Source organism: Homarus americanus, unplaced genomic scaffold, assembly GCF_018991925.1.
Source record: "Homarus americanus isolate GMGI-L3 unplaced genomic scaffold, GMGI_Hamer_2.0 scaffold52512, whole genome shotgun sequence".
Taxonomy (NCBI): domain Eukaryota; kingdom Metazoa; phylum Arthropoda; class Malacostraca; order Decapoda; family Nephropidae; genus Homarus; species Homarus americanus.
The window spans coordinates 13,811,520-13,883,608 of NW_024735442.1; the positions used below are offsets into that span (position 1 = coordinate 13,811,520).

The 72,089-nt window shown below is 37.5% G+C and overlaps 3 protein-coding genes across 11 annotated transcripts; 2 read left to right on the forward strand and 1 right to left on the reverse strand.

The window, feature by feature from the left end:
* Positions 1–4,828: 4,828 nt before the first annotated feature.
* Positions 4,829–16,904, reverse strand: LOC121871038 (ganglioside-induced differentiation-associated protein 1-like). Its single transcript, XM_042373101.1, has 6 exons — positions 16,662–16,904; positions 14,125–14,317; positions 10,456–10,638; positions 9,851–10,054; positions 7,044–7,216; positions 4,829–6,867 (listed from the first exon to the last, which is right to left on the reverse strand). Exons 1-6 carry the CDS (start codon positions 16,740–16,742, stop codon positions 6,718–6,720), a joined length of 984 nt encoding a protein of 327 aa, XP_042229035.1. The 5' UTR covers positions 16,743–16,904; the 3' UTR covers positions 4,829–6,717.
* Positions 16,905–17,818: 914 nt separating this feature from the next.
* On the forward strand, positions 17,819–43,929 carry LOC121871039 (GPI mannosyltransferase 3-like). Of its 6 annotated transcripts, XM_042373106.1 has the most exons (10): positions 18,880–19,018; positions 19,297–19,385; positions 19,882–20,014; positions 22,167–22,284; positions 27,985–28,210; positions 31,216–31,363; positions 35,393–35,656; positions 39,024–39,152; positions 39,864–40,040; positions 42,606–43,929. In XM_042373106.1, exons 3-10 carry the CDS (start codon positions 19,890–19,892, stop codon positions 43,018–43,020), a joined length of 1,602 nt encoding a protein of 533 aa, XP_042229040.1. In that variant the 5' UTR covers positions 18,880–19,018; positions 19,297–19,385; positions 19,882–19,889; the 3' UTR covers positions 43,021–43,929. The 6 variants fall into 6 exon arrangements, with proteins under 6 accessions (XP_042229038.1, XP_042229037.1, XP_042229041.1 ...); XM_042373104.1 differs by lacking the exons at positions 18,880–19,018; positions 19,297–19,385 and adding an exon at positions 17,819–17,914; XM_042373103.1 differs by lacking the exons at positions 18,880–19,018; positions 19,297–19,385 and adding an exon at positions 18,007–18,030.
* A 2,733-nt stretch (positions 43,930–46,662) lies between these two features.
* Positions 46,663–54,758, forward strand: LOC121871040 (pre-mRNA-splicing factor 18-like). Of its 4 annotated transcripts, XM_042373109.1 has the most exons (5): positions 46,663–46,677; positions 47,004–47,118; positions 50,306–50,375; positions 52,983–53,114; positions 53,242–54,758. In XM_042373109.1, the coding sequence occupies exons 4-5, from the start codon at positions 53,097–53,099 to the stop codon at positions 54,289–54,291; spliced, it is 1,068 nt and encodes a 355-aa protein (XP_042229043.1). In that variant the 5' UTR covers positions 46,663–46,677; positions 47,004–47,118; positions 50,306–50,375; positions 52,983–53,096; the 3' UTR covers positions 54,292–54,758. The 4 variants fall into 4 exon arrangements, with proteins under 4 accessions (XP_042229043.1, XP_042229045.1, XP_042229042.1 ...); XM_042373111.1 differs by lacking the exons at positions 46,663–46,677; positions 52,983–53,114 and adding an exon at positions 51,885–51,954 and having other exon boundaries at positions 46,989–47,118; XM_042373108.1 differs by lacking the exon at positions 46,663–46,677 and having other exon boundaries at positions 46,989–47,118.
* The last annotated feature ends 17,331 nt before the right edge of the window (positions 54,759–72,089 follow it).

The following is a 72,089-nucleotide window of genomic DNA, read 5'->3' on the forward strand; positions in this document are numbered from 1 at the left end:
GTAATATCTCCAAAAGTTGGAACTCTCCAATACCCAAAATTGAAATTGGCTCAAAATTTTTCCAGAAAATTTCTCTCAATTCTGGATGAACGAGTTTCCAAGGTTGAAAATCAGGCACATTTTTTAGAAAATTCAGAGAAAATCTCTCCTCAAAAAGTTTTTCCAGGTCTGGGAGCAAATTCTGAGGTTTAAAATCAGGCGCATCATCTGGAAAATTCCGAGAAAACTTCTGAAAACTCCCCAATTTTTTCCCTGGGTCTGGTTGCAAATTCCAATGATGAAATAATGTTTAATTCTTGAATATCCTAAAAATCCCGAAAATTTTTTCCAGGTACTCAGAAAAATTCCGGGGATGTGGGATTTTTTCGGGTTTGAGGGTCGTCTCATTACCCAGTAATCTCTCATCCCTGGAAGAGGCAAGTGTTTGACTGAATTGAAAGCAGAACCAGCAAGAACTTCCCCGCTAGTAACTGAAGTGTTACATAGGAATTTTGAATGTTCAATTGTGTGGAGTTGATCAGTTGCCAAAATATTTTGGCAGAGATATCAAGGTCTACAGCCACCTTTGACATCTGAAGACAGAGACAATCAATAATCAGAATGTTTGCAAGGCTTTACATGCAGTACATAAACTTTCTCAACACTATGTTCAAGAACAGATAGCATGATAACAGGCATATATTCAAAGTGAGGAAAAACTATGATGATCTGATATTTTAGAATGAGGGCCATTGGTATAATGGTCACTGTTTGTTAAGGGAAAACAACACTGCAATTTACATCACGTTTTGGGGGAAATACAGTACAGGTATTCAGTAGCATTCAATAAACATACATCAAAAATTGCTATCATATTATGGGGACCCACATCATACTCCTTATCTTCTATTTTTCCTAGAAAACTAACTAACCATAAAGTAGTCAAAGGAATCAATGTCTTATGTAATCCACACAAAGTCATTTGTTTTGCATTATACTGTACCTCTACCTACCAAGCATATACTGCATTGTAATATAAAAAATGGAAGATTCTCTGGCATAAAAAATATACTCCTATATTTCCTCCCATGAATGGTCCAAGTTACAGTACAGTAAAGACCTAAAGTGTGTATGGATTTAATCAGGCTGGCATCTACATTTTAAAACCCACATAAAAGAAAAGTTAAAAAATTTCAATAAATTATATACAAGAAGCATAAGTATACAAAACTGAGGCAGAAATATGCCAGAAATAAGCAAAACAGAAGTATAAATATGAAAAACTAAAGCAGAAATACTAAATGAAAGTAGAAAGTCAAATTATACTATAAGTATTTGTATGATGTTTCTTTATTGGAATCTGCCAGCAATTGAAACCATATACTGTACAAGGATATATTAAGGTTTCTCCATACTAAACACCCCTAACCAAACCTAACTCTGGATGAAGATATATTCAAGTTGTCAAAAATGCTGCTGTAATGTGTTGATTTTAGTACCAAATCCTGTACACACTAGAGTGAATTGTTCCCAAAGAAAATAAAACCCTTCTCATGTTCTATATCTGAGTGCTGCTCAATCTTAAGTTATTTGTTAATTTTTCCAATGAAAAACTAAGACATTTTCAAATGTGAAAAATCTCAGAGGCTCCAAATACCTGTAATTGGACTTTCATGCTGTTAAATTTCCAAAACACTTTATCTACTGATACATGCTCTACTAACCTAAACTTGGTACAGTTATTCCTTGTACAATTGAATCAACACTTTTAAATCAAGCAGTCATTTCACACTGCTAAATGCATACCCACTTCCAGAGATTGATGAACTTGCAAATAGGGCGGCTGAATATCAATTCTTCAGCACCACAGACTGAAAGTCTGCCTATCATCAAGTTCCAATATGCAATGAAGACTAACCGTACACTGCGTTTGAGGCTTGCCAACAAATTTACCAATTTCATCGAATTCCATTTGGCATCACCAATGGAGTAATTTATTTCCAGCAAATAATAGACAAGTTTTTTGCTGATAACTCTCTTGATAATATTACTGTCTGTGGTAAAACCAAAGAGGAACGATGCTAACCTAAGACGTTTACTGAAACTGCGAAAAAGTTTAACTTGACGTTGAACCCGATAAAAGTATATTTTCTGTAATGCCTGTGGACTTCCTTGGTTATACTATCTCTAAAGGTGAGAGCAAACTGGATTCTGAAAGACTGCAGCCATTAAAAAAATCTTCCTGTCATGTGATTTGTCTTCGTTACGAAATGCTACTGGTATGTTTTGTACTACTGTATTCGAGAAAAGAGGTACATCTGAGAACCCAGTAACAATTCCAACTTTCTGATAAGGCCAACGACGAGCTTTGTGATAACTGAGGAAGTTTCAAGCAACGACTTCTCAGTGTCAGGTCAGCCGTCACCTGCCTCACTAACACCCAGAACCAGCAATGTGTTGTGTGTGTATGGTCTTGGGGGTTGTCAACAAGAAGACCTGGCTAACATTCGCAAGTAAATGCGTTGTACAGTTCATCGAGGGACAATGACATTCAATCTTATCATGGGACAGTGTCATTCAAGCTCATCAATGACAGTGTCATCGTCAGTTATCAAATGGTTATGTCCCTTTGAATAAATTGAAGTAAATCCAGATTCACATTTCTAAGTTTTATTCAACAAAGAACATAACCATCTGTAACAAAAAAACAAACATATACAGTATAAGAAACACAATAGCCATATGGACAGACTGTAATACAACATAAACATGAGCATCAGGACAGAGATTATGACAGTTATACCATGAAGAGCCATGTAAAACCTTGTCCAAACACTTTGGTTATCAACCATGTCCACAATTGACATATCAACCCCAATAGCAAAATTCAAAACAGATGAACCACAAATGAAAAACTCGAACCATCTGAAGCTCCATCAGAAAAGCTAAAAATGTTAACCCAAAATAAAATAAATAAGAATTCTGAAGCATAGCTCAAACTTCAGAGCCCCTAATGACAAACCTTGAGGTTCTGAACCCAAAATGATAATGTTCAAAGCATTTGAATTCCCCCAAAACACACCTCAACACATGTGAACTGCCAATCTTTTAGGCAGCTGAAACTCCAGTGACAATTCTCAGATATTTTAATTCTAATGGCAAGGATCAAAATGTTTAACCCTTCAACTTTTTGTATGTTCAAAGGCAATATCCCAGGGCATTTGAATGTGTACACGTTAGCGATAAACATAATAAAAAATTAATGCCAGTTTATGACAAGTGACTCCCTTGGCCAATCTTCCAGACAAATAATTCTGCATATACTGTATATTCGCTTCAGTGAAATAGGCAGTTGCTAACCCTATATTAAAAAAAAATACAGTAAATGGACAAAAAAATCTGGGTTACATCTTATTATGTAAAGGGGCAAGTACGTATGAATAAAGATGCAAGCAAATGAAGAAAAAAATATTAGTTTTATAATGCAACCCTTTGTAGAATAACTACTGTACAGGTTGTACCTCTCTAGTCCGGCATTCTGTGGTCCGGAACGATTTTATTTTGTCCAATAGGTAGATAGGCAGCTTTTTTTTTTTTTTTTTACTTATCTGAATTATTATTATTATTACAGGAGTATTAAATTTTTGCCCCTCAGGCCCCAATGTGGGTCAGTGACCTATGCCCGGGTGGGCTAATCCCCTAAAAAAAAAAAACAAAGCCGCGGGAAATTAAGGTTTGTTTACATCCGGCAGTTCGGCTGCTCTCTCTCTCTGCTTGTCTATACAGAGTACAACATTTAACCCTTCAATATATATGAGCAGTAAATAAGTGTTGCTTTCATATTCTTATGTAGAGTAATGACGATATATTTTCACATGTGCGCACTTACATACGAGCAGTCTCACTTTTTTTTTTACCATTAATGGTTAGCTACTTATATTGTTCCATTTATTAACATTAAATAACATTACAGGTACTTCAAGCAACCATATTCATTTTTTTACATTAATTTTACTACAGCTAAACTCAGGGTCTTATTTTCTTCAGTTTTATATGTAGAACCAATCAGCACTGGTTTCGTAAGCTTTAACATAAACAATGCCGGCAGCCGTCTCGTCTCCTCTAATATTCCACGTATTATTAATAAATTGTATTGTTAATTTTGCACACACAAACATTAATTCAATAAAAACAAATTCAGAATCATTAATTAAAATATATATGAACAGTAAATAAGTGTTGCTTTCATATTCTTATGTAAAGTAATGACGATATGTTTTCACGTGTGCGCACTTACATACGCGATCTCTCTTTTTTCTTTACCATTATCATTAGCTACTATTATTGTTCCATTTATTAACATTAAATAACATTCCTTAAAACAACCATATTAATTTTACTACAGCTACAAACAAGGTCTTATTTTCTTCAGTTTTATATGTAGAACCAGTCAGTCACTGGTTTTGTAATCAACGAAAACAATGCTGTGTCATTTCTTAGTGTGTTTTAATATTCTACGTATTATTAATGAATTGTATTGCTCATTTTGCACACATAAACAATAATTCAATAAAAAAGACATTCAGTAATAAACAATAATGAATCTTTTGTACATAAGAGAAATGACGCTGTTTACGCGATTATGCACGTCGTCTGCACATTGGCGGGCCGTTCAAACCCGTCGAAATTCAAGTTTCCGCCGTCAAAATTTTTATTTTTTTTTTTGTGTTCCAATAAAATACGTCAAGAATTAAAAACTCACGAAATTTGAGAAGCTACTATATGACATTTAACCCTTCAATATGTCTTCAAAGAGACCATGATGCAGAGAAAGTGGTGCTAGTGCTTCCAAGCATAAGCACAAGTCACTATCCAGGAAAAGGGTGAATTTCCATGGTCCGGCACCGGTCAGGTCCCGAGGTTGCCGGACTAGAGAGGTACAACCTGTACTATGAAAAATAACCAAAGCTTATGTGGCGCAAAGACTGTAACAAATATTGTGACTGTTTAAAATGTGATAACCAAATTCATTAATGTTATCCTTCCCTTCAACCTATCTGCAACCCAAAAGCTTTCCAAAATTTCCTAACCTAACTTTTACAGCCAAGAGACCAAGCAGAACATTCTCATTATTGTATACCTCAGTCTGTGCATTCTCAGATTCCTCCATCAGTAAACTAATCTTACTCAGTCTTTTCAATTTTCCTTTATATCCCATTCTTCTCTGTGTACAGTATACTGTTAGATAACCTCTATATATAAGTATGGTCTATTGTTCCAACTATTACTCTTTGTGTGACAACCAAATTTCAGAAAAACAGCACCAAATTCTTGTGCTGTACTCTACCAATTAAACTGCAATCTGTATTACAAACAAATGCTTCACCACCATACAATTTGATGTACCTCTACTTCCTACATACCTTGTCCCACTTGGCTAAATCTTTTTTTTCTTATTCATTTTCCTTATGGCTCAGCTCATTTGACTACTATTAAAAGGTATTTCTAATGTCTCAGCTTTCATGTCAATTTTAATGAGAGTATTACTTGAAAAGTTAACCAATTTCAATCTCTCCATGCTATGTTAAGTGAGTCATATTTTAAATCCTGACTTCCCTTTTTCATATCTTAATTCAATTTGTAGCTTCATTCAGTTGCATGCAGATTAATATAAACTTCATAAACATTACTATGATGCATTAACTAAATACAGTAACCTTAACAAAAACTTAAATGTGGTAAAATATAACATACATATTTTCATAGTTCTATTGTACAAGAATTGCACTTTTTCAATCATCAAGGCTCTTTCTCAGAACCAAGAGCAAACACACTTTCACTTTACTTAGTGTATTTGTTTGTATTATTATGTTACATAAAGAGCACTGAACTTGATTAATGACAAAGGAGCGGCTATGTAATAATAAGGTTGAATAAAGTTCACACAGAACTTCAGTCAGCATTGAGGTAGCAGAATATTCTCTCTCACAACCTTTTTCTTCCATATCTAATTAACACAAATACCTATTCTATATAATCTCAAAAAGTCTGTTGCAATCCTAAGCACTGTTCATGTATCTTAAGATAACAGGAAATTAGTCAAAGATGTGAATGTCAAATTATTATCAACCTCTCCAATTAATGAACAAATTTAAATATAACCTCACAACAGTAAGATATAGTGATCTGAAGAAAATAAATTAGAAATTAGAAATTTTGTCTACTGGAATATATCACTAAGGGTAAATGGAACTTTTGCAATTGTTAATAGAATCTGAGTTCAATTAAAATGTACATACCGGTAACCAAGTGAAGATGGATTATACTGTATATGGACGATCCATCCTCCCCGTAATATATAACATTGCCTATAAAGATTATCTGTTGAAAATAAGGACTTGCAATTACCATTGTATGATAGACTGTACTGTATACGTTCTTTATTTAAGCTATGAAAATTGGTCCGAGTTCAAACACTGTCTGGTAATTAACTCTTACATGACTCTTACATGACCACATTCATCAAGAGAATCCCTCACATCTTGATCCTACATCAATCACTTATTTAAGTCTTGGATGAATCAAGATTTGCATTTTTCCTAAACAGTGTGTCCTACTGAAGATGAGCCAAATCATTAAACCTGATAAATCTAGGTAGCTACAATTAAATACAGTACTTCAAATTTTGTTTGCCTAAACATTGATGCTAATGTAATAAAAATTGCTGAAAATTCTCTCCTATGACTTCAAAACCCGTCGATATACTATGTAAGATAAAAGAGCAATGCCCATTGCTGCTGTTAATGATGCTAGAAAGGTTTTACTTTGTTTCAGGGTTCCTCGGAGTTTAGAGAAACGCATAGCATTTGCTGAGAAGTATGTAGCTCTCTGCAATATAATATATCAATTTAATGTACATGGCAAAAATAAACATGGAATGCCATCTATGTGATGTGATTCAGTTTACCAATGATGACATAAAAAAACAAGATTATAATAGTCAGCTTTAAATTCTTATAAAAAACTAATGATACAAGTAATAAAATAGGATATCTCTCACTTACCTTAAACGAATCTCTTTTCTGCATCTTATTCCAGTAAGCTTCCAAAAATGGACGTTTTCCTCCTGCCCAAAATCTCTGCTCACAGCCTAACTGATTAATTCGATTTAGAAGAATGGCTAGATCTATATCAGCAATGCTGAAAAGTTCTCCACACAGCCACCATTCAGATTTATCTGAAACATAAAGAACAAGAAGCTCAAAATAATTTTCCCAAGATAAAAAAAGTAATGTTTTGTTGCCCCCTCTTTCCTTTACAGTAATCTACTTTCCGCTATAAGCATACCGGTTAGGGAATTCACTTGGGCCTATAGGCACAATGAGATTATGTTGAGTTAATTCACTTGGGGAAAGACACATTTTGTAATGATTCAACTTTACTACAGTATGTGTGTTTTCCCTTGTCCCTAGGGTATAAAGTTATATTCTTATGAGATTTATTGATTCAAAAACTGTTGATTCCTTGTCCGTCGACGTTTCGCTGTCCGCATATGAGTCGTCTTGTTACCTGGTAATCTCTCATCCCCAGAAGAGCTCTGCACCAATTGTTCAGGCTAATGGGGATATCACTTATACATACATACATACATACATACATACATACATAAATGCAAATAAATCACTGTAGGTGCGTGCGATCCAAGTATATGCTGATACTACAAGAAAACCAGAAAACACAAAGTTCCTAGCGCTTTCATGTAATTCACAGAGACTGTACTCACCCTGAAGATGTGAATTACGAAAACGCCAAGAACCGTGTTCTGGACTGCCCAACCAGAAACAATTGGTGCAGAATGAAGATACAGGTAAAACAGAACTCACTCCATTGACATTTTGATGACTGCCATTTGTCTTAAAAAATAACAACTTTTAACTGTTATGAAAAAATTATATATATATATATATATATATATATATATATATATATATATATATATATATATATATATATATATATATATATATATATATATATATATATATATATATATATATATATATATATATATATATATATATATATATATATATATATATATATATATATATATATATATATATATATATATATATACAGGGTTTCATAGCGCGATATCACGTATCTTGATTGCTTACCATCAGGCAATTTCATAACACGGGTTTTTTCCACGTATACGCGCAGAGTGTCCGGCTCGAGACGCTATTTTTAGATTCGCCCCACCCACCACCCGCCTGCCTGCCTGTTTTAACTCATAAAATTCATACAAATTACCCGGCCAGAATATAATTTACATTGCTGGAATTCTTACAATATGATGATCATTTTGAATATTAACATCATAGATTTTGCATTAGACATACAAATCTTAGATATAATGTTTACTCTGAGTAAATATGTTATTTTTTGTGCAAAATATATGACATTTGTATTCAAAATATTCCTGGTCTTACAAGGAATCCAGCAATGTCAATTATATTATCCTAACTTAGTTTGAGGTATTATTTATTACTAGAAAGGTAAATATTCTGGTTTTCCTACACATCTGGTAGGGAGGGTTGGTGGGAGGTGGGGGGGAGGGAGGGACCGACCGACCATCTGTTACGGTGTGAAGAATATTTTTTTTAGCTCATAAAATTCATACAAATTACCCGGTCAGAATATAATTTACATTGCTGGAATTCTTACAATTTGGTGATCATTTTGAATATAAACATCATATATTTTGCATTAGACATACAAATTTTAGATGTAATGTTTAATCTGAGTAAATATGTTATCTTTTGTGAAAAATATATGACATTTATATTCAAAATATTCCTGGTCTTACAAGGAATCCAGCAATGTCAATTATATTATCCTAACTTTAGTTTGAGGTATTATTTATTACTATACCTGGTTTTCCCCCCAAAATTTCTCAAAGGGAAGAGCCAGCAGTGTAGTGTGAGAAGAGGGGGAGGGAGTCGTGTCCATTATTTGAATGGACATTAACTTGGCGACTGTATTTCTCTATTTCTCTTAAGTATTAATTGTGTGCATGTACCATCATAAAATTAAGATGTTATTTTTACTACAACATAGTTATGTGTCGTCAAAAAGTGGAGTTTGGGGATCGGCCTGGACTCCATTTCAATTAATCCCATATGTTATGTTATTCACTTTACGCGTTTCTCGCTTTCCGCGGTACCCTCCGGGTTACATTAACCGCGTAAAGTGAGGGTTAACTGTATTATTATTATTATTATTATTATTATTATATTTTCGCCTCCCAGGCCCCAATGTGGGTCAGTGACTTGTGCCCGGGTGGGCTAATACACAAAAAAAAAAAAAATCTGAAAACCGAAAAATTCCAAAATCCGAAATGCCTCTGGCCCCAAAGATTTCGGATTTTTTTTTTTACGGGAATTAGCCCACCTGGGCACAGGTCACTGACCCACATCGGTGCCTAGGGGGCGAAAATGAAATGATGATAATAATAATAATAATAATAATAATAATAATAATAATAATAATAATAATAATAATAATAATAATAATAAAGAACCATAAAGAAATACAGAAATGAAAAAAAATCAAGAGTGAGAAACAATACAGGATATGTATGTTGTGTTGTAAAAGTAAGAGAAACAATTGAGACCCTGCAATTGTGTGTAAATGAGGCAGAAGGTCAAATCAGCAACCTGGGACTTGGTCACACTTTTCGTGATGCCATATGGCAGCAGGGTCTACCATTAGACAATACATTATGCTTCCAATATCTTCCCAGGCGGTAGTACCTCCCTGTTTGGTAGCTGCCTACTACCTACTAAACATTTTACTGTATCAGCCATACCTCCTGTATGAGATGACAGTTCCTCTTCCACTTTCTGTAATGCTGCATCAAACTCTTGCAAGACTGCATCCATTTCTTCTCTGGTTTTGTTGATGCTAAGTGCTCCCTGTTCTGCCTCTGCAGCTTTTTTCATGAGAACTTCCCGAAACTCTGCTGATTTCTCTGCATGTTCTCTAATTATAGCAGGGCGATTCTTAGTTATTTCTGTTGGTGGAACATTGGAGATTTGTATTAAACAAATAAAGATATGAAAGATACCTACATGAAAACTTGCTAAACTAGATGTTGAGCAATGTATACCACAGTATATACAGTACTGTATATTCTCTCTCACACAACACACACAAGCACAACACTTACATAAACACAATTACACTTCACAAATACAACACACACACACATAAAACAAACACAACACATAACTCAACACACACAACACATACACATCACACAACACATACACATCACACAACACATACAAATCACACAACACATCACACAACACACATGCCACACAACACAACACACATGCCACGCAACTCAATACACACACTAAGAATCTATAATTTACAAGTACTGTACAAGTAGTATATTCTCCAACATACCCCTCATTCGTTTGAGTATAAATGGTGTGAACGGTGGTTTTGGGTTATCCGTTAATTCAGGATGAGCAGCAATTCCAAAAGTAAGGGGTGGTACAGGTAGTGGTTCAAGTAGGTCTCGAAATTTCTCAATGTTTTTGCTTTCCTCACTGCCTTTCTCCTTCGGAGTTAGCTGTCCAAACTGACCTATTAAAGAAAACATATCAAAATTATACCTCCCCAATTATTAATATACCTGTACAGTAAACCCTTGAAGATCCGGAACTGGTAAATCTGGATTTAGGAAGATTCGGACAAAAAATTTGAGGGTTCTGGGCTAAGAAGTCTCCCTAAGAAGCATTCCCAAAACAGGGTGAAGGTAGTTTTAGGCTTAAAGTTTTTATCTTATAAAATGTCACAGACTAAAATTAGCAGAATACAACTTGCACTGCTGGAATCCTTCCAAGGCAACGAATAATTTGAATATAGACATTGCATATTTTGCAAAAAATAATTTTTGTTAGTCCTTCAGTGTAATACATTTGAGTACAAATGAGTACAGTAATATGTTGCTTAAAATTCTGGGTTTTTTTCACAGGAAAAAGTCTGTATAACTAACCTCAGTAGTCAGGATAATATGTGCTGTATTTTCGGTGTTTTTATATCATTATTTATCGGTTTTATACATTTAGTACATTTGCCGGAAGATACGGACAATTGGCTTTTCTGGACAGGTGGTCCCCATTTTATTTCAGATCTTTGAGGGTTCACTGTATATGTAGTTTTTTTATAATTAATAACAAAGTAAAATACCATTACCCAACATGTCCTACATGTATTCAACATAATTTTTTTTACTTAAAATCAAAATGTATTCTTAGCACTAAAGTCATTATCATATTACAGGTATACTACAGTCATTCACATTTCCTGACTAATGATATGAACAGTACTGTACATTCAATCATCCTGCTCTCCACTTCACACTGTACACAGTACAAATGACATACTACTTGTCCTTTAAACTTCATCCATCGTGTCCTTATGTACAGTCACTCGAAAAAGTATCTGAAAAGCGAGGTAGGTGCTGCAACTGCTTATAATCAGGGTAGTTTATCTTTATACAGTAATTACAAGTATACATCGACATGTAAACTGTAAACAATGCTTTGTAGTCGTACCTGTATGGAAGCAGTATTATCACCATACATAGCCTTTTTACTTCCTCCATGACAACAGCCCCATCCACACCCTGTCGGGCTGCTAAGGTGTGATTTGAGCAACACCCAGAAATCAGTGTTGCCACACCCACCCAAATCCTCTGACCTGAACCCTATTAAACATGTCTGGGCTGCCATGAATAAAGACTTCCCACACAACTGCCACCATGGTCGTGCTATGGTCATCAGTAGAGCCTTGCAGGCATGGGAACACCTGGGTAGCCCGGAGGGACAACAGGTGACATCAGAGTTGGTGGTATCCATGCCTCGACGCTTGAGTAGTGTTCTGGACGCAGGTGGTGGTTACACCAAATATCAATTCAATAAATGTGAGATGCCATTACATACCCTAATATCTAATACATGTATGCATACCAAATGCTACGTATGGATACAGTCAACATTGTTGTTGGAACATTTAAGCATTACCATGCAAATATTGTTTACTGTATGTTTCTAACATGGATAATGTCTTTTTAGACTGTCATTCCCTGCTAATATAACCATATTAATTATATTCACATGAAACACGTTAATGACAAACGGCAAGAAATGTCTTATATATTACATGGCGACCATTGTGGCATGCAGGTCTACCACCTTTACACCTGGTCCTCTACTATTTCCCCAAAACATATGTCCGATGTGTCATATTGTCATGAACAATATTTTTCAGATTCATTTTTGAGCAACTGTACACAGCTTTTGTAATCATGAACTTATTCCACAGTAAATAAAATGCCATCTGTTTTCATTAGTACAATACTGTATACTCATATCTCCTCACAATTTTTCATCTTACAAAATCATGTCAACTCTTTCAATTCCAAAAGTGACAGTTCCAGAGTCTTATTTCACCAAACTATTATTATAAGCAGCATAAATTCTAATAACTAAAACACACCTAACTACAGTACAATATAGTCGGGATATACAGTATAGCGACTTTATATAAGATTTTTTTATATTGCGGCTTCCAAAATTATCATAATTTTCCAATATACTGTATAGCGATAAATTTATTTACAGTAGCCTCACAACTTATGTGGGGTTATGTTCCTGGGACCTCACATAAAGCCAAAAACCCTATAAAGTCAGAAACACTCCTAAAAATCCCTTAAGTCGCCCCAAAAATATGGGTTGAAAAGCTGTACAATACTTAAATGTACTGTAAAAGACTAAAAATTTTATCTTTTGTGCAAAATATATGATGTCTATCTTCAAGTTATTCGCTGTCTTGCAAGGATTCCAGCAATGCAATTTACAGTATATTCTGCTAACTTTAGACTGTGCCATTTTATGTCAAGTTTAGTCACTTTTACTGGCCTCCAGAACCTAACCCTATTTTCCCCATTGATTACATGTAATAATATATCGCGATTTAGTATACAGGTACTCCCTGACTTACGAAGGGGTTAGGGACCGACATCCAGGTCGTAAGTTGAAATGGTCGTGTCGGAAATGCTTTAATAACATATAGAAAATCGAAAATGGGGGGTCTCTTTTTCTTCTCAGCACCATAAAACACTCACTTTTAAGCTTGCCAGCCATTTTAAAGTGAATTACAGATGAAAATTTTGTCTGTGTACTGACTTTGGGACTCGAAAATACGTAATTTGACCAAATTTTGGTACGACTGAGGCAGGTCGAAAGTGCGGGTGGACGTAAGTCGAGTAGGTCGTAAGTCGGGGAGTACCTGTATAGCGAACATCCTTGGACCCTATCTCACGTTATATCCCGACCCAACTGTACCACAATTTCATAACTTTCCATAATGTTCCAGTAATTAACTGCAATTTAGAATTTTCTTCACATATCTTTCTTGTGTTCCTGCTATATACAGCATGCTCTTCAAATTAGCGGGGTATAGGTTCTCAAAATGGCTGCGAAACGCCAGATCCGCAAATAAATTTTGCTGACTGGGTAAGTGGAGGGGGTAACATTTTTACTTATGTACAAAGAAATATACACTCCTTTTATGTGTTTGCCCTTAGGACAATTATTTCTTTTACCTGTATTGTATACTGAATATATGTGTGTGTGTGTGTAGACACACACACGAAACACATACAAATAAATAATAATGGGAAAATCCTCTCACATATAATCAAAAACAAATTTATTAAAAATGTGACAATCTACCCTCAAGTTCTACTCCGTGGTTTATTAATAACAAAGCACGGAGTAGACTTGAAGGTAGACTGTCACATTTTTAATACATTTGTTTCTGATTGTATATGTATATATGTGTGTGTGTAGACACACACATACAAAACACATACAAATAAATAATAATGGGCATATCCTCACAAATATTATGGGATTATTTGCTTTTAAATAATTCCTGTTTTCAAAAACAGATATCTATTTTCATATACAGTACTATAGGTATCCACTAGTGTCACAGTCAAGTTGAATTACATTTAATGGAACCAAGATAATAACTAACATTGTCAAGATCACCTTCACTCACCATTAGAAAAGTTGTCTTCCAAGTATTCTATGATACGGGTTGAGTCAGGGATAACCTTGACCCCATCTGTCAGTACTGGTACTTCTGCACATGGATTAAGTTTCAAAAACCAAGGTTCATATTGTTCCTCTGCTAGCAATGACACAATTTGTGTTTTGAAAGGCACACGCTTCTCATATAGAGCCATCAGAGCCTGCAAATGAGATAAGGTACCAAACAGGATGGTTAATATTAACTGTATTATTGCAATAATTCCTAGTTATAATATTTTGCATCATAATTTACAGGTGATAAGAGGAGTAGGATGAAGTGTTACCCACATGAAGCTACAAAAGCCACAAAACCTCATTTAGCTGTAACTAAAGTCTCGATTCATTCCCTTAACCAAAACCCAAAAAGTTATCCCTTAAAGAAACTGTGCCTTAGAAATATTACAGCTTTTGAAAGGCTGTACAGTATACAGTACAGTGCTAATACAGTACTGTACTGTATATAATTTTAGAAGAAATGAATCACCGAGTGCACTACTGCCACACCTGAATATGTATTGCTCAGTGGTTCATTCCTACTAAAATCAAACATACTTATTGATGAAATGGTTTTGCAAATTTATCCTAGTGGCAGAAGCCACATCCTACGTTTTGCTTCCAAATTACAACTGTGTGTACTCACGCTGATTATCAGCGCAGTGTTACGTGAAGTCTAAGAAAGATTTTAGCAAAAATACCATGAAGTTTACTGAATGTTTGATTATAATGGACGATTTTAAAACAAAAGTTGGGAAGGAAAAGAAGTACCAAAAGTAGGACCACATAGGCTGGATAATTGTAATGAGAAAAGATAATTATTAATTGACTTTTGTGTGGAAAAAAATGATAATTGCAAATACAGCACTGTACATGCTTTTGAACAACACCCTAGGCATCGCTATATATGGATCTCACCCCAGGACAATGTAAATAACACAGTCAGGAATCAAATAGATTGTGGGTCAGATCACGTCCCAGTAATGAGTTAAGTGAGGCTAAAACTTTAACCACTGTTTACCTATCTCATGCCTAAATTTAAATTTGTCTAATTTAAATCCATTGCATATGAGTTTGCTCCTGGTTAGATAGTTTAAGTACCTTTGCTATATCACCTTTGTTTAACCCTGACTTCCATTTATACACCTCGATTATATCATCCCTCACTCCACGTCTTTCGAGGAAGTACAAATTCAGATGCACTATGCAATTTAACTGACGGAGTTTTGTCCAGAAGGACTTTGACCTAGGGCTTCTGCCCTAGTAAATAAAATTTATATTAAAAAATAACAAATTGAAAACAAAATAATAAAATAATAATAATAATAATAATAATAATAATAATAATAATAATAATAATAATAATAATAATAATAATAATAATAATAATAATAATAAACCATAAAGAAATACAAAAATGGAAAAAAGATAAAAAATGAGAAACAACATATGTTTTATGTTGTGTTGTCAATACTACGAGAAACAATTGAGACCCTACAATTGTGTGTAAATGAGGCAGAAAGACATATCAGCAACCTGGGACTTGGTCACAATTTTTGTGATGCCATATGGCAGCAGGATCTACCAATAGACAACACATTATGCTTCCAATATCTTCCCAGGCGGTAGTACCTCCCTGTTTGGTAGCTGTCTACTACCTTACAAAGGAGTGTTAGTTACAAGACTAGAGAGGTTATCCTAAAACTATATCTTGCCCTTGCGAGACCTCACTTTGATTAAACAGTTCAGTTCTGCTCACAATACTACAGAATGGATACAGAATCCCCCGAAAGAATTCAAAGGAGAATGACAAGACTAATCCCGGGCATTAGGAACCTTGAGTACTGACAGGATAAAATATCTTAATTTGCACTCCCTCGAGAGACGTAGAGTGAGGGACGATATGATCGAGGTGTATAAATGGAATTCAAGGCTAAGCAAAGGTGATATAATAAAGGTTCTCAAACTACCCAACCAGGAGTGAACTTGTAGCAATGGTTTTAAATTAGAAAAATTTAGATTTGTCTAGAGCTTCAAACACAGGTTGGATGGATATATGAGCGATAAGGGTTGGGTGTAAACGGGACTGCCCAGTGTGGGCCAATATGCCAGCTGCAGTTTCATCCATTCTTATGTTCTTAGCATAACCTAAGCTACAGAATCCAGGAACTAACCGAGGGGTGAGGGCTTCGCCCCCTAGACCCCCCTTTTCTGGTGGGGGTTAAACTCCTAAGATTCCCAAATGGCCAGAACTAATACCAAAATTACAGTACAGTAATGTTACATGAGATACAAGTGACCAAACCTAACTTACTACCCTGTCTGTGAGTAAAACCTATAATAATATCCCTGAAAAGTGGCTTCATAAACTAAGCAAATTGTAGCATGAAAACTTAAAAAGTAGTATTACTGTAATACACTAGCTGATGTTAACGTAACAGCCTGTTAACATCGTTAATCCTCATCACTTTACCACCTGTAGCATCTAGGGCCTAATACTTCGAAACTCACCCTCTGAGAGTAAAAAGAGGTGTACCAGTAAAAGTATTTGAGGGTATTGCCGTTGCCATTCTCGTTGTTCTCTGAGGTCATGATGGGAAAGTAACGAGCGGGTGTCTGGGTAGTCCCGGTGGCGGTGGTCCAGCTGATGATCACAACACACACCGCCGGTTACCTCCGCCTCACGGTACGGCCAACACCTGCAGGGTCAGAGAGTAACATAAAACTCACTATCATAAGGCAAATAAATTCCCCTGTTAACTTAACCATATCCCATTCCTTTACTTAATGAACTGAACAACGGGAACAAATATACACGTTGTTTTGTCAATCCCGATCCCTGAATTACATTATTTACCTAATGGCCACCCGAACGAGGTCCAATAGTTCTTGATAGCTTATAGTCCCTATAATGGCCTATATCTTGCTCATTCCCATTTTAAGTGAACAATGGGGAAGGAATTCTCAAGCTGGATGAACCATAACTTGCTCATTCAACTGTCTTTGAACTATGTATCGCGGTCTTTACGTCAGCTAAACTAAACAACAGGTAATGAAATGAATTATGATGCTAACTGAAACATCTCCCTCTCGCATGATTAAATCATACCTCGCCCAATTGGTCAGTAAACCATATTTCATATGCTGACTGAACATGTCACAGACATTACACAATAAAAGAAATAAATGTAAAGAGAACAAATTCTCATTGAACCAAAGTTCATTCGCTGAACTAAGGCGCGTACATGCAGTAATTCATATACCAACTGAATAATACCTCACATTCCAACTCAATTGAATCACACGGAGCCAACTCATATACTGTACTAAATTGCTAAATTTAATAATTAATTCATACCTCACCCACCCAATGAATGATACTGAGACATGTATGATGTAGCTTGAAAATAACTTTATTTGACATTTAGATTATCTGCATTGATCACTTAGGCTTTGTTTCTTATATATTTTATTTTTTTAATTAACTTTAATATTTCAAAATTAGATATTGAATATTACTGAACAATGATTCAAGTCTCGATCTTTTTCTCGTGTGGCTCATCGTTCTTGGATTGAAATCATAATATAATTATTGTCTTAGAAGCATACAAACCCATGCCCATTTCTTATTGACAGCCAAGTGGAAATACAAAATTAGGTTATACAATTAATAAAACTTAGGCATGGATTAACACTCGAGAGCCGTCAACCTTTGCAATGGAGTAACAAATTTTGTGCTCAGTATTAACATCAAACTATATATGGTATAATTCATTCGTGTTCTTCCATCATGAAAAAGTTATATTTGAAATAGTTACAAATATAAGAAAGTATATCTGCATAACCCGTATATAGTAATAAACGACAATAACAAATTCGGGTGTGTGTGTTTGTTGGACTTTTCTCTTAATTACTTGTGAAGGAACTGTTGCCTTTAGAGTGTGACATTACCTAAGTTTGTGTTTATGCGTTTCAAAATATTTACCTTTTAATGTTGTATTATATTTAAGATGTAACTTGAACGTCTTGTAATGAAGGGTAAAATTATCGTTTTGGTTATTGATGAAGTCCCTTAAGACAGTTGATTAAAGCTCGTGTATGTTTATATACCATATACATGGGCTAAGTACAGTTCTAAGTAAAGCTTTATGCCTAAATGTGCACGTTGAGTGATTTATGTAAAGAATACAATTTGGTAAAATATGAGAACACTGCTATCATCGGAAAAGTTTATTAGATTTTGTTAATTTTTTGACTGGTGCTCGTATCACTTTGGTAAGTATTTTAAAAGAGGCTACATTTACTAGACTCTAATAGAACCTGGCCTAATCAACCAAAGAAACCTACATAACCTTACCTAACTTCCTAACCAGGGGCTTCATCCCCCACCATATTAAACAAAGTACATATTATGATATTGGCGGTATATATTTTGCCATGACTGGCAAAGTTTCTACTAACGCTATTTTACCGTGAGTGAGTTCTGCTCTTCTCTGATCTGTTAGTTGTCCATTACCGGGGAACAACTTGAGATTGATTGTGATTATGTGGATGGACGTAAGTCGAGTCGGTCGTAAGTCGGGCACTACCTGTGTGTGTGTGTATATATATATATATATATATATATATATATATATATATATATATATATATATATATATATATATATATATATATATATATATATACTGTATATAAGGACTTAGGCAATGATATAGTGCACATAGGGTGTGGTCCAACTTACATACATTTCCGACTTCATTATAAGTGGTTTCTCACTTAAGTGGTCCAATAATTGTGGACCTACACGTAAAACGTCCCTGCAGTTAAGAGGATTCCAAGGCTGAAATCCACCAATATATATACAGGTATATATAGTATACAGTAACTGTTAAAAGATACCAAATTAAAATTTATGAGTGTCACTAACAATGGGATGATTAGACCCTATTCCTAATAATTCTTATGGGAATTAATTTCCCTTTATAACTGGTTTCATTATCAGTGGGTTTTTTCTGGTTCCTATTAACCACTTATGATGAGGGAACCCCCTGTTTTTTTTTTTTTTTTATAAAAAAATTTGAAAAAAGATATAAAGCATATTTTTATTAGGTTAGTATTTACTTGAAGACATCTTCATTTTCAGAGTCACCCCCATCTCTAGGATGACTTCAGACACCTATAAATCTTCTCTTCGCAAAGAAAGAATATTGTTTGCTGAATTTCTGTTGGCATGTACGGATAGCCCATCAATTGTGTACTTAACATATGCTTTTAACCATGAAACTTAACTGCAGCTTAAAAAGAACCTCAAACACTGTTCAAAGTCACAGCATCGTACGGTACATACAATAGATCTCTGAGGGCAACACAAAAACCCAAAAGACTTTATTTTTACAGTGGTCAAATAATATTGATCAATTCATCTTTCAAAATGGTCAAATATTAATATGTCCTAAATACTTTTACTTAATGCGGGGGTTCCCAAACCTGGGGTCGGAAGGCTCATTAGGTAGGGTCGCAAAGAGGTCATGGGGTCGCTGGGGTCCTTTGGGTCTGCCAGTGATATGATTTGGGGTCGCACTGGATAGTTGACAACACTGGATGGGGTCGTGCTAGAAAAAGCTTGGGAACCCCTGACTTAATGTTTAGTTAAAATTTACATATTTTTGTAAATATCAGGCATAACACTTAAACAACTTTTGAAAATTACTATAATTTTCTGTTTCAGCTTGAAATATGACAGACACTCCACTGTGGTTGTTCATCATTGTGAGATTACTAAGTGTTGTGCTTGTACAGACTTGGTTTGTAGCCGATGAGTTCTGGCAGGCCACGGAAATTGCTCATCACCTAGTGTTTGGGTAAGTCTTTCTTGATTAGTTTGTGGAAATGTAAGCAATCGTACCTTCTTAGCTTTGCTTTACTTATGTTTTATCCCCTTTGCCAATGATTGGCCTATTAGCCGCTGATATCATCTCTGCTATGCACAGTTGAAAGTATGGTACTGGGCATCCACTGACCCCAGCATGTGTCTGAACCTGCTCCAGTGTTGGTCAAGTCTGGTCTGGAATGAGCTCACCCTCAGTGCCATCACAACACTGGCTGATTATTACAAAAGTTCACAACTCTCACACCAAAAAAGCTTGCCCTGACAATTTTCTGAGCTATGGCATCTTTAACCTGAGGCTTTGACCTCTAGTGGTGCTGGCATATGCTATTTCCAGATATGAACATTCAAAATTGTACCAGTAATTGTTTTGGGTCCTTGCAAGTGCTTTATGTATTTTTATATATTATTGATTTAATAATTAATGATTATTGCTCATGCATATAGTAAGTGTTCAAATACAGGATATACAGTACAGTACACTTTTTTATGCTTATACAGTGACCCCTCGTTTAACGAACACCTCGGTTAACGTAATTTCGATTAACGAACTGCCTTCCATAAGGATCTTCAATTCGGTTAACGAAAAAAAAATCGGTTAACGAAGTTCTTACGAACTGACCTCAACATGTTTTTGCTTGCACTGACCGGGCAACCAGCTTTAGTATCAGTCCGCCAATACATTAATCGGTTCTAGGGCTTAAATTCCTTACTATTTTAGTAAATATCAAGAAGTTTATACTATTCAATAATTTTAAAAGTTTAATATTCAATTGTTTAGTCATTTTAATAATTATTGAACATAATTGAAGGTAAAGTGACTAGTTAAATGCGCGGCATCCAGCCTCTTAACACAGCATAACAGGAGTTAGTCTCTCTCTGTTTTCACTGGAGGTAACATCTTGCTTGATACTCTCTTCAACTAAACGCTTTTTTTCTGTTTCCAAGCAAATTATTGATCATTTTGAAATATAATTTACATATTGACAATATATAATGCAGTGCAGTGTTGATTTAAAGAAAATAATCTTGAATTACACCAAGAGAGCTAAAATTTTATGGGTGAAATGGCGCCATGGGGTGACTTCTCTTCCACCCCAATGCCTTCTCTTCTTCCTTCTCCTCCACCCCCATTCTAAATCCATCATCATCATCATCATCATCCAGGAGCCTTCTACATACACGGAGGGGTCACTGTATATGTCTGGTAGTTTTAAAATTGCCGTCATTTTTGCGGTCGGGACAAGGAGTCATTCGTTCTAGAGACAGTAATTTCCTTTACCTGTATTGTATATATATATATATATATGTGTGTGTGTGTGTGTGTGTGTGTGTGTATATGTATGTATGTAGACACACACACACATAAAACTCATACAAATAAATAATAATGGGAAAATCCTCTCACAAATAATGAGAAAAAAATTTATTAAAAATGTGATAGTCTATCCTCAAGTCCACTCCATGCTTTATTAATAACAAAGCATAGCGTAGATTTGAGGGTATACTGTCACATTTTTAATATATTTGTTTCTGATTATTTGTGAGAGGATTTTCCCATTATTATTTATTTGTATGTGTTTTGTGTGTGTGTGTCTACACACACACACATATATACAATACAGGTAAAAGAAATAATTGTCCAAAGGGCAAACACATAAAGGAAATATACATTTCTTTGTACACAAGTAAAAATGTAACCCATCCCCCTGGTCAGCAAATGTTATTCGCGGATTTGGCGATTCACGGCCATTTTGAAGTGCATGATATACAGTATACTATTCTGAAAATTCTCACTTAATCTGATGAAGCAGATAAAAAAAATTACAATGAACAAGAAAGGCTGTGTTGTTTTTAATTCCATTCACTGTTGACCAGTAACATGCGAGGAATTATAAGAGAAAATATCACAGTTTTCTATATTTTCATTGTGGAGTAAACTGTTATGCAGAAAGATTACAGTAGATTTGAGGAATGCTGTAATGTTACCAACAGTGCCGAACAGAGAAATTTCTAACCACCTGAACAGCTATACAGTAGAGCTGACTAGTGGTGAAGAGGATAACATGAATTAATACTGTTTGCTGGTAATCAAAATGTAATTATATTTTTCATCTCTGGACCAGGTATGGATATCAAACATGGGAGTGGCAGGAGGGAATAAGAAGTGTGCTTTATCCAGCCATATTTGCAAGTCTTTACAAAGTTTTAGCCCTTGTGGGTTTAGAACATCAATTCCTGTTGGTGAGTTATTGTTTGGTGTTACATTTAAAATATGAAATGTCAGCTTCTGATATAAATTATTTTTTTATTATTCAATATTTAATGGATTTGTTATGGCTATCATGGACAGCTGTGTCTGGCAGTAGCCCTCTGTCAGGAGGCTCTTTATTACGGGGCTACTTTTGGGGATTTCTATTATTCAGGTATCCCCACTAGATGGATATACCAGTACAGTATACAGATACATATAATTTGTCATTTACCATAAAACTTTTTGTTTTCAATTTACACACACACATATATATATATTTACATATATATATATATATATATATATATATATATATATATATATATATATATATACATACATACACACACACACTATTCAATCTCATATATCGGGTTAGGGACCAAATCCAGGTCGTAAGTCGAATTCGAAAATAATAAGTACAGAGAAAATCTAAATGCGTCTTTTTTCTTCTCAGCACCACAAACTCTCACTTTTAAACTCGCTAAACATTTTAAACGGAATTAACAAACAAAAATTTTGTCAGTACACAGCGCAATCACTAACGCCTGGACTCGAAATACGAATTTGAAAAAAATTGTACGACTAGCGGTCGATGTCCGGTAGTCTTAAGTCGAGGAGTGGCTGTATATACATACACACACACACACACACACACACACACACACACACAGTCGGCCCCTAACATACGCTGGGTTAGGTAACAGAGATACCCGGAATGTTAAGAACATATTTTTAAGCGCCCCTAAAAACACCCCCTGGCCCCCCATGTCCTTATTCAACCCATATAAATGTGTAATTCGAGTTTTAAGATCAAATTTTGGCAAAAAATTGAAGTTCGACTCTAAACGGGTAATAGTTTCGTTAGGTTGAAAATATTTACCAGTAACTACCAGTAAACAATGAAACTTGACTCACCACCAGCTGTGAGTGTCGGTACAGTTGCCAGGGCAGATCTCTTGCGTCATCATAGTAAGCCCAAAGTAGCCAAATGCATAGTATGTACGCGGAGACGATGTAAAACATAAAGTATTCATTTTTTAAAGTTTATTTATAGATACATAAATTTTTGTTCATTACATTGAAACATCAATCTTTGTTAATTAAATTTGAAACAAAAGAAAACTAAACCTTTTCTAAATACCGGTATTTCATTAAATATTACATCACAAGTATATTTTACCTTAACTGTGACTGAATGAATATATTCTCAGAAATAAATATGGAAATGTAATATTTTTGCTGAAATAGCGTACATATTACAGTGGAAAGTGGGATAAAATCATGGCAGAAAACAATGACTTTCGCTTTCTTTCGTTGTTCAAAAGATTTTACCGTAATAACTTTTGAATGGTTTTCAGTTAAAAAACTGTTGTATTACAATAATATTCTTTCCTAATTCACTTGAATAAATACTACAATACCATATTTCTGAATATTTTCATTACAATCCATCAAAATCATTTTCCTTGTCATCAGCACCAAACAGCTACTCCCAGTCGTCTCCTTGAACAGTATCGTCATATGGATCAACACCATCATCAGCCATAGGATCATCAATATCTTCATCCTCAATCACGCTCTCATTAGCCTCATAATCCTAACAAAAGTCTTCTGTTCCATCAAGAGCATTGAAATCCCACATTTCTTAAAAGATTTCACTGCAATTTCTGGTCTGATTAAGACCAGGGTGATCAGGGCTCTGCCGTATCAGCTAGACGGTACACGTGTTTTTCGAATCGTTTTCAGTTAAAAAACTGTTGCATCACAAGTGAATTCGGATAGAATATTATTGTAATACAACAGTTTTTTTAACTGAAAACCATTCAAAAAGCTATTACGGTAACATCTTTTGAACGAAAGAAAGCGAAAGTCATTGCTTTCATCACTATTTTATCCCACTTTCCACTGTAATACGTATGTCATTTCAGCAAAAATATTACATTTCCATATTCTCAGAAATAAATAGTAGTTTTGCTGAAACGTAATGTATTTCAATGTAAATTAGGATAAACTACATGAAAACAAAAGACTTTACCTAACCTTCCGATGTTCAAGATATGTTACTTGTTTTTTTAATAGTTTTCGGTTAAAATACTGTTATATTAGTGATATTCTATTCATACTGTGCTTGATATAATACATTCACGGAAATGTAAGATTTTTGCATCTACAATGCTGATGTCAACACAAGCGTGGTTACAGCGAGACTGACTGACTGAGGGAGCGCGGGAACCCAGGGTGGCGTGGCGGGTGATGTGTGTGTGTGTGTGTGTGTGTGTGTGTGTGTGTGGCGGGCGGTGTGCAGTGTGTGGTGTCGCGTGCGATTTGAATGTATATTCCTCCGGCGGCAATCCGGGTATTTGCAAATCCGTGTATGTTAAGCCCGCGTATGTTAAGGGCCGACTGTATATATATATATTTTATGAGATTTTTTATAAAATGTTTTACACAATAAAGGTTATAAAAACATATATACTGTACTTTGTATGTACTTTTTCTGTGAGTTGAAACCAATTACCCAATAACCCATTGAAATAATAGATTCGGTTAACGAACGATTCTGTGGAACGAATTGTGTTCGTTAACCGAGGGACCACTGTACAGACATTCAAGCATTTAAAGATATTTTTAACCCCAATTACAATTTTTTTTTTTAAATTGCCTTTATGTGAGAAAAGTCACATTCTCCCAGCTGGTATTATTGTACTGTACAGTTTTGTATTCAATTTTAATTATTTGTTAATTTGAATATTTTGTGTTATTGAATTATATCTATGAAGATTATCATCTACAATAATCAATTTGGAAGTATAAATATGGTTTCATTTAGGATGAGTTCATAAAATCATACTTTACCCATTTTTTCATTTATTATTTCACCTTTTAAGTTATTCTTAAGTGACCATCTATTGTCTGGCAGATTCTATCATCCAGCAAGGGGTCATGTCCCATGGTAGCCAGATTAGAGAGTTTCAGCTATATTTTGAATTAGTATAGTGTGTGTCAACTAAGATAGGCCTTTTTTTTATTCAAGCTGAATGCGACGTCAGCAAATGCTACCTAGGTATGTTAATTCCTAGCCAATTCGCCAGGCCAACATACAGGCAATTAAAACATCTAATAATTACTTAATAAGTAATATTAGGAGGACACGTCGCTACCTGGCATTTAATTGCAATTCTCAAACCCCCCCGTTCACTTCCAACTATGCGCATCGAGAACCTCATCTCTTGCCTGGCGATTCAGCTATAATACACACAAAGGGAAGCTCCGCGAATTTGAGTTGTAATTGCTGAAATACTCACCTCTGCAAGGATATTATATACGGTATTTGTACTTAATAGCACAGTGATGAAGTAGAGTGACTTTTATTTTGTTATGTCTCTCATTTATTGTATTTGGGACATTTTCTTATACGACTTTGGGTCAGCATGGCGACCAAAACACATTTTGTTTGTGAGTCGTTTAGATCGTGTGACTATCCCTTGCCTTTAAGTCACTCAGTGAAAGTCGCTGCGCCCTCCCGGGCTCGTCTTCACTAAAAGAGAATATGTGTATATATCTATTTATATATACTGTATACATATATATGTATATTATTTACGATCTTTGTCCCAATTATTCACATGCTAATATGAATACTATGACTATCTCTCTCCATACTCTTATGTTCGTTCACAAAAACCTTTGGGCTTCCGCCCTTGGGTTTCTATTTGTTCTCAGCAAAAAGGCCAGAGTTGAGTTTGTCTCTTCATAACTTTGATGTCCTCAGTAGCGGGTTCAAGCGAACTTTAGCGAGGCTGCTAGACTTAGCGTTCCTTCCGGAATGTTGACCTTCCGGTCTTACTAGCAATCTAGAGTTATGTTGAAATGGACTTTACACCTTCTATGGGTTATATGAGACCAACTCAGGGTGGAATTCTCAACCCAATAAATATTGCTAGAGTAACAGTGAACGTTGCTGCCAATAGAGCGCTATGTTAGCGGCTCAGCACTGTCAACCCTGCCGGGTGATAGTGCGCACGTAGGAATTTTCCCTTAAGTGTTTACTTGGGGATACTGTCTGTGCCCCTGATTGGCAACAAATAAAGATCTTGGAGTATCTCAAAAAAATGTTTAAATAGGTTGTTGGGTAATTCCAATATAGCTAATCAAGTATTAGCAGGTCATAGACCCCAAACTTCTATTCAATATGAGAAAGCTTGGAATCTTTTTCAATAATTTCTCAAGTTAACAACTCCAGATTCATTATCGGAAACAGTTGTATTAGAATTTTTAAAATTTCTGTTCAGAGTTAAAGGCCTTCAAGGATCGACAATTGCATCTTATAAATCAGCGTTGGTTGACCCTCTGGCTTGGGGTTTTAATATGACTTTGAACCCAAGGATTTATCAAATGCTAAGATCGTCCTTTTTCATTCAGAGACCTCCTCGACCCAAGAGAATCCCGCCTTGGTCTCTGGAAAAAGTTACTAATCTTCTTATGGGGCCTAATTACAATGTAAATCTGAACAGGGATAAATTACTCCAGAAGGCAGCTTTCCTTCTAGCAATAGCAATGGGTATGAGAATCAGTGAACTGATTTCAATTTCCAATAATCCATCATTATCTGACGAGGATGTTATCCTTTTTTCTACGGAGATCCTAAGAAAAAATGAAAGGGAAGATTTCCAAGGTCAACCTATTAAGATGAAACGTCTAATGGATGAAACTAGGGTTCCTCACATATTGTGTCCAGTTAAAAATCTTCAGGAATGGTTAACCAGATTCCCTAATCGAGGCCCTTATGTTTTCTCATCAAGGGATGGTAAGAAATTATCTCCTCGTCAATTGACAAAATCCTTATCTCAATTAGTGAATCAAACAGACCCTGGCAAGAAATTTTTGGCACATTACACTATGAAATATGCAGGGTCTGTGGCCTTTCTGCGGCATATGAGCCTCAGTCAGATCAAGGAAATGGGCTTTTGGAGATCTCCAAAAACTTTCAAAGACAGCTATCTTCATCTATCTCTGAGAGATGCTTCAAATGTGGTGGTGCTGGGTTCCCCTCCCCCATCTAGTCCATCTCCACTACCAGGACCTTCTTCCTCATTAGAATAAAGTGGGTATCCTTTTTAAGTAAATTAACATTTTACCTTCTGGTAAATGTTCCTAATTTTGGAAATGTTCAAAACGGTTTATAATATAATTGGGACCTCAGTCAGCGGAGCCTTGTATGCAAAGTCACCTCCCCCTCCACCTCCTGCTCGGGTATTCTTGCTGACGTCACATTCAGCTTGAACAAAAAGCCGTTTTTTTCTAAAAACCAGTTTTTGTGATATAGCTCAAATGCGACGTCCATAACCCACCCATCTCCACCCCTCGAGAGTTGACTTTTAGTTACTGCTCTCTCTGAGGCAAGAGATGAGGTTCTCGATGCGCATAGTTGGACGTAAACGGGGGGGGGGGGTTGAGAATTGCAAATAAATGCCAGGTAGCGACGTGTCCTCCTAATATTACTTATAAAGTAATTATTAGATGTTTTAATTGTCTGTACTGTATGTTGGCCTGGCGAATTGGCTAGGAATTAACATACCTAGATAGCATTTGCTGACATCGCATTCGAGCTATATCAGAAAAACTGTTTTTTTAGAAAAAAACGGCTTTTTTCACTTGTACAATCATTCTTTGCTATTTGTTCACAGATTCATGTTCCAAGAGTGCTTCATGCCCTTGCCTTTGCTGTTGGTGACTATCATATCTGGAAGTTATCTGGGATCTTGTATGGTAAAAACTCAACTGGCTGGATTACCATTTGCTTGGTTTCTTCATGGTTCTTGGAGTATTGTGCTCCACGAACTTTAACATCCTGTGCTGAGATGATTCTTCTATCTGTTGCTCTCTGCCTATACCCATGGAGAAGAGTAAAAGGTATTTACTGGGCATAAACATTGTGAACTATATGTTTATACAATTACAGGCAGTCCCCGGGTTAAGTACAAGTTTCTTTCCTATGGATGTTCTTAAGTCGAAAATGTACTTAAGTCGAACCACATACCTTATGTGCATATCGTACTTACAGAACAATGTATAAAATCACACTTTATAAATGCCTAAGTCCTTATAGACATCTAAAATCACTTGATTTAAGAGTGAAAAAGAAATAGAATGACAAAATACAGTAAATGAAAGTAAAAAATAAGTCATAATGTAAATAAAATACAGGTACTGCAGATTTAAAGTTTAACTTCATTTGTATTGGCGGATGTTCGTTAGTCAGACATGCATAACCCAGGGACCTCCTGTACCAACTAATATTATTGCAATAATGTATTCGTTGAACATCTTATGCAGTAATCTTCCCGTTAGTAGGAATCTCTGGTCTCCAGAACTCTCAAATAGCCGGAATAAATTTTGAGCCTTCTGGGAAATTCCGGGAAAGCTCTATCCATTTCGGACATTGGAACGAGTTTCCAAGGAAGATCTCGTGCTCATTTTCCGAAATAATTCTGAGGAAATCCAATCCCTCTGTTCCAGGCATGCGAACAAATTTTCTAGGATTTCCGAAAGATTGCAACAGGCTCTGAAACATCCCCACGTCCTGGGCGCGTTGGTGGGCTAGCTGCCTGGGTAACTTAGGCTGTAGGCTCACATGCTTACTTCATATTCTGCTGCCATTGTACAAGGTTGTTCCCTCTGTTGCTGCTGTTTTTGCATACAATTTGTATTTTGCAGTATTGAACATTACATTACCAGGACACAATCAGCCAAGAATACGGTGCTAAAGCAGTGCTGAGTTGTAAAACGTGATTACAGTTACGTATACTCTACTGTACATTCAGTGAGAATGAAAGTACTGTACAAACAGTACTGTACATAGCAGATTGGACAGTGTATACTTACTGTAGGCTAGTGTGTACAGGGTATGTGTATAGTATGCAGTGCATGTACAGTCCCTCCTTCATGGAGGGAGAGGAGGGTAACAGTAACACCTGCTACAGTACCCAGTAGATGGTACAGGACAAGGCAGGCCATCCTGTGTCATCATATCACCATTTGATCTGCCTGCATCACAAACCCAAGATGACAGTATTTGCTAGTGAGTACAGTACAGAATAGTGTATACTGTAGTATATTTTGTTTATTTACAATATATTTTACATATACAGTGGTGTTTGCATAAATACATACAGCTCTGAGTTTGTCCGTGCGAGATGCGTACCTGTAATTAACGACTCGGAAAACTTTCCCCAGCACCTGGAAACATTTTGGGGATACAGCATGTGATAGTTTCTCTTCACGTGAGATGTGTAGTTTACACTCTTGCAAAACTTACCCCAGTACAGTACAGATACCCTGTAAAATTCAGAGATGAGAAATTTGTCTCAATACCAGAAAACTCTCGTTCCCGGGAAGAACTCTGCACTAATGATTCCGGCTAACAGGGATATCACTACAGGTAATCATTTCCTTTTGTTCACGTGATAATATATTTTTTCATAAATGTTTTGTGTACTGTACAGGTAGTTATATACTGGAATGTCTTTAAACAGGTAAGGAAAGTTTACGGTATCTAAAATAGATGCAGGAAGGGATTATTATGGATATTCTATGACTAAAACTTGTTGTCAATATGTATACTGTAGTTCTGTACACCATCATTTGCACTCTCAATATCCAAAAGCAGCCTCCTGTATATATATATACAGGTATATATATATATATATATATATATATATATATATATATATATATATATATATATATATATATATATATATATATATATATATATATATATATATATATATATATGCAAGTAAATCACTGTAGGTGCGCGTGATCTAGGTATATGCTGATAACCACAAGGAAAGAAGAAAACACGAACTTCGTGTTTTCTTCTTTCCTTGTGGTTATCAGCATATATATATATATACATACACAGTTGTACCCCGCTTTACGTGGTTTCACTTAACGCGATTTCTCATATACGCGGTGCCTCGCCAGAACCGAACTTTCACTTAACGCGGTTCATCTACCCATATACGCGCAGAGTGTCCGGCTCGAGACGCTATTTTTAGATTTGCCCCACCCGCTCCCGCCTGCCTCGCCTCTCCCTCCTCCTCCTCCCTCCCTCCCCCTCCTCCTCCTCCCTCCCTCCCCTCCGCCTCCATCCCAGTATGCCAACCCATCTCGTCTACTAACGTAAGTGTTACACCTAACTTTTAGTTTTCCTAACCTAACCTTTATTTGTCCTAACTTAACCTTTATTTTTCCTTACCTAACCTCTTCTATATTTTTGTTTGTTCATACCATCATAAAGTTAAGATAAAATTTTTACTACAACATAGTTGTGTGTTGTCAAAAAGTGGAGTTTGGGGGTCGGGCCAGTCTCTATTGGAATTAATCCCATATAATCTGTTGTTCACTTAACGCGGTTTTCACTTAACGCGGTACCCTGTGGGTTCAATTGACCGCGTAAAGCGGGGTACAACTGTATATATATACAGTGTGTATATATATATATATATATATATATATATATATATATATATATATATATATATATATATATATATATATATAATCACAGGTTGCTTAGGTGAGAAGAGATATATTAGACATGAAGACTGCATATTAGTGCACATGAAATTTATTTATAGAAAAGAAAGAGTGGTTGGCATTTATATGTTGAATCATATAGTATTTTGCATACTGTATAATGTCGTAATTTTTTATAGCACGAATTAACAGCAGCTATTTCAGGATACAGGGTTAAATTATGAAAATTTAAACTTTGCTCCAAATTCTCTAGTAACAGAATGTTTGAAATCTTATAATAAATTTAACTAATTGTTAATACTTGACCAACAAGTTAGTAAAATTAGTCTGTATACTGTACACTGATGGAAGTGAGTGCTTTTGTTTATCAACAGACTCCCATGATTGTGGTTATTTATTGCTGGTCGGGGCAGCGTGTGCCATGCGGCCAACAGCAGCCATACCTTTTGTGCCTCTGTGCCTGCAACACTTGTGGTTCACACGTTCCAGAATGTGGCTGTTGCTGAAATACCTGTTCACCATGTGAGTACATTAGACTTTTCATAATATGAAGTATGTACAGTACTGTATATAGGGAATGACTCCTCTAGATAGTAATTTTTTGGGATAATTGATACCATGTAGCATTCAACATGAAATCTTAATACCCTCCTGTACCAGCCAGGTTGACAACCCTTTATCCGAAATTCCGAAAACCTCTGAAAATCAAAAGTTTTTTCTAGGAGGGGTGTTCTGCTCCCTGTAAAAAAAAAAAAAAAAAAAAAATCTAACCTAACCATCCTGAAATCTGAAAAATTCCGAAATCTGAAATGAATCTGGCCCCAAGGTTTTCTGATAAGGGATTGTCAACCTGTAAACCTTATAGGGTATTGATTAAATACATTGATTAAATACATTATTCTACATTAAAATGCTCCTTTACAAAAGTTTTTTCATAGCACCCTTGGAAAAAATTTTATATCATCCATACAGGTTTATTTGCTACATAATGCATAAGAAGCACTTTCATGTTTTTCTAAGTGCTGTAGAGTATACAGCAAACCCTTGAATTTACTGGAGGGTATGGACATGAAGCATGCCAATAAATTGAAAAGCTCATTAAATGGTCAACAGGAGACTACATGGTCTATTATGAATGTTTCAAACTTATAATCATCACCTTGCTATGGGATTGGTTCAGATGCTATCTGGGGACAGAAGGAGGCAAATTCAAATTCGCTGTAAATTGAGATGTGTAAATTCAAGAGTCTACTTTGTGGAGTTCGGCAGCCTTGCTGAAAATGAGAAGTCAAAACGAATAGACAGCATTTTCACAGGCTGTAATTTTCTTAGGATCGTAGTCCTGTTCTTGTTCAGCTTTAATCCCAATGCTGAGGTGTAATTTCTCCTAGCTAAGCATCACCAATAGAGTGCAATTTCTTGTGTTAAACAATTAGTCATGAGAGAGGTTATAGTGTTCTTCCACTTTTTGGAGAGACAGCATTTGTTTTCTTTCCTGAATGTCCAGGCAACTTGATAATATGATAGTGTAAAATGCATTAACCAACTTGATGAAACCTCATAAGCTTCCTTAATTCCCATTTTTTGTATAAGTATAGTTGGCTCCACTTTTGCATTTACGACTTAGCATTGCCAATCCTCTCTATTTCTGAGGTGTGAACCCCGAACTCTTAAGTGTGAATTCGAAACATTTGCTAGTGAGTGGGAGGGAGAGAGGAGGGGTGTGTTAGGGTAGGTATCTTTATGTGGGGGGACTTGAGGTAAAGGGGTTGAGGAAGGAAAGTGTACTTGTACATCAGTTGGGAGATAGTACAATGCAGAATATTACTTTGACAGTACTGACGATTACGTCTAGCGCCAGCCAGATCAAAATACTAAAATTACAAAAGGATGGGAGGGGGATGATTCATGTTATAAGTAAGGTGTTCCTTTGCAAAAGGGGGCATTTAGATGCAAATGGATTATAAATATGTTTGAATCTATATCTTGTAGACACAGCAAAGTTTGGTTTAACCTCATGACTACAAGATGGAACTTCCCCAGCTGAATAAAATTGTCACTTAGTAGCCAGACTAAAATACTGTAGATAAGAAGACACCTTACTGAATTAAATAATTAGTAATTAAAGCAATCATGAAGTGGACATCAAATATTTATTGTAATACAAACTTGATGTGAGTAAAAATAGTTGAATTGGCAGCTGTCCAGTATAAAATCAGCAACCCACTTAGTTCAGTTGTGCCAAAATTGTGAGTTGAAGAATAACCATAACAGATCTTCAACCTCAGCCCGGTAGGGCGAGCACTAGGGGGATGTGTCCGCCACGCACACGCTATTTAAATTTTTAAGTACAGTACTGTACCAGATTTAGGGTTATCAGACATAATGGCTCAAACACTGGACATTGATGGAAAAACTAGTTGAAAAAGCTTGTTCCGTAGACCATTGACGTACACTTCATGACTGACCCACATGAACTGACCGACGCGTGTATACGCTGTACAGCTCCTCCCCGACTTACGACCTACTCGACTTACGACCACCCGCACTTACGACCTGCCTTAGTCGTACCAAAATTTTGTCAAATTACGTATTTTCGAGTCCCAACGTCAGTACACAGACAAAATTTTCGTTTGTAATTCACTTTAAAATGGCTGGCAAGCTTAAAAGTGAGAGTTTTGTGGTGCTGAGAAGAAAAAGAGACACCCATTTTAGATTTTCTATGTATTGTTTAAGCATTTTCGACTTATGTCGGGGAGGAGCTGTACTTGTTTACACTGAGGCAGGCGGTAGCATCCCAGGGCAACATGTGTGTCATACATACCGTATTCATAAATGTCTCTCATAATTAAACATTTTACCAAATATTACAAAAAATTTAATATGTACAGTAGTACCCCGATTTACGCAGTCAATTGAACCCACGGGGTACTGCGGAAAGTGAAAACCGTGTAAAGTGAACAACAGAACATATGGGATTAATTCCAATAGAGACTGGCCCGACCCCCAAACTCCACTAATAACATCTTAATTTTATGATGGTATGCACACACAATTAATTATTAAGAGAAATATCAATAATATTAGGTTTTTTAACACTTACATTAGTAAAAAAGATGGCTGGGCACACGGGGATGGGGGTTTGGTTCCGAGGCAGAGAGCAGATTATTGGCCCTCACCTGTACCACTTGTATCAATTGTATCACTATCCACCACATAGGCTTGCAGGGCCTCTTTGTCAAACCCCTGAAAGTCCATATAAGTCCATATCCTCACTATCACTGACTTTGGTGGGCTGTGGTGGGTGGCGGGTGAAGAACTCGGTAATGTTTTGATGACTGGGCGACCTTGTGCGCATCCTGCCCGCTCCGTTTCCCGCGTATATGAGTAGATGCACCACGTATATGAGTAGATGCACCGCGTATATGAGTAGATGCACCGCGTAAAATGAAATTGCAGTTCTGGCGAGGTACCGCGTAAATGTAGAATCGCGTAAACGAGAACCGCGTAAATCGGGGTATTACTGTATACAGTGGTCCCTCGATTAACGAACACAATTCGTTCCAGAAGATCGTTCAATAACCGAAACCTTGTTTCAATGGGATTTTGGGTAATTGGTTCCAGCTCACCGAAAATTACATAGAAACTAAAAATAAATGCAGTAAAGTACACTTACTTTGAGGTATGCAGGTAGAAGGCTCCTGGTTGATGATGATAATGATGGGAATTAGAATGGGGGTGGAGGAGAAGGGAGAAGAGCAGGCATTGGGGTGGAAGAGAAGTCACCCCATGCTGCCATTTCACCCATAAAATTTTAGTTCACTTGGTGTAATTCAAGATTATTTTCTTTAAATCAACACTGCACTGCACTATATATTGTCAATTTGTAAAATAAACTTCAGAATGACCAATAATTGTATTGTAAAAACATAAAAATAGTTTATGTTCAAGAGAGAGTCAAGCAAGATGCTTCCTCCACTGAACAGACACAAAGTGATGCCATTATGGGGGAGTCAAACGGCTGTTTGGCGTGCTAAAAACTAGTTCCCTGTACTTCAATTATGTTAAATAATTGTTAAAATGACTAAAAACTTTAATATAAGACTTGGAAAATTATTGAATAGTACAACCTTCTTGATATTTACTCAAATGGTAACGAATTTAAGCCTTAAAACCGATTACTGTATTGGCGGACTAATACTACAGCTGGTAAGCAGGCAAAAGCAGGTGTAAACATGTTGCGAAAAATTCGTAAGGAATTCGTTAACCGAAATTTTTTCGTAAACCGAAGTGAAGAATCTTATGGAAGGAAATTCGTTAACCGAAATTTCGTTAATCGAGGCATTCGTTAACCGAGGGATCACTGTATATATATCCTAATACATACTGTATTTTAAAATGTCTCATTTTCGAAATTTAACGAAATATTGCAAAAATAGTACGTAACATATATTTTGTAACAGCAAAACATTAAAAATTGTGAGTGATTTCAAATTAAGGAAGTACAAATTACAGGGGTTTTACTGTATGTTTTTTTCTTTTTTATTACAGAACTGCTGTTATGGTTCTTACTGTAGGACTGGACTCATGGTACTATGGTAGGTTTATCATTGTACCATGGAAGTTTGCTTACTTTAATGTGGTATCAGGTTTAGCCTGTCACTATGGTGTTTTACCCTGGCATTGGTATCTGACCCAGGGTCTGCCTGCAACACTCACCACACATCTACTCCCTTTTATACTGGCTACTCTGTACTACCCAACGAGACACAAGGAACTGCTGTCTGTCTGCATGTGGTCTATCTTTGTTTACAGGTAAGTTTTATAAGTTAATATAATTTGGCTAATTTTAGCTCTAGCCATGATTTTACACTGACATCTTATATTTTAGTCTGTGTCCAGTATATAGTGCCTTCTCCAAACTTTCTTTATTACACCATTGACAATTAAATGATGTAATCTGGTAACTAAAATTGGGAAAGGTTAATAAACAGAAGTAATATACCGTACAGCAAAGTCATGCGCCAAAGAATAACTTGGCACCGCTAATTACCACCCTAATTTTTTTATAATAATGTGTAATTGTGCCTTAACACAGTTGAATGCTGTAGCATGGAGTTTAAATAGTGAGCTGCCAGCCATAGAAAGCATAATTATTTTTTTACAGGACTACGATAGCCTGGACCACTGCTGTTGATGACTGCTTCATTTCAAGTCAGACTTGTATTTTTTCACTTTAGCCTTACTTTACTCACCTGTAGTGTATACCGTAACACAGGCCCTGGCGATCCCTAACTTACATTATTGGGTGACTCCACTGTACAATATTACAAACATGAAATAACATTATAGTCATTCACAGCCAGAAGCGTGTACACTTGCCACTAAAAGTTCTCGAACATTCTAAGGTTCATGCAATATGACAAAATGAACTATAAAACTGAACATTGCTCTCTGGGGAAGTTCGATTGCAAATTTAATTACTTCTTTTCACATATATTATTACAAAATATTGAGAGTCACTTCGCAACCGAGCATATCAACTATTCTGAGATGACACTAGCCATAATGCTCATTCTGAAATTTGTCGTGCCCAGCTGTTTGAGGACTTTTGTGGAAAGTGTAGAGTATCCAGTTATTCCCATATTTAAAACACTGTACAGTCACTCCTCGACTTACGACAACCCGGACATACGACGGTCATGGTCCTTTAAAATATTTTTCACATTACGTATTTTCGAGTCCCAACGTTAGTGATCGCGCTGTGTACTGACAAAATATTTTTTTGTAATTCCCTTTAAAATGGCTGGCAAGCATAAAAGTGAGAGTTCTCGTGGTGCTGAGAAGAAAAAAAGACACCCATTTTAGAATTTCTATGTATTATTTTCGCCTTTTCGACTTACGACTTATGACCTGGTCATCAGGATGGAACCCCGTCATAAGTTGAGGAGAGACTGTAGTGTGAAACTTACTGGTAATAAAAGATGCAATATTCTGCTATAACGATGGTTATAAATTAACACCATTTTGCTATATACGATCAAAAGAACTCGCTTTAATGATATCCATCGAATAGCCATCGATATCCATTGGTTGGATTATTTTTTTCTCTGCAAACTTTGGGTTGTTTATGCTCAAATTAATCGCTGTCTTGCAAGGATTCCAGCAATGCAAATTATATATTTCTATGTCAAGTCTGTGACATTTTATAGGGAAACAATATTTAACCCTCTGCATCACACATCTCTACCTTCAATTGTCAGCCTACCTGCACGCTGCCACATGGCCAACCTGCACACTACACCCCTTCCCTTGGTTCTTTGTTGATCATAAACCCGCCATCACATGCTCCATGATTATCAGCCAGCATCTTACATTGTACTTATCAACAGTTTTTTTTCTTATACACTATAGTGAGAGGACAGCACTAACATTTAGATTGAACTGTGATATGGTGAGTGTGAAGTGATAATTTATGTGTTTTTGTGACTGTAAGATGCGTCGACTCGGTTGTCTTGAAGATGTGAGCAGTGTCGGCCGTTATCATTGTTTTTGTTATTATAATTTGCTGCGTTTTTGTGACTGTGAAGTGAGCAGTGTATTGTAACTTTGAAAATGTCTGGGAAGGCCAAGACATCCAAGACAACCATGTCTCTGAGGTGAAGCTTGACATTTTTATCCCTTAAGCCCCGGGTTAGGGTTAAAATAATGAAAAAAAAAAATAAATAAATAAAATAAAAAATGGCGGGAAAATAGGCGGACGTTCTGGAACGTTACCCGGGGCCTAAGGGTTAAGTAGCATGAGACTCCCCAGAGACTGTGTGGGAATCAGAGTTGTCTCCACTCCACCTACAGGAGTCCCTTTAGCCTCAAAGGGGACATGATAATAACCAGTTTTGTCCAAGATGATGTGGTGAGTGTTGTTTGTTTGGTACTGATAATAATATTTTTTGGCGGTAATACAAGTGTGTTTGGGGACTGGCTGGGAATGTATCCCATTGAACCCCATGTTATAATGTCCCCTATTTATGATAATTTACCCTTTTTTTTTTCAAAAGTTCTCACATTATGAGCTCTTTTCTTTTTCTCACTTTCACCACCACGAACCCTGCCACTAATTTTCCTCTTAGGGGTCATGATTGCGGTAAAATTCACCAGTAAAGAAAACTTTACTAGCACAAACGCCTGGAAGATGTTCACGGAACCAGTGCAAGAGAGAGATGGATGCCGAGTTAGCACTCAGAGCGGGTGAGGCTGAGCTGTGAACTATGTTATGGTTATTCTTCAACTCGTAAATTCTAGTAGATACTGTATACAGTACAGTACTGTAGTAGTACATAATTTTATATTATTTTTTACTCTGTTACATGCACACACAATCTTCAATACAGTATGCACAAAAAATAAAAATTAAAGAAATTATTATCATAAGGGATCTCAGCATTTTGCTGTGTCCTGTGTATATTAGTGAAGTGATTGCCAAATCACTGGTACAGTTATACTGTAATATTCTATTTACAAAGAATAGCTCTTTCCACACTGAAGCCATCCTGTGGGTGATGTAACACTACTCAGCCACCCAGCTGACTCACATAAGGGGAGGGGGCGTGGCTGGAATGGTTAGTCAGCTACACAGTTTCAGCCCACTGCCTTCACACACAAACGTTCACTTCCCAAACATACACACCCATGCTCTTCAATTTTCGTACTACGTATACAGTAGCTTTATATTATATTTTCTTTATTTCTAAGCCAAATTAGAGAACTGTGATGATTTTATTTTATTTTTGATATTAAACAAGCATGGACAAGTGATAAACTTGCTAAGCTAGCAAGAGATGATGGGTGGGTTGGCTTGTGCAAGACTCAAGCATAAGGGTGGTTCAGTGGATCAGTTCAATATTTTTTTTTAGCTTTATAATACTCATAGGAGCATTTGGGAAAGAAGGGCTGAAGTAACATAGGAACAGGAACCAAAGAAATACTGTAAGGATAAACCCCTTTAGCCATGTCAGGCACCGGCAAGGGATGATCTAGTGAAGATATCTCTTGGGGCATTCACCTCCTGTCCTTGGCCATAAATGGTCTCACACATCAACCCTGTACAGTATTTTTAAATCATGAGAAATTTTTTAATTATGTATTGCAAAACTTGTTTTAATATTTCTGTAAATATTTTCAGCTGTTTAGGTCACAAGGAGTTCAGGTTCCTATTACCAGTCCTGCCTCTCTGCTTGTGTATTGCTGGTGACTATATTGCTTTCACACTAGCTTCTTACTCCAAGAGGACAGATCACTCCATAAGATGCAGGTAAGATAAGGGTGTGGCCAAAATTAAAAAAAAATTCATAAATCCTCAAACTTTACAAGCATCATTTTTTATAAACATGTATTGCTCTTTATCATCAGGAGATTTACTGTAATTTGTTGTTTTATTTTTAATTATTCAACACTAGGCTGAATTTCCCACTATCATATTGTTAATTGTTAGTCTCAAGCAGTCAGTCATATGCATTATTGTGGTTCATTGGATGGCATAGACTTTCAGTAGTCATCTAGTCCAGTTTTGGTTATAAAATGGAATATCAGGATCAGTCATCAATTTTGTTTTGCTTCCATCTTTTTCTAATTTTCTGTTTTTACTGATCTGCTATGTTTTTTATTACACATTGTCTGATGAATGCCTGTGTTGAGACCCAAGATGGGTTCATTTACATAGCTGCAGTTTTGTCTAATTTCTTAACATCTCCATTTTATGGTAATTTTCCACACTTGCATCGAGTAGCCATGATTACCTGAGCAATACAGACTTGTTTGGACTCCTTGTTTATTGAATTAAAGGAGTTGTAAGACCTGTTTCTAGGTTAGGATTTCTTTTCGTCAGTGGGAACTTCTCCATTTACCCTGTATTATTGTGAAAATTTTCTTTGCATATTCAAGTTGATATTCATTTTTACAAAAATTTCAATTTTAAACTTATTCACATTTTATTTCAGTATTAATATTATGTTTTCCACTTCAGGAGTGCATTTGTTTTCATCTTCCTGATAGTACCCAACCTGGTAGCTGCCTTATATCTGGGTTTGGTCCACCAGCGAGGCCCACTTGATACTATGACCATACTGCAGAAGGATATTGAGAGAAATAACAATTCAGATATTCTTTTTCTGATGCCTTGCCACTCAACACCATACTTCAGGTAATCATTTTTGCTTACATGTATGCATTGTGTAGCACAAGGAGACTGGGAGAGGTTGAGGAATAAAAAGATGCAGTGTCTTTGTGGAACTATACTGTAATTGTCATGCCATAGGTAAGACATTGGTGGGTTTTAGTACAAAAAATAATGTTCTTTGTTATGTTGATGGTTCAATTATTTTGGAGTTTTTACACTTGAGCCAGACATTCTCGAATCCAGTATTGCCGTTCAGTTATTGCCCCTTTTCTACATCTTTATTGCTGTATTTCCTGCTTTGTCTTTTTATTTTCCAAATTTGTTATTTTTGGTTTCCACTTAAACAGTATACTGTACCTGCTAAAATTATCTATATTCTTATCTTTCATTTTTTATTATATACAAACTTTGCAGATAACTCTTGTTAGTTATAATGACCCAACATAACAGTGTTATCTACTTTAGTACAGTGATGATGCTACTACAGCTGTCTTTCCTACCATATCCCAATTTATTAATTCCCAGAGAAAAAGGTTTCCCAAGGATATGGATGCTGTCATTTCATGCAATTGGTTCCACCATACTGATGTCATGCTAGTGGGCTTCTGTTTCTTATCCTCTAATCACCTCCACAGAAGTGATTTCAAGGTTTATACTATTTGCGACTGTTAAGAAAAGGCCTGCATTTTACAAAGGTAACACTGCGGATCACTAAACAAGTTGAATCTTATGAAACACAGCAGGTAATATCTATTGTGATACATATGTATTCTACCAGGCTGGCAGATTATGGATTGCTTTATTGAATATGTGTTAGGGTAGAGACTTGGTAGGCATTGTAATTCTAAACATTCTCAGCAAGTTGGAATATGCCTCATTCTGATAAATTAACTACTTGGGGTTTTTGACAGGATTAGAACCAGCAATGAGTTGAGGGTTAGATTGATGAAAATAGACTAGCCTCAGTAGCCTGTATGTAAGATTTTTCTCATGGAGGATCTCACATGTTTCAATATTTTGTAATTGAATTTAGGAACACCTCCTGGTCATTAGAATATGGTTCTGATGTTGATAACTTTTTAAGAATTTAAATAACCCTAAGCTAAACTTGTTAAGATAAAAATATTAAGGTAAGGGACTATCATCACATAGTTGTATCACCATGACTTGTGAGGGCTGACACGACAAATCATCCAAAAGTTATAGTATGGCTTAGAAACAATATGGTATGAGTAAATACCTTGCCAAAATTTTTCTTCAAAATTTTTCCGTATTCAGGTAAGCAGGATTTATTTTGTTACCTCACGGAGTAGCATGGAATTCCTACCTTTAAGGCCTAGCTCCCACTGCAAAAATGAGTTGACAATAGGAAAGGCATCCAGCCATAAAACTTCCTACCCTACCATCTGATAATCACAGCTAACCCGTGCAAGTGTGGAAAATAGCTGCAAAAGGTAATGAATGATGATGAATACTGATGCTATTGCATAAATACAAAAACAGTCATCACCATCATTTTGTGGTTATTATCCATGCTTGACCATGATTACTTGATGGCATGGTGTCTCAGTTGTCATTTAGCAAATTTGAAATAAGTTTTATGGCTGGATACCCTTCCTATTTCCAATGCACTTTTACTGAGTGGGAACTATGCATTAGATGTGAGACTTCCAAGGCAGAGTCACAACTCCTTAAGGTAATCAGAGATAACCTGTCTACCATACATGTTATAATTACATTATTGTACAGTATACAGGGTATTGTATGTGATGATTTTAATAAAAACGAACCTGTTGTCTAACTGAAAAATAAATTATGTTGTTAATTGCATAATTTTATACGTATACTCAAAGATCTCTTTTCTTTCCTGTTTTCATAATTTCTAATGTTACAGTAAGTAAATAAACATTGAGTGGCATGTGTGCAGTATTTATATTAAATTGCAGACCACAAATATAGAGTAGACACTAAAAAATACATTGCTAAAATGTTGTGAGTGTAGCTGTAAACACAAGCCCCCCCCTTTTTACTATGGAAACCAAGTTTCACTTACATTGATCTTTTTACACAACCCCCAACCTAAATTAGGGCAACCTGTGTTGTACCTGGTCTTAATAAATATGGATATAGCTGGACCCACTGCATTCAGATTAGGTCTCATGGGAGCAGTACAGTATAAATGAATGAAATACCAAGTTTTGTAGATTTTAAGAGGAGAGTTAGGGTATAGCATAAAGATGTGAGAACAATATATGGAGTAAAGAATTTTTATTAAGATGCAATGTGAAACCATACTGTATTTGGATAGTATGGATTCATAAAAAACATGGGCAATGATTGTTAAAAAATATATATACCGGTACTGTATATAAATTTCTTGCAGTAGAAGGTACAGTATACTGAAATTCCCTTGAAACTTGCCAAAAATATTTTACTACTTAAAGTAATTTCATAAAATAAACTCATTTCAGAATCTGTTACAAGATTTCTGTATAGCAAAGCTTATTTGTAGATAATAAATGTAATTATATTTTTGCACAAGCTTTTTCTAGTTATTCACACATTAACAGCATTTTGTATTATTTTCAGTCATTTACATAAAAACATATCAATGAAGTTTCTGACCTGTGAGCCAAATCTTCAGCACAAGGAGGATTATATGGATGAAGCAGATGTTTTTGAAGAAAATCCACTTAGCTGGCTACACCTCGAGTATGGTCAGACCTCCAGCTCTCTAAGTGAGAAACAGATATTTTCGTATGATTCTGGGATTACAGTCAGTAGGCTAAACTCCAAAGAACATAGACAATTGGATGGTCTCAACAGCGAATTACATCAGTCTGTATTTAAAACTCTGCCAACTCATATAGTGTTATTTGATGTTTTGCAAAATAAAATTGCAGACTTCCTAGCACAACACCGCTACTCTTTGTGTCATGAGGTATTTCATGCTCAAATTGAAGATGGCAGGAGAAGTAAATACATTCTTATTTATTGCAAATGAAGCTTTATGTGATTTCCAAACTCAAATTAGAAGTATTGAAGCAATCTGTGATATACATATCATGGTAATCATATTGTTTTTGTTTTTTTAATACAGGTACTGTATTATTTTGCATATAGTGATTTCACTAAGAGTATTGTATGATTGTTTCATTAGATATACAGTTCTGTATTATTTTAATATTTATTACTTTTGTTATTTCATTGGTAGATAGATCAATAGAATGATATAGTATCACAGTATTTCTATTTACAGTTTGTTCTAACAACCAAAATAATGTAATGGTACTGTTTTTCATTTTCTTCCCAGACACTAGTTAAGTTGGGTACTGTATGTATCTTTTGCTGTGACTAAGACCTATGGTAACTCATGATCATGGAAGTGCTTTGAGGTTTTTGCTGGTCACATTTCATAGGTTACAAAGAGGTTGTATATGCCCAGCACAAAGTACTATATCACCCTGTACACAACAGAGAAATGACTGACCACTTGACTAGCCAGGGAGTGGACAATTGGTAAAGAAAAACAAAACAATGCTTCAGGTTAATAAGTTAAATGAATACCAAAGATTCAAGTTAGTTACAATATACAGTAGTGTTGATATGAAGTACTCTACTCCAAGGATAAAATGGCAAAAGTTACGATTCTAAAATTTAGAATGGAAAATATTATTTTGAGAATTTTTTATTGTTACAATTTTGGATGAAGGTAATTTGAGATCATATATCACTAGAGAAATCTGTAAGGCATGAGGAACCATCAACCATGCAACAGTGATGCGAGTACAGTACTATTTCTGTCACATTCGGCCATCCTCGTTACACGAGGGGTAACCATTATTTATATTATTGTACTATATATTTCTGCCACTGGTTTTTGCATTCTTTAAATACAGTTTCTACACTTGTTTAAGAATGTTTTATTCTGTAGACCCCTTACCTATAATAGCATCTATTAACTTTAATAATAAGAGAAACTGGAAAATAGGTTTGTGAGTCCTATATTCAAGCTTGACCAGCATAGTGTGTAAAGTACTAGAGAGCATTACAAGAGATGCTATGAAGTAACATCTACTACAAAATAGCCCTGTAAAGGATTGCAATGTGGTTTTATGCCAGGATGTGCCTTCGTGACATATTTACTCAAGGTACTGGATGTTTGGACTCAAATTTTGGAACAAGGTGGTAATGTCGACAATATAGGGTATCTGGATTTTGCCAAGGCTTTTGGCAGTTTACCCCATGAAAGTCTGAGAATTAAACTGGAAGGGTACAGGATTCGGGGAAGTGTCCTAGCTTGGATAGGAAACTTTCTTCATGACAGCAAGTAGTGTGTGTGGTGATTAAAGCCATGAAATGGTCATGTGTACCCGTGACAATTGAAGTACCACAGGGCAGTACACTGGGCCCGTTGTTGTTTATGTACCGGGTATTTGTTTCACATATGACATTCCAGAAGTTATGCACTCCTCCATACAAATATTTGCAGATGATACCAAGTTATTCAAGGAAGTTAAGAACCAAATGGACTGTGAAGAGCTACAAAAAAATCTCTGTTGGCTTCAAGAGTGGTTAAAGAAATGGCTGTTTAGATTCAATGTCACGAACTGTAAGAGGATGCACCTAGGTCGTACCAACAGTAAGGAGGAGTACCACATGTCCCAAGGGGACAAAGAAACAGGACCTGGGTGTATGTTGACAACAAACTAAAGTTCTTAAGCCATTGTGAAAAGAAGGTGAATCAAGCAACTAGTGAATCAAGCTAGTAGGTCTTATAAGAATGTAGTTCAGAGTTTTGTTGTTGTTGCTAATGGTAAGCTCATACAAAATCAAGACAAATTTCATCTATGACACTTTTGGTGTATTTCACCCATAATCGAGATAACGGGAGTTGAACATCAGAAAACTACTAGAAAAATCTAAGCTACTACCTGCACAGTGTACTGTATTGCATTCGCCAGCAACTGAATCACTTTTTTTCTTTTTTGCAAACAATAGCTTAGACAATTCTAAGACACTTTTACTCAGGCATTTCTCGCACAAACAACCTAGAACCAAGATATTTAATATGCGGGGTGGGGGGGTGCACTGCGGGGGCAGAGCCCCTAATTAGGAAGTTAGGTAGGTGAGGTACGTTTGGTTGGTAAGGATGACTTAATTAGTAATACGTGGTTGATAGTGTAGTGGATTCCTCCCCTACAAGCACCGAACCTTCTCGAATTCCCCAGCCTACGCCTCCAGCGCCACCCACGGAGCGGGGGTCAACTATCTACCCACGCCTACCCCCGCCTTATATGGCCTGACACCACTGTGACCGCTCTCTTTCTACCCAGTGCCACCAGCAAGCAACACCACCTCCGCGCCAGCCTGGCGGCAACCTCGGCGTCCCTCAAGCTGCGTGCCCTCCTCTGGGCACCCTCACCAACCAGCTCTCTCTACTCAACGCTTGTTACCATGCTGCCTACCCAGCAACAAGCTGCATTGTACATCCAATACAATGTGTATACAGTGAGCACATTGTGAGTTTCCTTTTTCCATCCCATCCTGAGTGTGAACCAATATCTCATAACCCCACAATAGCACCAATAGCACCAACCAAACCTTCCTAACTTCTTTACCAGGGGACAGAGCCCCCTGGACGGGTCCGACTAATTACCCAAATGTACCCGCAATGAAGTCAAATAATGGTCCTACATGAATAAATCAGACTGCCAATCACTTTTCGACTGGTATTTGGTGTCATGAAGTCACAAAAAATTGGTAAACTTAATTTAATCTGAGTTAATAGATCGAGTGCATGTACCGAGGAGCGAGTAATTACCCAAATATACCCAAATGTACCCGCAATGAAGTCAAATAATGGTCCTACATGAATAAATCAGACTGCCAATCACTTTTCGACTGGTATTTGGTGTCATGAAGTCACAAAAAATTGGTAAACTTAATTTAATCTGAGTTAATAGATCGAGTGCATGTACCTAACCTAACCTAAACCTAACCTCGACGAGTATTTGGTGTCACGAAGTCACAAAGAATTGGTAAACTTAATTTAATCTGAGTTAATAGATCAAGTGCATCTACCTAACTTAACCCAATCTAACCTAACCTAACCTAACCTAACACAACTCAGATTAAATTAAGTTTACCATTTTTTGTGACTTTATGACACCAAATAATAATCGAGAAGTGATTCACAGCCCGATTTATTTATGTAGGACCATTATTTGACTTCATTGCAGCTACCTTTGGCTACATTTGGGTACATTTGGGTAATTAGTCGGACCGCCCTGGACTCCCCAGCATATTAAATATCTCCGTTCTAAGTCATTTGCAAGAGAAACGTGATTAAATAAAAGTGTCTTACAATTATCTTAACTATTGTTTGCAAAGAAAAATTCACGGGATTCGGTTAGTGGCAACAAATGCAATACCAAAATGTTTCTAGTAGTTCTGATTTTCAACTCCAAATATCCCGGTTATGAGTAAAATGCGCCAAAAGTGTCATAGATGAAAATTGTCTTGTTTTTTCTAAAATTATAATTATAAACAACAAAAATAGAATTATGCCCTATACTATAAATTGATCCTTTTATCCTCTTCGCCACTGATCAGCCCGTTAGCCGCTCGGGCGGTCGTTTAAATCTCTGTTACACACTTGGTAAGTCCTGCCTGCCCTATGGGTACTTATCTCCAGAATGTATGATGTATCTACTATCTACCTGTGCCAGTGTTGATCAAAGACTATAATAAGATTAAAGCCTTTGGTGTTGATCAAGAGCTCACTCTGGAGGATTTCTAAAACTTCTTTTACTTGCCGAAGACGTCTTAAAACCTAACAATAAATAGCGTCTCAATATTTTAATGTATTTTTGCTTAAGATACTTTAAAAATATAAACTTCCCAAAATTAATTATATAGTATTTGGTAAAATAGGTGTTTGGCCTTATATTTGGCAACGCTGTAAAACTGTTTGGCCTCTTCTAGAAAAACAAACCTGGCAACACTGATCTGAGTATACTTGAGAGAGACGCAGTATGAAGTAACAACAACTACCAGTCTACCTCACCTGTTGTCTCCAGGATTTTTTTCACATTTCACGGTAAGGGCTGTGAAATGTGTGCTTCAAGTACAGTAATAGTATATAAGTCATATTTAACAATTGAGGGGCCACAAACGCCCATCATATCCAGGTTAAGAGCTATGTAGGTGTTGCGGAACTCTTGTATGTACAATTTAAGATTCGGTCATCCTTGTATTTAGATATCCAACTTAAACAACATAACCTAACCTAATGTAAACCTAACCCAGCCACAGAACCCAGGAACTATATCAAACCTAACCCAACCAGGGAGGATGGCTTTTCCCCCTCAGATCTCCCGTTTCTGATGGGAGTTATATTCTTTAGATTCTCCAGATGACCGAAACTAAAATAATACCCTATTGTATAAAAACCAAGATAAGCCTATGGATGAAAGTGAATACAATATTAATGGCCATGAACTAATTTGTGAACCTGACAGAGAATTCATGTGTGAGGGGTGTCGCTTTAATAACTACCATAGAAAGGGCAATTTTATTTTATAAGTGCACTCTCAAAAGCTATAAAAAAAATAATAGTTGCTCTTGGTGGAAATCATCCATCTGAATCATGTTTTCTTCTGTGCCATTTCTGGTGCAAATTAACATAACAGTGGATATTTTGCCGTGACCGGCTAAGTTCTTGCTTACGCTTTTTTATCATGAGTGCTCTCTGATTGGCTAATCGTCCATTACCGACAAATAATGCAAGAAATATATTTGACCGCGACGTGTCGTAATATTACTTATTAAGTAATTATTAGATGTTTTAATTGCCTGTATGTTGGCCTGGCGAGTTATTGCTAGGCATTAACATACCTAGGTCGCATTCTGGGTCATATCACAAAAACTGATTTTTAGAAAAAAACGTCTTTTCTAGTATTTTAACCGGTATGACTTCCTAATTACCAACAATATTGGTTGTTCAAAGGGGCAGTAGAGGAAAAAGTGGGGTAAAATACTAAAAAGAACACCAAACAAGCCTTTGAAACCTTACCTAACTTGTAAAAAGATTAAAAATACTTTAATGTCTGAGAGCACCACTACCACCAGGAGTTGTTCGATTTTGTTAATTTTTCCACATGTTCTTATCATTATAAAAGAGGCGGCATTTACTAGAACCTAATAGTACCTGGCCAAACCAGCCAAAGAAATTTACTTAAACTTAACTAATATTCTAACCAGGGGGGCAGACCCCCCCGTCACATTAAACAGAAAGTACTTAGCCTGTCAGAGCGCACTCATTGTAAAATAACGTTATTGATATTGAAACGGCTTATTTAACCAGAGTCGATTAAAAATCTTAATATCAACCCCCCTTCCCAGCTCACTAGCTCCTACCTCTCTGAGAAATGATTGGGTGAAAACACTAGATTTTAACATTTAGTAATAAATAATACCTCAGACTAAAGTTAGGATAATATAATTGACATTTCTGGATTCCTTGCAGGTCAGGGAATATTTTGAATGTAAACTTCATATATTTTGCACAAAAGATAAAATATTTGCTTTGTGTAAACCAAATTATTACATTAGATCTAAAATTTGTATGTCTAATGCAAAATCCATGATGTTTATATTCAAAATGATCATCATATTGTAAGAATTCCAGCAATGTAAATTATATTCTGGCTGGGTAATTTGTATGAATTTTATGAGCTAGATAAAAAAAAAAAATTATACTTCACTGCGTATATGAGTAGATGCACCGCGGAAAGGGAAAGTGAAAGTCCGGTTCTGGCAAGATACCACGTAAATGTAAATGAGAAATCGCGAAAAGTGAAACCAAAGTGAAACTGTGTAAAGCTACACGGGGTAATACTGTATATTGCACATTCTGTAGGAAAGAAAGATTGTGTGTGCATGTAACACAGTTTAAAAGATGAGAAGTAATTAAATTATGTATACAGTCAGTTCTGCTATAAAGCAATAGTTGTGTTCTTGTAAAACATCGTGTTATAGAAATTCGCGTATTAGAAATAACAGGGCTTATGGAGAAAATAGGGTTAGGTGCAGATTACTCGAAATCGAAAAAAAATTAGTAGTTAGCCTAACACAAAGGGTAGCACAGTCTAAATAAATGTTATATTCATATCTAATAATGAAATCATACAGTAAATGTAACACTTTACCTTGAAAAAATATGAATACATAACTTGATGGGGGAGAAGGGTGATTTTGAGGTTGATAACGTCGAGCTTCTCTTCAAGTGTTATAGCCTTTCTTTTACGATCATCACCGGGAATGTGATCACCTAACGCTTCTTGGAGATATTCTTCTTTACCATATTCACAGTTAATACCACAAAATTGGAGAAATAGTAAGCAAAAATCGCGTTACAGCAAACGAGTGTTTGCGTTTTACAAATATCGTTCTTCTATTCATAAATCGCGTAAGAGCCAATTCGCATCGTCAAAACACGCGTTATAGCAGAACTCACTGTATCTACTAAAAATTATGAGTTGAAAAGTAACCACTCTGAATGTTAACCCTGGCTCTTCAGGTTCTCAGGAACGGTACCTATATTTCCCCCTAAGTTATTTATATCGATATACAATCGCTCACCTGTACTATATGAGCATTTTTTTCCCTTTTCAAACAGCATAATTTCTTGGATGAAATTAGAGAAAACTTATTGTTAGCTAACCAAAGTTTCCTATTTTCATGAAATAATTTCCCTCCTATTAGTGGCAAGTGAATACACACTCATTTACACACAAATAAATTATTATTCACATTATTATCACTATACTGTACAGTATGTCACTCACACACCTCTTCAGTACTCGCCCCAACACGTGAAAAATATATATATCAGTGGTAATATGATGGGTGGGATGTCAGTGTTGTTATGTTCCACCAATGACACAGATATCGGGGTTTTTCACAAGGATGTACCAGGTATGTCTTTTGGTACTTTGCTTAGTGTTCTAAGACATACAGGGTATGCCATCTGATGGTAAGGGTTGTGTTAAATTGGTGCTAGTGAAGTGAGAAAGAGAAAAATGTTATGTGTAATGTGATTATGTACTGGTAAGTGAATAAAAACATTGTGTAAAGTGGTAGAAACCCTGAAAAAACAATTTCATTTATGTAAGAACTCATAAAACTAATTTTTGGTTTATGCGGTGTTCAGGATCATGCAAATAGTCTTTGTTTTATTCATTCGGTGTACTATAGAATCTTTAATGTTTGATTCATTATTGCAGGTTTGTTGACGTGAGCTGACTACGGCGTCAGGAATCAAGTCAGTCATATGCTGAATCTGTAGGATGCTACGTGAGTTGGGGGCAGCAGATTATTATTATTAGTAGTAGTATTCTCTCTCTTTCATGTACCAAACTACAGTAATACAGTACTTTGTTACACCAAACTAATTGGGGCAGACCCCAGTCCAGAAAAATGAAAAGTAAAAAAAAAAAAAAAAATTTATGGGGGCTGGGTTTGAACATAAGTCTGGTTGTCAACAAATGTTTTCAGTAATATGATTGTTTCGAACTGGAAAATGTTATTTGTACCAAAAGTAACCACAAAATTTGTAGAAAGTTATTTCCATGTATACAGTACTACTATGAAGACAAAATAAGAACAAATTAAAGTGTGGTGGTATATTGTGTGTGGGAGATGATAATGTATCCGGGAGCAGGAGATAGCGTGGGTGGTGGTTCCCTCCCCCAGGACCCCTTTAACATGTCATTGTGCAGTTCACCATAATTCCCATACAGTATTATTTAGGTTCATTTGGTACCGGGTTGATAAAATATTATCGTAAAATAATATATTTTCCTGAAGAAATAATCCCACACTCAACCCCAAATGAGGCATTGTGAATATTCTGAACACCCTAGCTGTCCCTCATCATTTTGCCAACATGCTCCATCTCTCCTGTCTACCTTAACATCTGTTTTTAGCACTTCGTAAATAAAATAGTACAGTAATATATTTTATCAGCTCCTAGTAAATAATATTTTAGTGTACAGTATTTATCAACACTTAGTAAATAATATTGTAGTGTATTTATCAGCACTTAATAAATAATATTGTACAGTTGTGTACAGTATTACTGTATGCCTCTGCTTATTCTCTGTTTGATTTATTAATCAGTTGTCTAAGTGGCCAAATCAAGCCATCGTGCATCACTCAAAGGTAATAAATAATATTGTTATGAAGGAATGGCCCCATTGTAAGCTGATTTGCTGAAAGCTGTCTCAAGGAATGCATCCTGAACCTTCTGATACAGTTAATCCTTTTATTTTAAATTCAAATTGTACAGTAAATTTATTTTTTTTCTATTATTATGGTTGTTATATTAACTATGGTGAATCATACACCATAAGAGCCTGATCATGCAAAAATACAGTACTGTACTATCTCCGTTGGCCGGATTCACTCAAACCCGGAACTCTCCAACAGCCGGAATTGAAATTTTCCCGGAAAATTCTTTAAAAAAAATTCCGGTTCCCGGAAAATTCCAGGGGTGGGGATTTTTATTCTGTGTTTGAAAGATGAAAGTCAGGGGCATTTTCCGGAAATTCAGAGAAAATTTGTACCCAGAAAACTCCGGGGATGGAGTATATTTTTCTGGATTCGAGAGATAATGTAATGTGCAATTTCTGGAACTTTAGAGAATATTTTTCTTTTACTCAGAAATTTCCGGAAAATTCTGGGGATGAGGGATTTTTTTCCGACTTTGAGAGATGAAATAATGCATCATTCTGGACCCCCCTGGATCCTTCCCTGATATAGCATTTACAATATGACAATGCATCACTCTCCTCTGAATTGCAGGGTTGACTCGGGTATTTCTGAACCTCAGTGCTGATGGCTTCTTGTCTCTGACTTACATCTGGTGTCATTGGTGTGTGTGTGTGTGTTTGTTTTACTGTACTTACCGCGATATTGTTTTCATTATATTTTACTTTAACTACAATATTACTGGTGAATACTCACCAAAGTGTTAAATACATATACACTGTACTGTACTGTACTGTACTGTACTGTACTGTACTGTACTGAACTGTACTGTACTGTACTGTACAGTTATCGCTCAGGGACACAACTTATAATTAAAGAGTGTAAATAACCACAAATTCATCACTACAGATTCCAAATCATAATTTGTTACCTTTTCAATTACCTTATAAGCTAATGCACCTACCAAATATATAATTAACATGGTTATCATAATGATTCATAGCAATATTATATTTCGTATTACTCACATGATGAAAGAAGAGGGGAATAGCTGATATGTCTGTGGGCCTATAATACTACTAACTTCCATCTGGTGGATTATTTTGCACCTACCCCATGCATTAGGAATGTGATTGGGTCTTGAGTCTTGAAGACGGGGTGGGGGGGGGGGTCCGGGGAATCACCTACCCAGGAAGTTTTTACCATATTTAACTTAATTTCTCACATTGTTACTCATTTTGTGAATGCCTAATAGTTAAAATATACAGTACCCAAAATCAAGCATGTACGGTACAGTACTGTATGTTTATTTTTAGCACCTTGTTTACTTAAACAGTATCAAGCAACCAGTGGAAAGTTTTCTTTATATTTGGAAACTTGTATATTATTATTATTATGGTACAGTATATATTGAGCAACCAGTGAAATGGGCTTATTAACAGCTAATGAAGTTATATAACAGTGTGTATTTATTGAACATTTCCTGTACATTTCCCCACAAAATACATTGGAAAAAAATTATGACTGAAATTATTTCACAGATATCCCTGGCAACTTCTATTAAATTTCAGTTGTTATCTATAAAATACTTGGACTTGGACTTAAGTAAATCATAATGTACTTGTAATTGGATATAGTGCAATTAGACAAAGCTATATTTGAACTTCGACTTGTACTTGTCTCTCTCTTCAGTACTTGTGGTTGTCCTCAATTACAGCCACCAGTAACCCATCCCTATAAGGAGAAATTGTAATAAATGACATTAGAGTTAAGAAATTAACGAGAGACTGCAAAACTCTGTGCAGCATGGAGAGCTGCTATCAGGTAACTGTGGCTAACCCACTTAAGTGTGGAAAATTACCGTAAAATGTTGATGATGAATTATACTTAATTTATTTTTGTATCCATGGTAATTGTGAAATTTTTTACAGTGCAGTATTTTTCTTTCCAGAGCATCATGTTGAGCTTATTGAAGAAAGAAATTGAAGCTAAGAAGCGGTCGCTTGCAGAAACCAATGTTTTGGAGGGAAAGAAGTACTTTAAGAGAGGTGACTTGAGTGCACTCCAGGCAGAAGCTTACTGGCACAAGTGTGGAGTTAGGTTAGGTGACGGTAGCAGTGGACAAGGCGGATTGTCTGCTAATGGAGGTGATTCTTCAGTATCTCAAGATTCAGTGAATGAAGATGTTGGTGATGCTCCTGAGTTACCACGTGTGGAAGTTATTCGCCGTCTACGGGAACGAGAAGAGCCTATTTTGGTCTTTGGTGAGACTGAACATGATGCTTTCCGCAGACTGAGAAGACTAGAGATATTAGAGCCTGAAGTTAACAGAGGTCTAAGAAATGATTTTCAGGAGGCTCTTGAGCGTGTTGATCAGGCATACCTAAATGAAATTTTAAAGACAGAAGATGGTGAAGGGGCTCGTAATGTGGCCCTTTGTGGTGAAACCATCACCATGGAAAGTGTAATTGAAATGGCAAAAGACCTCAATAAAGGCAATGTTACAAATGAATTAAGCTGTAAAGTGATATTTAAGTTTGTACAACTTATACTTCAGCTATGGGGCAGTAAACACAATGCAAGGCCTGAAGGTGAGAAAACGAGCGTCCGAGGAAAGATGGACTCGGCTACTTACACACAGACACAGGCATACCTTAAGCCACTCATCAAATGTCTCAAGAAACGCTCCTTACCAGACGACATCATGGAGTGTCTGGTAGAAATTGTTCAACACTGTTTAGTAAGAGATTATGTCAAAGCCAATGATGCTTATTTACAGATGGCTATTGGAAATGCTCCTTGGCCTATTGGTGTCACCATGGTTGGTATCCATGCACGTACTGGACGTGAAAAGATTTTCAGTAAGCATGTGGCCCATGTCCTGAATGATGAGACACAGCGTAAGTACATCCAGGGTTTAAAGCGCCTTATGACAAAATGTCAACAGTACTTTCCTACAGATCCTTCCAGATGTGTGGAGTATCAGGCAGTAGCTCAGTAGCTATGCCTGATGTCACATCCAAGATTTGTGTTTGTAGGATTCTCCTTTTAATGGCTACGTCTAAATAAAAGAATTGTATAATTTCAATGGTCTGACCAGCCTTATTGTTGAGTTGTTAAACTTATAGGATTTTCCATAAAACAATTATTAATTTATGGTTTGTGGTCATTCATGAAGATCATTATATGAAAATCCTTAAGAAGTGATAGGTACCTTAGAAAATCATCATCATCACTCTTTTATGGCCATTATCCGTGCTTTTGTGGCTTAGCCATGATTACCTTACGGTGTCCTGGTTGCCATCTAGCAAATTTGAAGCACGCTTTACAGCTGAATGATCCTCCAGTCTCCATTCAACTTTTACAGTGTGAGAACTTGGCATTATATGCATCTATGATACCTATACTGCACTAGCTCATAAGATAAACTTAAGAATAAAGTAAATTAAAATTTTCATAACTGACGAACTATTTTTTTTTTTATCCTGTAACCCAAGTCATTTACAGTTGAAGTCCAAAAATCCGGACTGCTTGGGGATTGGGTTGGTCCGGATTTTCGGATTTTCCGGATTCTCAGGCAGTACTTTTAAAATTCAAATTTAAGGAGGAATAAAGAAGAGATGAACAGGTACATTTTGATAGTTTATTCATTAGCAAATATAGCATGCTTCATTTATCAAAATGAGCAGTTTTAAGGAAAAAGCTGTGAATTCTAGAATTTTATTCTTTGCCTTTTTTTATATCATAATTTGTAGACTTTCCAATGTCGTATGTTTCCATTAGAACAGTATTGCTCACACCACGTTCTAGTTTCTTAATTATTTCAAGTTTGTCACTCAGTTTCAACGTGTTCTTGTTTCTCTTTACACAACGAAGTTTATCTACTTATGGAGCCATCATTATGGGCTTGTACAGTACTCTGTAAATGAAAAGAGTAGGACTCAAAATTACATACGTTGGGGTGACGATCTAACAGTAGGGGCGAGTGTCCTGGTGCGTTGTCCAGCAGCAACAAAATCTTGAATGGCACATTCTGTTGCTCACAGAATTTCTTCACATCGGGAACGAAACAGTCATCAAACCAGGAGAGGGACAGTGTAGAGAACATCCACGCCTTACGTGCGGTCAGTCAGTGGACATTTAGCTTGGTCATGTCCATGCTCTTGTAGGCGTGCGGCTTGCGTGCTGTGTGGATCACCGATAACTTGAGCTTACAGGTACCGGAGGCATTGGTGGTAAACAGGACAGTGATGCGCTCCTTCTGCAACTTCCGGCCCCGAATCTTGCTGGCATTCTTCACAACGAAGGTCTTGGAAGGTAGCTTTTTCCAAAAAAGACCAGATTCGTCCATGTTAAACACCTGGTCGTCCTCCATAATCTCACGTAAAAACGGAGGAAATTCCCTAGCCGCAACACGGTCAGCACTAGCTTCTTCACCACCAATGTTGATATTGGTGATCTTGTTCCTCTTCTTAAACCTCTGTAACCACCCAGAGGAAGCATTAAAGAGTTTGGGCTCTGTAATTCCCATCTTTCGTGATACTGCAGCATACAGTTCACGTGCGTACTCCTTAACAGAGCGCGTGTCCACCGCCATGTTCTGTCGCGCCTGACGCACCAAGTAGCTCAAGTAATTTTTCCGTCTTGAGAAGCACCTGTAGACTTTGTGGTGTTCATGTGCTCCTTTATCTTGGCTGCATCCTTCTTTATCGTCCGGATCGTAGATTCGTTCACACCATCCTGGCGCGCCAAATCAACCTGTCTTGTTCCTTTCTCCAACTCTTGGATGATCTTGTACTTCACCTCGTAGCTTAAGGAACGTCGTGTCTTTTTTGGCTTAGGGCGGCTGGGTCCAGGTAAGGAAAGGTTTCTCTCTGGGGGCGGTGGTCCGGCGGAAGCCATTTTACAGAACAATGGATGCACAATTACACAGTGTGGCCTGGAGGGATGAAACTGCCGCGGCTAGGTCAAGCGTCGTCTTTCCTCCCTCCCTCCCTCCCCCGGGTGGACACGTCATATTACTTTAAACCAATTACAGCTAGCAGCGGAGGGAGGTAGGGATGCATGGCCAATCACAGTCCGATACGTCATATGAAGTCACTGATAACGCAACAGAGACATGCACTGTGCAACCTTACCGCGCGGCTTGCCCAGGCGGGAGCAGGCGTGAGGGGCGAATCTAAAAATAGCGTCGAGCCAGGCACACTCCACGTAAAGGGGTACACGCACCGCGGAATGTGAGCATTCCGGTTTCGGCAGGGTACCGCATAAACGTGGAAACGCTGAATGTGGGACCGCGTAAAGCGAGGGTTGACTGTATACAATATATGTATATATATTTCTTTCTTTTTTTATACCACCTGATCTTTTGTCTTGATTGCCTTTTTGTTACTTGGCCATCGAGCTTCCTGAGCTACATTCCGTCACGATTAACTAAGATCCACGTTTAAAAAATGTGTGGTTCCCTCTGAAAGACTCTAAATGAGGATAAAAAAAAATTTGTGGTCCGTCTTGAAAGAATTGACATCTGCAAGGAACTCCCAAATCGCATTGTTAGCATTCCTGTCTTCCTGTGTAGCGTCCAACAAACTGTTAATGAAGATCCTGCAGAATGTTTCAAACTAGATGCAGGAATCGCAAATAAAATTTGTATTAAGGCAGCTGCCCAGTGTGGCCCGTAAGCCCGTTACATTCCAGACAGCTTAACTATCGATCCCTTAAAAACCTAAGCAAACATAATGGGATAAGCTTATTGCTGAAAACATTGGATGATCGCAGATGACATATTTCATTAAAGGGGCCACTTTCAAGTGGTGAGTTCTCCTTGTGCTGTGGACTCCTTTGACCTTCTCCAACTCTTCCTTAGATCCTTTTACCAATCCACAAATCCTCCTCCATGTTAGGATACCACTTCGCCTTGCCACCCATATCAGCACTTAATTGAAGTGCCTCTATGGCAATAATTAATTGGCAGACCTCCGTGCTCTCAGCCGTGGGTACTCTGTGGGTGTTTTAGACCCAAGGGGTTTGGCAAGTGCCTAGATAGAATTTCAGTATCGGTTGTGTATGGTGATGCCACCTATAGTGTTTGCGGTATTGCTTTATACAGCATCCACGATATAACTGAAGGAAGTGTCAGGTCTGTTTCTGTGGTACAGCGGTAACTTGCATAACTCTCACATATTTGTCAAGTGTTCGAGCCTCGGCCCAGACACATGTGAAAAAGGTGTTATCCAGTGTGACCCAACCAAACATCACAAGCTTCACTGGTTCCTCCTGTACTAACACTGGATGGTACGGCTGATAAGTGGCTAAAATTATATAAGAAAGTAAAAAAGGATGTGTGTCAATGGATGATGGAGGGGATCAGCGGCGTACAAACTCAAGTGAGGAAGACCAGTGCCGAGTTATTTTCATAGGGCTTCTCTTCACCTCGAATCTCCACTTTTTTATGTTTATAATCTGTCGGTGTACTCTTTATCTTTAAGTCTGTTTTCAGTATATTTTTTTTTTCATTTTTTTTTTTTGTCCAAGACTCAAATTCACTTTTGCCTATGTAAAAAGTTTGAATATGGACCAATAAAATATAATTGAATACTAGGATAATGTGATTATCAATACAATGTGTGCAGGTCTACAATAAATTATAATCATGATTTTTTATGGTCCCTTTAATAAACCATTTTTTAATGGTAAAGATTAAAAAAATGTTGACGAACCCTCTTGTAGAGTAATGTTTTTGTAAATGCTGATTTAACCTTCTACAATTTAAGTATTTTATATGTACTAGTGTACCCTTTTGTCGGGTAAAGGTCTTGAAAAAGCTTGCTAAGGGTTTGGGAAGATGTTTATATACCCTTTTGTAAAGTAAGGGTTTTGAGAATGATACTATACCCTTTGTATCTGCAAGAGCTTTTAGGTAATCATATACCCTTAAAAGAGTTTGCTATTATAGGGACACTCAAAAATCCTCGTCCATAACTTTTTTCTTACTATGTACTGCCACGGAAGGATGACAGACTATATATGGGGAATATTCGTCTGCATTAATTCTTGCATTTACCTCTCTCTTCCCCCAGTAATATGGAAGTAGGGGAGTTAGGAATTTTTATGGAAACCCTGAAGGAACTAATTCATAGGTATTTCACCCATGAATATCATATCGTCCTATTAGGGTCAAAGACATTACAGTGTTGGGACGATTGTACCTAGGGCTCTGAATGACCTGGGTTCCAAACTAATTGAATCACCCAGAGGCTCTAGCTAAACATTTCAGTGCTTCCCCTTACTGTTGCTGTATATTTAGCTTGTGACCCTCAACTGAGTAGCCAGAAGAAGTTTTGCTTCTGCCAACAAGTAAATGGATGAATACACACATACAAAAAAAAAAACGGAGTGAATGATACCAGGGAGAAGACTAAGAAAATATTTTGGTGTTTTCATTCTGCCCTTATTATTTGGTTCTGGTGTTTCTGTGGACAAGAATCATGAAGAACTTATATTCATAAATGTTCTCAGCAGTAATCATTAATTAATAATTCTAGGTTTCTACTTGTAAGGTTTTCAGCTGTTCTAAATAAGACCTTGCTTAGAACTCTAGTAATTTGAGGTACGTTTAATATTGTTCATAACGTATTATCATTATTAGGTGTAAGCTGATTTGTTATTCAGAAGTAGCCTTCTGACACTGTAAACTAACTTCAGCAGGTAAAGTTAGTAAACGGTAGCAACACAAATTACGAGAGTTGGACTTAAGTTTCCGGCCACACCAAAAGAGAAGACTTGAAGTTAGCATTTTCTCATCAGTTAAAAAGTTGTACTCCCCGGTCCCACACACACACACAGATACACAAAAAAAAAAAATTCTGGCTATTGGTAGTTTGGTAGAATAACTGATTTACTCATTATATCTGTAGCATTTCTTTAAGTGAGCAACAAGCTAAAACTATTGTCAGTGTTAATAAGTAGAGTTTACGTCAGTCACTTATCTTTAGTTATATTTGGTTAGATTAAGGGAGGTGAACTCAGCTGAGTATATAGTTCATATTAAACTTAATTCCATTCGATTTTGTTGTAACTGAAAATAACATATGAGTTCTGGCATTCTTTGTGAGGGTAAAAAATTATCGTTCGAATCTTAAATATCGTTACAGAGAAGGGCGGATTAAATCAAGTAAAAATTATACAAAGACACCATTATTATTTTTTATTATGAAAAAAGCCGGAAGAGTCTTTGAGAATTTACACTCCTATGGTTAAAGAAGCCACAAGTTCAGAAAATTTTATTGGTAAACTTTTTAGCTAGACGTCAGTTGATTGACAATGTCCGAGAGAACCACCAGACTGGTGCATGCATTCTGGCATCTCAGGTACCCAGAGAGATTACTCGTAGAACGCCTGCAGGTGCCTAGCTTATATTATAAACGGGCAAGAAGTGATTTAATGTAAGTTTATAAGCACCTCAGGGGACATTATTCGACTAGTAGCTCAAATATGAAATACGCAAGTCCGATATTTGGTTTGACCATCTTAAAAAAAATAATAATAAATAAAACGTAATTGTTTATAACCATAAAATTATGTATTAATTGTTAACATTTGGCAAGAAATTGTTCAAAACAAGGTGGTGAGGTTTATTCTTGACATGAACGCAAGAAATCATGTTGTTCACGAAGTCCTTCAATCAGTGAACATGTTAAGTGCAACGGAGAGTGAGGCAACTAAGGGTAAATCACGCTTACAGGATATTCAATGAACTGTGCCCAGGGTATCTAAGAGCAACCTTTATAAGGACACTAGAGGGAGTGAACACATTTTTTTGGGATAAAGTATACTGGTAGTCAAGGGCTCTAGGCACAGGAAAATATACTCCTATCTCCCATGGCTTGCTTACAGTATATATTATCTACATTTGTAATATCCACGCTGAACTGTATACAGTAACTGCATAGTTTATATAGATGCCTTTCCAATTTTAAACCTATATGACAATTTTACTAAATAAATATTATTGTGACTTTACCAGCTCCATCGCGTGCAGACAAGCCGGACAGACATTTAAATTTTCTGGATGTTCTACTTGAGGTCTTACTGCTTAAAACCCGTTGAATCAAAAGTTACTGATAATCTAATAAATAAAATAAAATATAACAAAGCTTATTAAGACCATCGGAAGCTGTTGCGAAAAGAACATTCAAGTCCGCTCTCCCTGAAACAGATGAGCGATTGGCGGGAACACAGGCACTAATGTCAGCAGCCCATGATGCTGACGCACATCTTCGTGCGTTCCCTCCACTGATTACACCGGTCAACACAATTTTTCTGGCACAAGGTTTTTAAACGGATTTTAAGTAAATTTGGGGTGCAGAATCCAAATATGACTTTGGTTTTTGTCTATCACATCAGGTTTTTGAGATATACCATATTGCACTTTTGTATTTTTCTAAAACCAAAAATTGTTAATATCAAATTGGAAAGTTAATGCACATATAATATTTAAATGTAACATTGAAGGGTGAAAAAAAATTAATGTACGGTAGAAATAGTGCAAGTATTAAGATCAAGTTACAGTTACATAAACTTCCTCTTTTTGGCCGATCTCTTATGTACAGCTTCTGGAATGTCTCTCATCAAACTCCAGCAGTAGTCCGCCATCATGTTCGAGTCCCATCGACCTTGGTAACGTTCTTCCATTACTTTAATGTCTTGATGAAAGCGCTCCCCTTGCTCCTCGCTCACTTCTCCCAGATTTTCTGGAAACTCGTCCAAGTGACTGTGTAAGTAGTGAACCTTGATACTCATTCTGCATCCAAGTGCTTGTAAACTCAAGAGCAGCTCTTCCACAATTTCTTGATAGTTGTCCGCTTTCTTGTTCCCTAAGAAGTTCCGCACCACATTAGAGAAAGCATTCCAAGTTCTTGCCTGTGCCTCAGTCATTGCTGCAAGGAAGTGTGGATCTCTGAGTAGTGTTCTTATTTGAGGTCCATCAAAAATCCATGCCTTTTTCTTCTCGTCGCTAAGACTTGGAAAGGTTGAGCATATATATCTGAAACACTCTCCACTATGATCAAGAGCCTTGACGAATTGCTTCATGATACCAAGTTTTATGTGCAGAGGAGGAAGGACAATGTTTTTCCTGTCAACCAGAGGATCGTTATTGATATTCTTGTCACCAGGCGTCAAACTATGTCTTGGTGGCCAATTCTTTTTCACCCAATGGTCTGCTGTAGCCCTGCTGTCCCAGTAGCACAGAAAACAGGGGTATTTTGTGTACCCTCCTTGCTGGCCCAATAGAAAGTTTACCATTTTCAAGTCCACACAAATTAACCATTCATGAGCATGGTATTGCAACCTCTCTAGAACAGTCTAAATGTTTTCATACTCTTCTTTAATTTGTACAGAATGTCCGATTGGAATTGAACCATACTTGTTTCCGTTATGAAGAAGAACACATTTCAAGCTCCTTTTAGAACTGTCAATAAAAAGTCTCCAATCCTTACTATCATATGCTGGTAGTCCCATGGAGAGAAGAAGTCCTTCTACATCATTACAAAAAACAAGCTGGTCATATGAATGAAAGTACTTCCGCAGTTGCTCTTCTCTGTTGCGATAAAAGGAGACACTCGTGCCAGGTTTTAAGAGTCGTTTCTCTTGAAGCCTGGAAGCTAACAATTCAGCAGACTGTTTTGGCAAATTTAGATCTCTGACCAGATCATTCAATTCTGACTGAGTAAACAACGTTGGCTTTTCACAATCTTCACCAGATGGCTTGAAAAGATCAGTCTCTTCATCTTCATCAGTAGAAACAGGTGAATTCCGGTCTATATCCTCAATCTCTGGTAGCTCAGTAAATTCTGGCACGTTACATGATGGAGCAAATCTGAGATCAGATTTGGATTCAGCACCTTAAAGTTAGTAAAAAACAGTTAAAAGGTTTCATGCCAGAAAAAAAAATATTTTTTTGTAGACCAGTGTTATTCTCTTTTATTAAGCTGAGTTACCGCCTTATTCATAGCAACGAAACATACATGTGTCGTGTATAGTTTGGGTTCCACCTAGGACCTCACCGCCAATCTTCTACTTTATCTACTGGCCGTCAACGCCCACTCATTACGGCCGTCCGAGAACCAATTAAACATGCTTATTCTTAATTACGCTTATGGGGTGGTGGGGCATAGCTGTAGTTAATATATATATTAGTATAGTGTAATTACTAAATTTGTTACGCACTCAAAGGCCTTAGTAGTTGAAACACCAATGATTTTATTGTTTCGTAAGAATGGAGCTACATTCGTTTGTGACTTCGATTTGTGTAAATTATATCACCACAGAAATCAGTCAAGTGTCACACGTAACCTGTGACCTTCAGTTTATTTGTTTACATGCGTGACTTGCTATTTTTGTATGTATGTTTGGGACTCATCAAGCTTACTATCAAACAAAGAGGTAATTCTATCCGTATATTAAAAGTCATATGACATTAATGATATATTCAGCAAGGAAGGTAGTTTCATAGAACTTTTTTTATCCCCTTCATGTGACTATCGTTAGAAATAAAAGAGAATATTGCTTTCTCTCGTATTATTCACAGTAAGCTATGTAGAGGATAACTTCCCGGCGTAAGTATGTAATTTTTAACGAGATGTTATGAATGACACGGCAAAAACTTTCATTTTTCAGATAACATAACCAAAGCCCTGGATCGATAGGTTAGGCCCGGGTAGTCTGCTTTGAAATATAAAATAATAATGATAATGTCTTTATGGCCCTGTTCTTGGTATTTTCTAACACAAAGACATCGTCCCTCTCCCATATGTCGGTAGTAGCCTTGTTACAATCTATGCATCTTGAAAGCAATGTTCAGTATTTCCCTTTCAATTATAATGAATACATATGTTCGTAGCATTTTTCATCCTATAATCTTATTTGAATTATAGTGAGTTTCTTTGATCTTAGCGTAAGTTTAAACCCAATATCGATCTAACTCTAACATTATTTCACTCTTTTGTTTGAATGACAACGTATTAAATAGATTGACCAATGTAAACATTTGGCTGAAGTCACTCTCGCTCTATAATTAAAGCGACTCTTGAATTTGGGCTTCAAATACCGTGTCGCCGATAATCCCAGGATTAAAGCGTGCCACGTTCTCACCCGACACTTGAAATAAACAAATACTGTATACAAAATGAATGAGGTGTAAATACCAGATGGTGTGGATATGGCGTCCGTAAAGCAATAAAGTATCACGATAGCCACACGAGATATATATAGTTTATTCTTATAGTAAGCGGAGCGAAAATTTATTTAGGGGAAAATATTTTTGGGCTCACAGACGTCAAATTCCAATTGTTGCATGTTGCATACTAAAGGGTAGTGGTATAAAACAAGTACAGTAGTTGGTGTTTTCTTTTTAAACACAAGAGTTTAATATTAGGTTTGACGTTACTTATCGTGCCTATTATTCACAAGGATACAAACTATAATCTTTTTTTTTACCAACAATAATTTTAAGATTAGTTTTCGAACTGGCAGAAACGGATAGGAAAGGAAGGCTCCAGCCCTAAAAAAAAAATATATATATATATATATATATATATATATATATATATATATATATATATATATATATATATAATCAACACCTCACCCCACCAGGATTCGAACCCACGATCTTATAATTGTGACTGGGGAATACTACCTCTGGCCACCAGGACACTAAAAGTAGTCCTAGACTCTGTTATATTTCACCCAAAGCCTGTTGAACGAGCTTATGGCGCCGTGAACCTCTAATGGGGACCACCCGCACCGCTTAGGTGATCAGAGCAACGTTTTACCAGATCTGGCGTGCTTTATTGGACTAATGAAATATATATGAATGGATCCTCGTGTTTCGAAGCCGGATTTGGTAAAACGTTGCTCTGATCACCCAAGCGGCACGGGTGGTCCCCATTAGAGGTTCACGGCGCCATAAGCGCGTTCAACAGGCTTTGTGTGAAATATAACAGAGTCTAAGACTGCTTTTAGTGTCCTGGTGGCCCAGAGGTAGCATTCCCCGGTCACAATTATAAGATCGTGGGTTCGAATCCTGGCGGGGTGAGGTGTTGATTATATGTAGAAGTTCGCGTGCTATATATATATATATATATATATATATATATATACACAATCAACACCTCAACCCAGGACTCGAACCCCACGGTCCACGGTGACTACTGGACCATATACTAAAAGCAGTCCTAGACTCTGTATATTTCACACAAAGCCTGTTCAACGAGCTTATGGCGCCGTAAACTTAATGGGGACTACCCGTATCACGTAGGTGGTCAGAGTAACGTTTTACCAAATCCGGCTTCGAAACACGAGGATCCATATATATTTCATTAGCCCAATAAAGCAATCAGACTTCTACATACAATCAACACCTCAACCCGCCAGGACTCGAACCCACGGCCCACAAGCCCATGACGGTGACCTGAGAACGCTACCTCTGGACCACCAGGATACTAAAAGCAGTCCTAGACTCTGTTATATTTCACACAAAGCCTGTTCAACGAACTTATGGCGCCGTGAACCTCTAATGGGGACTACCCGTTATTGGGCTAATGAAATATATATATATATATATATATATATATATATATATATATATATATATATATATATATATATATATATATATATATATATATATATATATATATATAATATATATACAGTATATATATTTAAAATTATTGTTGGTAAATAAAAATATTATAGTTTGTATCCTTGTGAATATAAGGCACGATTAGATTTAATTTGAAGGATCACCATAGAACGAAAGCCTAGCCCTAGAGTAAATCGTGATATTATATATATATATATATATATATATATATATATATATATATATATATATATATATATATATATATATATATATATAAAGAAACTTAAACGTGATTATTTAGTAAATTGCAAACTTGAGTGTGGATGAGGGATTTGAGTGAGAGGTGGAGTAATTAGACGACGTAACAGATAATAATAGAGCGAGAAGCTTTCAATCTGTGTCTGGATTCTCAGACCAGCGAGAACGCGTCTAACTACCTCACTTCAAGCGACGACACGAAGATGAAGGCTTAAATAACCTCGAAATTACTCTGAGACTCTACCGTTACTATGTTCTCATCCACAATAACGGGTAAAAATTTTCACTTGTGAAGGATTAAGAACCCCACTAGACTAAGCTGGTTTGTGGCTTTATGACGAGTAGCAAATGAGAAGTGTGACGCACGCCGAGCATTTTGTAGGATTATGACAACTTATTTGGCGTGGCTGCTGTCTGGGAAACGTTGAGGAGACAGCTGTCACGACTTACATGGGAAGGATTCCGTCAAACAAACGCGTGTAATTGTGTGTGTGTTCGGCTCTGGGTCAATATACTGTACGGCTATGAGGGCTCGTATTTCAAAGCTTATAACCGACCAGTCACTGATCACAGTTCGTCGCCATTCTCTCAAAACCATGAAAGACAAGAAATTTAAACTTGTTCCAGTGTGTTCAAAAACATAAGTCACCGGACCAATACTGGATCAGTAATTAACATTAGTCAATTAGAGGCGTGAGATTTACAACCTCATAACAGTATAAGTCTTAGAAGGAGGAGAACAACCAGTGGCCTTTGGGTGGGAAGACCTCTGTAAGACTATTCTCAAACATTAATGTTTTCCCAAATTGGGGATGTGAGAAAGAGTTTAACTAACTCAATTAAGCTACAACCAAGATGATGGGCAAAAAAAATCGAGGTCTCTACAGTAACCATACAAACTTTCTTATCCCCAGTAAGGCGGAAAATGTACAAATCTGAGTCCGGGTCCCTGGCTGCTTCCCTCACCCAAGGTCCACCAGCACCAGCGTTCACCTCTTAATTGCTTAATTGCACTAACCCCTGGTGACACCTGACCACTCGACTCTGGCATGTTTTGGCTGAAGTCCTTATATCCTGAGACGTTTCCAAACCTAACCCAACTACGCGAAAGTGTCCTGGTTGGCCCAAAACGTTCGTTCACTGCCCATCATTATTAAAACCTAAATTTACTATGACTACAACTTCTGTATTCTTTTGTTAAGTTAAATGTATTTGTTCCACGGTTGTATGTTTTTTTCTTTTTTTCTTAATTTCACTTCTGTTTTATCCTCTCACCCTGTTACAATTTTGTTTACACTGTTTCACTTCTTTCGTCTTTTTCTCTTCTCTTTATCCACCTTTCTTTTGTATCCCTCTTCCACATCTATGCTCTTCTCTACTTTGCCTCAGTGGGCCGAGTCACCTCCTCCCCCTTCATGCCTCTGGTTTCTTTGTTTCGGGTTGGACGCGTCTCCACAACTTTACCGCTCCCAGCTTCACACGCCCTCCAGCCAACACCATCCCTGCTGTGTGTGTGTGTGTGTGTGTACCCCTTCAAATACTCCATTCTTTCTTAATTTGTTCTTTGTCGTTTTTTCTCATCTTTAATGACAAAGTTAGTTTTTGTAAAACTTAGTTATCCTTAAGGGTTTCCAGTTCTAATGGTCTCCAGTTTTAAGAGCCCCTAGTCCTAGCGATTAGGTTAGGTTAGGATAGAGGTCATTAAGATCACGAGTACCTTTTAGGATTGAGTGCCACCTAACCTGTGACCAAGGAAGATGCCAAGTGCCTTGTGTGTACGACCTGGTGGGGGGGGAGGAGGGGTGATGCGCTGGATGTTTTCCCCACCACCACCACCACCACCATACTCCACCATCACCTTACTCCACCACCACCATACTCCACCACCACCACAACCATACTCCAACACCACCACCACCATACTCCAAACACCACCACCATAGCCATGCCAACACTACCACCACCACCATGCTCCACCACCACACTCCATACTCAACACCACCACCACCACCATGCCAACACTACCACCATAACCATACTTTCAACACTACCACCACCACCACCATACTCAACACTACCACCACCATACTCAACACTACCACCACCATACTCCATACTACCACCACCACCACACCATACTACTGCCACCATGCCCCAACACCACCACAACCATGCTTCAGCACTACCACCGCCCCAACACCACCGCCACCATGCCCCAACACCACCTCAACCATGCTTCAGCACTACCACCACCATGCTCAACACTACCACAGCCATGCTCAACACCACCACACCATGCTCCAACACACCACAACCATGCTCAACACCACCACAGCCATGCTCAACACCACCACCACCATGCTCCCAGCACCACCTCAGGCATACTTCAGCACTACCACCACCATGCTCCAGCACCACACAACCATGCTCAACACCACCACCACCATGCTCCAACACCACCATAACCATACTCAACACCACCACAACCATACTCCTTTACCACCACCACCATACTCAACACCACCACAACCATGCTCCAACACCACCACCACCATGCTCCAACACCACCACCACCCAACCAACACCACCACAACCATACTCCCAGCACCACCACCACCACTCCAACACCACCAACCATGCTTCAACACTACCACCACCATGCTCAACACCACCACCACCATGCTCCAGCACCACCATACTACAACACCATCACCACCACACTTTACTCCCCAACCACCATAATCATACTCCAACACCGCCACCATGCTCCATCATCACCATCACTATTCTCCAACACCACCAGCACCATGATCCAACACTACTACAACCACCATTACCACCATCACCGACATCATAGTTCTTCACTTCCACCACCTTACTCTAACACCAACACCATCACCATACTCCAACACCACCACCACCATACTCCAACACTACCACCAACACCACTACTATCACCACGCCACTACCACCACCACCACGGAGCCTAATCGCTTACTGTACCAACACGTTCCCTTGAGCTGTGTGTCATACTCCCTGTTCTCCCTTCTCTTACATACTCTCCCTCATACTCCCTTTCCTCCTCCCTCCTCTTACATACTCTCCCTCTTACTCCCTGTCCTCCTTCCTCCTCTTACATACTCTCCCTCTTACTCCCTTTCCTCCTCCCTCCTCTTACATACTCTCCCTCTTACTCCCTTTCCTCCTCCCTCCTCTTACATACTCTCCCTCTTACTCCTTTCCTCCTCCCTCCTCTTACCCTTACTCTCCTCTTCTCCCTGTCCTCCTTCCTCCTCTTACACCACTCTCCCTCTTACTCCCTTTCCTCCTCCCTCCTCACCCCTACTCTCCCTCTTACTCCCTTTCCTCCTCCCTCCTCTTGCTCTCTCCCTCTTACTCCCTGTCCTCCTCCTCCCTTACATACTCTCCTCTTACTCTCTCTCCTCCTCTCCTCTTCCCCTCCTCCCCCTCTTACTCCCTGTCCCCTCCTCCCTCTTACCCCCTCTCTCCTCCCTCCTCTTGCATACTCTCCCTCTTACTCACTTCCTCCTCCCTCCTCTTACACTACTCTCCCCTCACCCCTCCCCTGTCCTCCTCCCTCCTCTTACACTGCTCTCCCTCTTACTCCCTGTCCCTCCTCCCCTCCTCTTACACTCTCTCCCTCTTACTCCCTGTCCTCCTCCCTCCTTTTACCTCTCCCTCTTACTCCCCTTTCCTCCTCCCTCCTCACATTACGCCTCTCCTCTTACTCCCTTTCCTCTCCCTCTCCCCTCTTACATACTCTCCCTCTTACTCCCTGTCCTCCTCCCTCCTCTTATACTCTCCCTCTTACTCCCCTCTCCTCCTCCCTTCCTCTTACATACTCTCCCTCTTTCTCCCTGTCCTCCTCCCTCCTCTTATATACTCTCACTTGCATGAATCTCAACCGTGGCATCTTTTTACTCTCTCTCTCTCTCTCTCTCTCTCTCTCTCTCTCTCTCTCTCTCTCTCTCTCTCTCTCTCTCTCATGACTCAATCATTCTCATTCTTTCACTTATCGATTTTCACGCATTCTCTGCCTTATGAACCCCCCCCCTCATCTGTCTTCCCTTTCTCATTGTTATTTGTCCTCTTTCGTCTCTCCCCTTCATTATTCACCTCATCTTGTCTTCCCCGCTTCTCTCTCTCTATAACTGCATCATCCATCTTCTCTCTCTCTCTCTCTCTCTCTCTCTCCTATCGCTTTCCACTGATTCTCTTTTGTCTTTCTCTCTGCCCACTTTCTTCCTTCTCTTTCTCCACCTGCTATTTTCCTTATTTTTTTCTCTTTTCGCCTACTCTCTTTCTTCTCCGTCCTCCACCTTTCCTCTCTCTTTATCTCTACCCTCCCTCTTTCTTCCCTCTTCACCCTCCATATTTAATTATTTTCCACCTTCTCTTCCCTTCATCTCCACGTTCCTTCTTCTCACTGTGCCTCTTCTCCTTCTCACTACCTTCCCTTTTCTCCCTTTTCATCCACCTTCTTGATTCCTTCTCCTCCATCTCTCCTCTACTCTCCTTCTGCTATTCAACTCCACCCACTCTCTTCTTTCCCTCGCCACTGACCCTTCTCTTCCTCTTCTCCTTTACACTCTCCCTCCTCTCTTCATCTGCTCACTGTGTCTCCCGTGTAGTGTGTGTGTGTGTGTGTGTGTGTGTGTGTGTGTGTGTGTGTGTGTGTGTGTGTGTGTGTGTGTGTTCTTTACCCCCGTCCTGGTCGCCCTCATCTATAATTCAGTCGGAGGTGTGGAGGCGACGGCCCTGCTCTGTTCATCTCATATGCATAGGATGAGTTGGTGGTCGGGTAGGCAGTACTCTGTAGATGTAGGCCCCTGTCACGACCTATACTCATATCTCACTGATACCCTCCCTCTCATATCCCTCTCACGGCCTACACTCATATCACTGACATCACCCTCTCACCTCCTTCTCTCGACCTATTTACGTCCCAGTGACACACTCCCTGTCACCTCCCTCTCACGACCTATTTGTGTCTTACTGACTTCCCATTCACCTCCCCATGCCTCCATATTGAAGACCTACTCATGTCTCTCTGACTTCTCACTTGATATCCCACTTGCGTCATCTTTACACATCCCACTCAAGACTCGCCAAGTCCCACTTATATCCCACTCACCCCCCACCGATATTCCATTTACATCACACATACACCCCACTCACATCCCACTTACATCACAAATTCTAGTCATTTGAAAATGTGTACAATTATTGATAGGCGTAAAATATCTTTCGTACGGTGAGGGGACAAAAATTAGTTTACACGTGTGGAGATTTTTTAAGAAATTTGGACATTTTAAAGACTGGCACTTTTAAAGAGATTTTGATATTTTTAAAGAGTTTTGGACATGTTTAAAGATCTTTGGACATATTTAAAGAAATGTTGACATTTTTAATGAGATTTGGACATTTTTAAAGAGATATGAGGGATCTGGATATTTTTTGAGAGATCTGTGCATTTTTTTTAGTAATAGTGACATAGTGTGAAGACTTAACGTTCGTGTTACTCCTGACAATAGAGGGAACAAACATCTATCAGGTGAAGCATTTAGTACAGGGTGAAGGTGGAGGCCAGGCGCTGTTTATTGCTCGTGATGGCGCTAACAATGACACAGCGACCTTCACCTGAGGGAGTAAGTATAGGTCACCAGATCCTAGGACTCTTAACACATGCCAACTCTCTCTCTCTCTCTCTCTCTCTCTCTCTCTCTCTCTCTATTTTCTTTCTTTGACAACAGTTATCATGCTTGCCTTTTAAAACCTTTGATTATTTGTACTTCTTCTAAACCCCTTCTTTGTTCTTCGAAATCTGTTATTTATAGTGTTTTTAAATCTGGTCTTTGTTGTTTTGCTAAATCTGCTCTTTGTAATATCTATATGCAGTATAAACCAGTTCGTTATCTGTCTTCTAAATCTGTTCTTTGTTATTCTAAATTTAGTCTTTTTAATTATCATCAGTCATTTTTTTTTGCCGATCTAAATCTTTTCTTTAATCTTCTAAATAATTATGTTCCCAGCAGGTCTAAACCTGTTCCTGATAATTACATATTTGTCCTTTACAGTTCTTCTAAATCTGTCTTTGCCATTTTTAGATATTATTTGACGTTCTAAAACTGTTCTTTTCTGTTCTAAATCTGTTTTGTTTAGAATTCATCCATTTCTTCGAAGTTCTTAAAAAACATCTTTGTCAAACTTCTAAACGTCACTTGTCAAGCTCAGTGGAATAAAACATAATTTATAGATAATTATATTAATCAACCCCAATGTGAATAATAAAATGTTAATTATTGGACTATTAAGATCATCTTCAGTGGTCTAGTTTATCTTTGGCTGCCACTAAGCAATGTCATAATCACCCAAACGTTTTATTTGATCTTGAAAGCGAGTGTGAGTGGGAGTGGGTGTGGATGTTGGTCAGAGGAGGGGTTGGTTGTGGGTGTTGGTTAGAGGAGGGGATGGTTGTGGGTGGGAATGGGTGTGGATGTTGGTCAGAGGAGGGGTTGGTTGTGGGTGTTGGTTAGAGGAGGGGATGGTTGTGGGTGGGAGTGGGTGTGGATGTTGGTCAGAGGAGGGGTTGGTTGTGGGTGTTGGTTAGAGGAGGGGATGGTTGTGGGTGGGAATGGGTGTGGATGTTGGTCAGAGGAGGGGTTGGTTGTGGGTGTTGGTTAGAGGAGGGGATGGTTGTGGGTGGGAATGGGTGTGGATGTTGGTCAGAGGAGGGGTTGGTTGTGGGTGGGAGTGGGTGTGGGGAGATGTTGACTGTGGATGTGAAGAGAGGAAGTGAATGCGGGTGTGATGGGTGAGGATAAGACGTTGGTGGGGTTTGGTGTGGGTGGGGAGGGGGGTGAGTGTGG

Excerpts from the sequence above, each read along its gene's own strand:
- LOC121871038 (XM_042373101.1), bottom strand. The coding sequence starts at position 16,742 with ATGACCTCAGAGAACAACGAGAATGGCAACGGCAATACCCTCAAATAC. Across the intron at positions 14,318-16,661 it reads CCTCTTTTTACTCTCAGAGG|GCTCTGATGGCTCTATATGA; the intron begins GTGAGTTTCGAA and ends TCTCATTTGCAG. Across the intron at positions 6,868-7,043 it reads AGAAAAGAGATTCGTTTAAG|AGAGCTACATACTTCTCAGC; the intron begins GTAAGTGAGAGA and ends ATTATATTGCAG.
- LOC121871039 (XM_042373104.1), top strand. The coding sequence starts at position 19,890 with ATGACAGACACTCCACTGTGGTTGTTCATCATTGTGAGATTACTAAGT. Across the intron at positions 22,285-27,984 it reads TAGAACATCAATTCCTGTTG|ATTCATGTTCCAAGAGTGCT; the intron begins GTGAGTTATTGT and ends ATTTGTTCACAG. Across the intron at positions 39,153-39,863 it reads GATCACTCCATAAGATGCAG|GAGTGCATTTGTTTTCATCT; the intron begins GTAAGATAAGGG and ends TTTCCACTTCAG.